Genomic DNA, 61,654 nt, shown 5'->3' on the forward strand with positions numbered 1-61,654 from the left:
TTAAAAGTATAAAAATATGTTAAAATATATGTTTGAAACTTTTGATATACTTATTGCCGTTTATATATTTATTAAGGATGCAGTCTGAAACATTTTTACTTAATTAAATAAAATAACTTTTTAATAAACATTTCAGTGGTTATAATTAAGCAGATCTGTATCTAAAATATACATTTATAATGGATTTTTAAATTTGTTTTTTAAATAGAAAACAATAAATGAAGAAGAATATAACAGGATAAAAGAGCATAAAATACATGATCAAACTGAATTAATTGTTTTGTGTGCTTCAAAACTTGAAAAAGAAAGAGGTCAAGGTGTTATTCATGTAAAAAGAATTGCATCAAAATTATCTAACACAAGTAAGTTCTTATGTTTAAATGATTTTATATTATTAAATTTTGAAATACATTATAATACAGTAGTATCAAAACTTTTACTTTTCTGCTAGTAAACTTCTTATTTTAACATTTATCAGGTCATCTAAATGTCTATAGTTCCATTTACTAAGAAAATAAACTTTTCTGCAAACCTTTTGAACTACCTTGTATAAACTTATATACTGTATATATTTGTTCTTGATCAAATACTCAGAATCCTAGCCTTCATTCCTCTTGACCTGTGACACCAAAAACATTTATAAAAGACCTTATTGCGGGATAACTGGTTAATGAGGAAGAAAAACTGATCTTCATATCCAGTTTACATATCTGAGTCTGATCACCCTTAAAATATCTGAAATACGATCTGGATTTAATTTAATTAAATCTAGATCTTTCAGAGCAGGAGGCTAAATATATTTACCATCCAGACCATTTGGTTGGTGATCCTTAGAGGACCTAGACCTTGCACAATATTAAGTATGGGCTTTAAATTACATAAACTTGTGTAAAAGAGACATCTTAAGTAGGCTGATCATACATAGGCTCATTTTGATCAGGACAGTATCATTTTTTGTTCTGTCCTAGCTATCCTGTCATATTTGAAAAAATTCCACTTTCATATACTATGCAAAAATGAAATATGCATGTTAAACACATTTGTATATTGTATTCAAAACTTATGATTTGTTAGAAAATGTTCATTCTGCATTGATAATGATCATGAATTTGAGTGGATACTGACTGCTAAGGAAGATTCTTGGATGGCAAGAAATACAGAATAGTTTCAGCAAATTTAAAGAACATACTATATGAACAAAGATAGATGGAATGTAATTATTCAATCAATGTGGGTTAATAAAGAAATAATAACCAAACACTTAAAGAAATGGAATATTCACTTAAAAATATTAGATTAAAGGCATTTGTTCTTATTGGAATGTTTTTCCTGAAGAAGATCATTTAAAACAATAAAAAACATTAGAATAAAGTTATATATACTGCATTAAAAGGTTTTTGAGTGAGTATTTTATAAAACTGCAGTTTAGAAAGGAGTAAATATTCAAAGAAATGGAATGAAGAAAAAAAATTAATGTAACTTGACAGATGGGTCGAAATACTTATTGAGGTTTAGAAATAAGATCAAAATTTTAATAATTTGATAAAATTAGTTTCTTGTTTTTCAGGAACTGTAGCTTCCATAGAAAGATTATTTTCACTCATGAATTTCCTGTGGCTGAAAGAGAAGTTGAGATAAAATATTGAAAACAATTCATTCATTGAAATCATAAAAACAATTCTAATTATAAAGCAAAATTGCAATATTTTTTCATTTTTTGACTTTTTGCTCTTTGAGCACTAAGAGAGCTTTTATTCTATACTTGTCATGGATTCAACCAAGCCCATAAGTGGTTAGGTGATGAAGGATGTGGGACCTGACATATCTCTGTTTATGAAAAATTCCTGGAATTGCCCATTCCAGTTTGATTTCAAGTTCTCTAAAAATATAGATTGACACTTTAATTTAGTTATCTGACTGTCACAAAATTATGACTTACAATGCAGTAAGTTTTATGATAAAATTGTGATTGATTAGAACTTATTTTGTTTAAATAGTTTACCTGAAAAATGTGCTTGATTTGACCCTGGAAATCCTTCTACATCAACTTAACTATTAAATTTCATATACTTTCTTAATAAAAATAACATTTTTTAGTTATGAGATTTTTGAAAACAAAATTTTTAGAGAAACTTATGTATTTCTTATGCACTAAATCAATAGCCCTAATAATATACTAATAAATTATTAATAATGCTCATCTGTAATTGTTGAAGGAATTTTAATAAGAGAGGGCTTGTATTTATCAGCTGCAGTTTTCATTTTGGCATAAAAAATGTTTGTTCAACCTAGTTTTAAATCCACATTAAACTATGGCCTTACATGATAACAGCTAGTCTATTTGACAAAATAAGAATGTAATAATTGTATTGCTTCCTTTCTTCCGACAATAATTAAATATTTTTCTTGAGTATTTATTTAATTTATTATCAGTATAAAAATTATTTTCAAAGACTTTGTTTCTTCTTCCATTTATTAGAATATTCATATTCTAATGAGAAACTGACATTTTTATGTGTATGAAAAGATTCAATTGAATAGTTTTCAAAATATTTAACTTGAGTAAATGATCGAAAAATGATTTATTATTCAGTTAGATATTCTTTTCATTAGTTCTGTCAAGAACTTCAAGTGATAAATGTAAGTTTACCACAACATTTAAAACTGTAGAATCTTTTTTGAGTGTAAGTTATATAGAAAAATACAGAAAAAGAGTGTTTAGTAGAAATACAGAAGTTCATCATATATTATGTTATTTTGCCAGTAATTGCAAAGAAAATGTACATTACTTGTAATTTGTTTAACCTGGAAATAGAATTTAAAATTTTGTGCCTTTAAATTACAACAGAATGAATGACTTTTTTTATTGTGGAATGAAAACTTGATTTTGCATTCCAGCTGTGATACTTTTAACTTTGAGTTATAATATATTCTGTACTTGTTTTTTATTGTGTTTATAATTTTTTAATATTATTTTGACAACAATAATGAAAATATAATAGCTTAAATTAATTTCTGTAGAAAATTCCAGAAATACTTTTGGTGAAAAAAATAAAATAAAACCAAGAAAAAGAAAAACCAGTGGTAATTATCCTTCTAACAAAAGACAAAATTATTTTGGCAATTCTTTTAATGAGTAAGTAATATTTAGATTATGTTATGAAATAAAATAATAATTAAATTTAATAATTGATGCTGCTATACTTAATAAATCTTAAAATTGTTACATTATTCAACAACTTATGCTGATAGAGCATTATATTTGGCAATTATCTTGGCATCTATAAATCTCTTCAGTTGCTTTTATGATGTATGTAAGAGGCAGTTGAATGGAAGAGGTCTTTTTCATTACATGGCAGAGTATACGTTTATACATTAATTTCCATTTGTAATCATTGAATTCTGCCTCCTCTTTATTTTCTATCCTTTTGACAAATTGGGAAACAGTCCTCAGTTTAAGCACTGTATTTGCTTAATTAACTATTTCCCTAATTTGAAACAAATACCAGCATGAGACAACTTCATTCAGTTCTGTCTTAATCTTTTTTGCTTATGCTTATGGTTATGTCAGTCTGAAGGAGAAGGATAGATTCTGTAGTCTGAGCATATCACCAATCAGATTTTTCTAATGCTCATATGCCATATTTTTACATTAACTGGTCAATAATATAAGACAACTGAAGATATCTGTGAGATGCCTTATTTGCATTTAAAATTGCCACAGAAAACAAATGTTTTTTTTTAATTCTTTCTGCCTTGTGGACACTAAGAGGACCTTATTATAAAGCCTATCAGGGACCCACAGTGAGGCATCCAGATGATGAGGGATAGGACTCAACATATCCAGACAGAAAACCCTCTGAAAGATTCCAAGGGTTTTACCTGTCTGGAATTGATCCAAGGTCCCCCAGAGTGGTAAGCTACCACCATAACTGCTTGGCTGTCCAGCCATCTGTTTTTGTATTTAGCATCATAATTTGAAAACATTAGAACTTATTTTAAAATAAAATTAAGATAGTGGAAGTATCTTAAAGTTGGAATGATAACATCATATCAGAAGAATCAAGGATAGTGACATTACTCCCCCTCTCCAATCATGACATATGACCTTGCACTACTGATAGCCCTTTTCCCAGTTGGCATCTCTGCTGTATATTTGAAGAATTGAACTTAACGAAATATGTTAAGATTAAAATATATTTATCATTTTAATTCTGAATATATATATATATATATCATCGTTTTATCAAGAAGACAATTTGAAGATGATTCAAGATTATTGTTACTAAAATGTGCTTGATTTGACCCTGGAAATCCTTCTACATCAACTTAACTATTAAATTTCATATACTTTCTTAATAAAAATAACATTTTTTAGTTATGAGATTTTTGAAAACAAAATTTTTAGAGAAACTTATGTATTTCTTATGCACTAAATCAATAGCCCTAATAATATACTAATAAATTATTAATAATGCTCATCTGTAATTGTTGAAGGAATTTTAATAAGAGAGGGCTTGTATTTATCAGCTGCAGTTTTCATTTTGGCATAAAAAATGTTTGTTCAACCTAGTTTTAAATCCACATTAAACTATGGCCTTACATGATAACAGCTAGTCTATTTGACAAAATAAGAATGTAATAATTGTATTGCTTCCTTTCTTCCGACAATAATTAAATATTTTTCTTGAGTATTTATTTAATTTATTATCAGTATAAAAATTATTTTCAAAGACTTTGTTTCTTCTTCCATTTATTAGAATATTCATATNTACATCAAAACAGAGTCCTGGAAACTTGACTCATGATAACTTGAATTCCACAAAACTCATTGTGTCATTGAAAAAAAAATAATTAATTTTTACTACTATAACTTAACACTAAGATCAAACAAGTTGTTATTCTTCACTGGCAACACTTGATAATAGTATCAATTCCATGTATTAAAACAGAATATAACCCTTTTTCCAAGATGCCATTGCAAAATGTCACAAGGCAAATGTCAAAAACCCCAAAGTAGCTACTGAATACATAATATTTTTTAAAATTAAAATTTAACTACAAATAGAAATTTTCACTTGTATATATATATATAAATTTGCACATACAATAGCTTTGAAAATTTTGCTATTTAGCATCATCACTATGCTGTAAAATGTCATCTTCAATAACTCGTTATCTCTTCAGTACACACTAAATTGAGTTTGAGGGACTCTAATTCTTTTCTTAAAAACTGAATGACTTACAATAGAGATGACATACAAAACTATTTATTGATAATTGCTACAAGTAATGAATAATCTGAGATTAAAATATAATATTACTCTAATACAGTTGTTCCCAATTAGTTTTTCCTGCGTACCACTTCAAGAAAGAGCTCAAACTCGCATACCCCTTATAGCAGAAATTCATATTAATCCATACTAATAATTATTATAAATTCAAAGGTAATTCTGCCTGTCTGTCTGTTACCTTTTCACGTCTAAACCGTTGAACAGGTTTTAAAAAAATTTGGCACAGAGATAGCTTACATGTTGGAATGGACATAGGCTACATTTTACTGTGAGAAAATATCTTACTCCCACAAGAAAATTTGATATAATGCAAGCAAAGCTGTAGGTAGACAGCTAGTGATAAATAGAATAAGTTTTTTTACATTTATTACCTTTAAAATACAATTCTAATAATAATGAAAATAACATAAGGTTATTTAATTTTAATGTGACAAATGTGCACGATTTTCTTTGCACAACTTTGTAAAATCTGGTTGCTTTTTGGTCAGCTTCAGTCTCCAGTCATCTTCGGGTTGAAGTCGGTGACGATGTTTAGTTTTCGTGTTTGTCATGGCCGAAAATCTGCTCTTGCAGAGGTATGTTGTGCAAAATGGTAGTAAATATTTTATTGTCACTTCGCTAACATGATGATAATGATAATGATAATAATTATACAATTAACACAAATTGTGTTAATTGTACAATTTTTGTTTCTTGCGTAAGAATTTCATTTAGGTATTGTCACAAATGCATTTTTTTTTAAATGAAATTTCGAGAATATTTTTAGTTATAAATAAATGAATTTGTGCATTTGTAAATTGCTGAATTTTTGATGGTCCACCCATTATTTTTTTGATTGCTTCATCTCATGCATTTAAATTTTAAATCGACTGATTTTAGATTGCCGCGTGTACCCCTTCATGCAATTTCACGTACCCCCAAGGGTATGCGTACCACTAATTGGGAACCATTGCTCTAATACAATAAACTATAGTCTGGTTTTTACCAAACACATCTAAAGTCTACTATTCATTTTCATTCTTTAATTTGAACATAATTCTAGTAAAAGTTTTGTTTTCTTCTGGTGCAATAATTATACAAGGTAGTAATAAAAGGCTCTCTTTGGAGAAACTAACATGATAATCACCATAGATCTTTTATCAGTATATACTGTTGGGCACATGTTAAACAATAGTCCTCTTATTGGAAAGAGGTTTTGTAAGTTCAATCTCTAATAAAGATAGAGAAATATTATCAAATTACAAAGTTGTAGCACATGAAATAATGCATACTATTATGTTTTAATGCATTCTGAAATAATTATTAACAGGATCATAGAACATGTGTCAAATATGATAGATAAATGCTTCACTGCACAACAAATACAGGGTAGTAGTATCATTGTATAACACAAATGCAATACAGGAATGATTGAATGTATGCATTGGGACCACTGAAGGTAGTGTGCATCAGAAAAAATCCATTTTATTCAATAATATAGCACACTACCTTCAGTGGTCCCAATGCATACATTCAATCATTCCTGTATTGCATTTGTGTTATACAATGATACTACTACCCTGTATTTGGATGATATATATATATATATATATATATCATCCAAAATTATTTTAGTAACCTACAGTATCTTTAGAAATATAAAATGTAAATATGTGGTAATATAAATTAAATTTGGAAAAGGCATTTAATATAGTGTTTTGCCTTGAGTCTGTAAAATATTAATTTTGGTAACAGATGCTCAGCCACACCTCAACTAGGGATGTCTGGATATCACAAAAGTATTGATATTGTTATCATGAGTAGTTTTAAAGTATTGGTATCGGTATCGATCTTAAAACTTTGATATTGGCCAGTATCAGCATTGGGTATCAAAACTACAAATCTTGCTGGTTGTTGCTGTTCAGTCTGTTACATTCCTTCTAGTTGTTTTACTGCTGAGAAGATACTGTACTCATTACAATGAAGGCTGGGTGGGCCCCAGTGCAGCAATTAATATTTAGTTGCTTACTCCAGGAATTGAATTCTGGCTATCTGGTTCAGAAGTCAGTGCATCAGTCAGTACTTTAGTTTACACTTGTGTGATGTGTACGCAAAGGAAGCCCTAGCTCTACAGTCCTGCTAAATGGCTCTGTGGGTACTATGAGTACCTCGTATTATACATGGGTTGGTGTGGATAAGAAATCACTGGTGAAGAAATAAAACAGTGTTTCTACATTGAAAGTTCTTCATTGTGTTCAAATTTTAAAAATATTAGTCCAAACAAGTATATACAGTTTTAGTTCATTTTAAACATTCTTGATGGTCCAAGTTGATTAACAAACAAAAGTACAGCAAGTAATGTTTAACTAAATAATTATTTATAAATAATAATCAGAACTCTAAGCATACATAGATTCTGGAAATGAAATTTGATGTACCATATTTTGTTAATATTTTTCTATGAGCTTAACTTAATTGAAAATACTGTATAATTCTATTTCAGTTTCTGATCCAGTTTCAGTCGGACCATCTTTTCTGTGAGAAATGTAATGAGGATACATGACAACTGGGCAATTCAAAGTGGGCAACAGTTAAGTAGGTGACAGAAACTTAAAATTTTTGCATGCTTAGCAAGCATACAATTTGGGGGTTAATTCAAAAATTTTCCCTGAAAGGCATTAGATAGATGACTGGCACAATTCCATTGCTAACAGAAAAGTATGATGTTCAGGGGCAAGACACTGTAGTATTAATTTGAGGTAGATAGCATATATTTTAAAAGAAATAAATTAAAAAATGACTAAAAATTGCAGCCCAGCATTGTGAAGATGTCAATAAATAATTGCTTATTTTAAATAAGTTTAATTTGTGTGTTAAGATACTTACAACCTAGTTAATCACATTTTCGTAAAAACAATTGTAATTTTTTGTTGCACAGAAGAATTAAAAAAATACTCTTTTATTCTAATATGCTTTACACTTATTAAGAGCATTACAGCATTGTCTGTATTGTCATAAATGCAAGTTCTAGCATATTTTCCTTTATGCCTCGTATCATTGGCTAATTTCAAAATTGATTTGTAATTTATTATTATGGTTGAGAAACTACTCACGGGAATTCCAAACTTTGTTACAATGTCTTTCCTTTTAGAGCCTTTATCAACTTTCTACAATGCATTAATTTTTTTAGTAATGCTTAAACACTATATTAACAGTTCTTCAAATTCCAACTGGATGACTTATTAAAGAAAATAAAATCTTATTAGCTTCAAAAATTAGTATGGTAGTTGTCAAAATTATCACCTTTCTAACATTTTTGGCATTCATTAATTGTAAATCATTTATCTGTCAACAACTGCATTTTGACCTAATTACTCTCTCCTTTTTTTACAACCAGTAGTCACATACAGTATATATTACATGATGGTTTTAAAAGCTAACAACCACTATTTCTTACACCTGGGCTGCAGTTTTATAAAGGGTTTACAGATTGATACCTGAAATTGAACCTAATTTCAAACTCAACCCAGAGAGAGTAATTGACTTTTAATGAATGATGGTCCTTACAAATTAAAAAAAAAAATCATTATACAGAAATTTAACTTCGTTATTTAGAGCAATTTTACATGATTTTTGGCTGAAAGATCTTGAGAAAAGTTTTTGATTATGGTATGGAAAACATAATAGAATATTTACACGGCATTGCATACAATCATAATATGAATTAATCAATTTAAAATAAAAAATTTGTTTTGAATTTTATGCCTTTTTTTGTTTTAATGTATGTAACATAAATATGTTTGTTAATTACAAAATCGTTTTAAAATCTTTAAAATTACAAAATGTTTAACTCATTTTAAAAAATATTTAAATTTACCAGGTAGTAGATCAATAGAAAAGAATGGTGATTTTTATAAAGAAAACAAAAAAATTTGGTATTTTGTATATCCATCTCTTATTTTGTCGCCCAGTTGAAGGTGTCCCATGTAATGATATCAGATCCAATACCCAAAGTAAAGTATCAATACTTGTATCAGACCAAAAGTATTGAGTACAAAAAGTACTCTGTATCAAAGAAAAGTATCGATATGGTATCAGTATCGGAACATCCCTAATTGCAACTGTAACAAGATGGCAATATGTCTGTTACCATTTTTTTAAATTTCTGCTTACACATACAGTATCACTTTTTCACGTATCAAGTTACCTTTTCTCAATATGTAAAATCAAAAAATTAATGCATTCTTCAATATTCTCTCTCAAATTTTACATGTAACATATACTGCATTTCTCAAAACCCACATGATACAAACTATTTTTTTTTTTTTTTTAAATCTTCACATATTACAAGTTGTCAGCTGATATAGTGTTTGTGAATGTTGATGACATGTTGCATTTGTCTGTTCACCAGAATGCCATATTATTTATTTTTAAAAAATATTGCTATGGTGAAGCACAAATGCAGTACTTTCAAAATCCTTATTTTATGGAAGTTGTGCCTGAGCATGGCATGTACAGTGCATGTTATTTGTTAAATACAACTTAACATAACTTAGCATGATAACAATATAAAAATACTCTATATTGATTCATAAGGATCTCATTTCCAACATTTGTAATGTGTAATATTTAGTCTACCAAAAATATAAGAAAAACATTCTTGTTTTCACCATGCAATTTCAGCTATTTTTAAGTTGAATACTTTTCTTAACAGTATTTAAATTAATATTTTTCAATTTATTTTCAGAACAATTTCACTATTACAAATGATGATGATGCCGAAACAGTAACTGAGGTGATAAACTCGTTAACACATTCATTAATCCAGTATAAGTTACGAAATCTATCAGTTCCCATTAGAGAGGTAAAATGAATTATTTGTATTTATTTGTCTCCAATTAAAACATTATCTTTATTTCAAAATTGTTTTTTTAGTTGGTACTGAAATCAATAAAAGCTGAAAGCATAAAAAATGAAAAATTAGGATTGGATGGGTTAATGGAATTGAAGAAAATTGATTCATTTATGTCAAATTATGATACTAATTCAAAGGATGTTAAATGCAATGATTTTAATGAAAGATTTGAAGATCTACAAGATAAGCAATTTCCTTCCTTGTTGGATGGTTCATTTTGTCATGCAATGAATAAAGACATAGATAATAAAATGAGGAGACCAGAAGTCTGCACAGAGAGATTTAACCAATCATTTCATTCTTCCCAGGGTAATTTTTACAATTCATTGCCATCCACCAGCAGTTTAAACACAAGAAATTTTACAGATGATTTCAACCAGTCAGACAGAAGTTATGATTCAAACAGATATGATGCCAAACAATTATTCAACGATAAATTTAAGAGACACTGTGAGGACAATAATTTTAGAGGAAGGTCTCATAACAATAATAATTTCAATAGTTTTAATGAAAATATTAAAGATAACAGATATAATAATCCCAGACAGCAAAACAATCATTTTTCATCAAGAAAAACAACAAATTATCAATATGAACACCAAAATACAGATTTTGGGGCAGAATCTTATAGGAGAATTTCCAATAATGAATCCAGTAACAGGAATTCCAGAATGGATAACAATTTTACATCTTGGAAAAATTATAACAAGGAGTACAGTAATACACATAAACCCTATTAAAAATTCAAAAATATTAATGCATTATTATAGATTTTGTTTTGATGTTTGAAAGGATTGTCATACTTATCTTTAATTGGATGTAGTAAATTGTTTTTCATATTTATTGTAAAATTACAATGCTACAGTTCATCATACTGTCATTTCTGTTTATATTATAGTACTGACATCAATAGTTAATGGTGTTGTAAAATAAAATATTTTATTCATGGGGCTTAAGGGCTCCTTAAGTCCCAAGCCTGAGATACCTCGGACAAGTTACATAGCGTTACGAAAAACTCGGTCGTCAAGGCCATTTTTGAAATTTTTTTTGAATTTTTGGAATGTTTTTTAGGTCTCCAAATTTTTTCAAAAATTTTTACCCGCGCGAAAAAATTTTATCGCGATTTTAATCAACCTTTAATGACGCGCGATTAACGCTTAATTGTTTTTTAATGGGGTTTTTTTTTCAAATTTAATTAATCGTTCTAAAGTTGTAGTGCACGGATTTGACTTCGATAAAGTTATTTAAAGCTACTTTCTGATATGAAAAACGACCTCCAATAGTTTTATAATTTTTTTAATTAATAGATTTTATTATATATAAGTTTAATTAAGTCGGGGGGTCGGAAATCGCAATAAAAAACGTATTTTTTTAAAATACTTAAAAATATACGGCCAGCTAGTTTAAGGAATGAGGGACAGACAACAGGGGGAATTTATAGCTCTACATTTTTTCAAACTGAGCCCAATAAAACCAAAGTCGATTATAGGGAAATACACGAATCGAGGGTTTTTGTGTTCTAATCTCTTTTTTGTGACGTATTTCCGTGCCGATGGTAGGCTAATTAGTTTGTTTCCCTAGCGTTAGACATTGGTTTTTAAGTTCGCTCTTATAGGTAGAGGAGAAGGTGGTATTATGGAACCCCAATTATATTTTAGTGAATTGTAAACAAGGTATCGTAACTACACCCACATTTTTTGTGCGAAAAGTACTGGTAACTAGTAAACTAAATGTTCCTAATTGGATTTTTCGCTAGTGTAATTATAAGTATGTTTTTGAAGGCTTTTGTACAAAAAGTCCGAAAGTAGGCTTAGAGAAAATCGGGTGGTAATATGGAACCTTACTGTATATTTTCAAAAAAATGCTTTAATGTAGCCAAAAACAAATAGGAAAGGACAACAAATGTTAAATAATTACCAAATTATTTACTCCAATGTATTTTATCGCAAAAATGCTTTTATAATAGAAAAATATGACCTCCANCTGAAAATAAGACCTAGCGCATTTTTCAGAGCAAAAATTAATATAAGACACTGTCTTATTTTCGGAAAAACACGGTAGTAAAATAATTTTAATATTAATAATAATAATTTAGTCATAAATTTATTCATAGTAAAATGTACTCGCGGGCCGTAAAAATTGTTTGGCGGGCCGTATACGGCCCGCAGGCCGCCAGTTGGACAGCGCTGACTTAAGCATTTGTCATCATTTTCTCACAATTTTTTTTTCTGTTTGCTTTTATTGAATACTTTATTTATAAATGTACAGTCTACAGTTCCAAAAAGTTTTTTCATTTCTAGAAATTACATATTGTTATATGTTGAATTAGATACATTTGTTACTCAAAGTAACAACTTGCTGAACACATTGAGTTACGGTAAGTAGTGTATGGTTGGCCATTATTTCAGACCCCATGCTGCAGAATTAGCAGTTTGATCATCTGAATTCTGATTTGAGAAAACGGGATATACGTAGCTATCGGGAATGGTATTTATTCATAGTTCTGCAACAACAACGTTCTGAATTCTCTTTAAGACATTTTGGTTTTAACATCGAAGGGTGAGAGTGCTGAAAGCCCAAGAGAATGCTGCCTCTTTGCATTGGTATGTGTTCCTCAGTTGCAGCACTCGGATGAGACACCGCAGCATAGATCACCATGACAAGATAGAGACACTACAGAAGGGGATTTGATTTTATTTAGTGACTAGCAGACCCCGCCACGCGTTGTTGTGGCTCAAAATGTATCTATTATAAATGTATAACACTTCCCCCGTGTGGGGGAAAATTTTTCGAAAAATTTCTTTTTAGTGTACATTCTCTCGGCGTACCCTATTAAAACGCAATCAAAAACGCAAAAACCCGCATCTAAAATAGTAGAAATAGAAGCAGAGTTCTTTACGGTAAGCCTTAATCCTGTTCATCTCCCCCCAGTGGGGGGAATTTCGACATGTATATTATATAAAAACACGTGCATATTCGAATTGTGTGAAAATTTCAAAGGAATTGGTAGGAACAAACGAACATTACATTTTTATTTATATAGATAGAAGATGATCTGCTTTAGTTCATCCTCACAGAAAAACAAACTTAGGGCGTCATACTCGTAGCGCTATCTGTTGGACATAAAAGCCTTAATCCTAGATGATATCTTTTAATTTATATGAATGTTTAACAAAAAATCTGCAGGTTTGATTAGTGGTAAACATTCCGGGGGTCATAAAAATGCTACAGTTAAAATTTGATAACGATTGGTTCAGTAGTTTTCACGGTTAGTGGTCACAAACGAAAAATACGTTGTCTTTTTATATAGTAGTATAGATATCTCCATGTGTATTTTACTTGTTTTGTTCAAAATATATATTTAAATGAGGATGATCGCTATACATTCCTAATCCGTTCGACCAATTTCTACGAAACTCGACAGTTACGTAGCAATCTTCTTAGATAATGTTGTACATTCCACCCCAAAATATCTTGAATTTCTGTAAATTATTTGTCTACAATTTGCTAATTTACACGTAGTGCCATCTATTGGCAAAAAATTGAACAAAATCATAAACTAAATATAATTCGTATAGAAAAGGATATAATTTTAGAAAATACAGTAGAGCGTCGATTTTCCGAAAGAATTCCAGTCGGCAAATTTAAATTTTCGCCAGTGCTGTGGCGCTTCAATCTTTGGCTATGTCTTGGGCTACTCAAATATTTTACGTTTTTGATACTAAATTAACATAAGAAGTATATATTTTAATTGTTTTTATATTTTTCAATACATTTGTTTTGTTTGTACAAAATAAAAAAATAATTTTTAACGATACAATAGTCTTTGTTAGGCTTAACATCAACGAAAATTCAACGCGAAGCAACACGCAACGGAGAAAAATTTCAACATCGGATACGTTAAACTATTTTTTCGTACACAAATCGGTTATCCGAAATATCAGTTATACGAACAACCCGAGTCCCCAATTGATTCGGAAAATCGACGCTCTACTGTATATATTCAATTAATTACTGCGACAATGATATAGCGCCAAATAGACGCGCTATATCATTACTGCAACAGGTAGCATATAGATAGAACTTTCCAGCATAGCACTTTAAAAGTACCCTGTTAAAAGTCTAGTATTTAACTTTCCATATCTAACGACTCGAGTTTTTACATTTCTGAACGGTACTTTCTTATTTCTGATAAGCGCCCTCCAGTAGCCGAGTGGATAAAACCACCGAACTCTGGTAGTGGTGGGTTGGGGCATGACAAACGTACCGGCCACGTGGAGTTTTCCGGATTTCACGTTAGAAGCTGTACCTAAATAGGGTACAGCTTCCCATACAAATCTTCCTGGGATGCATTTCCCTCGGCAGATCGCTTACTTGTCGCGTTGCCGTAACCAAATAAACCAAAGTAATTCTAACGAGCAATTATTTATTGTAACATTGTCATAATGCCGGGCTGCAATTTTTAATTTATTTGATGTAAAATATATGCTCGCCACCTCAAATTAGTAGTATCTTGCCCCTGTACTGTACAACATAATTTTCCTATTAGCAAGCCCCTGTACATTATACTTTTCCTGCTAGCATTAGAGTCATGCCATTCATCTATCTGACTCCTTTCAGAGGAAAATTTTTGAATTGAAATAACGACTTGCGGTACAAATCGGAAGTTTGTATATATGTAGTTAGTCGGGGTCTCGTGCCCCTTAGCTTTTCACATCTGGTCTCGACTTTCATCTATCGAATTCCTTTCTCGAGATTAAGGAAGGACAGTCGAAATTTATAGGTCTACAATTTTTTAAAATTGCAGCCCAATAGTTTTTCTATAAACACAATATTTACTAGAACATACTTCCACTTAGTTCATACAATCTGTTGGCAAAATATAAACACTTTATCATCACATAGAAGCAATTATCGTATTTTTACAATATTTTGTTTATTTATATCACAACCCGTCCAACACGGATCACTTTTTAAATATTAATTAGTAGTCGTTGACCATCCTCTCTTCCGGGAGGAGGTCAACGTCTACTTTTGGTCGAATTACTTCAATCCTCTTCCGCAACATCCCTTCTTTCTATCGGACCAGCGGTATAGTAGCATTCGAATAGAAAAATTACACAATACAATATGTAATACCAACCTGCACAAAATATGTTTAAACTGATTTTCGAGGATGCCGAGTTTAAATATTTGGTCCGTTTTTCGCGAAATTTCATTGGTTGGCACATTACTGTTTGATGTTCGGGTGTGAATGGTACAGTATCTTAGAGTCAACATTAGGAAACGTATTTTCAATTGATGTCTACTTGATCAATGAAATTGTGCCATTTTGTAGCGTGATAAATGGTAGGCTGAAATAACCGAACTCTTTATATGGTTTGATTTTAATGTTTGTTATATTATAGTATTTGATTTATATACCTACAGTATAGTTAACTTACATAAAGGTTTATCAAATCGATTGACCAATCTATCTAATACGTTTTAAAAATTCTTTATTCCTCTACTGTACACAATTTAAAGAATTTTTAAAATGTGTTAGATCCTTACGTAAGATAACCTTTATAGTTATATAAATCAAATACTATAAGGGTTAGAAGTACGAAATAAATCTAATAATCTTTGTTGTTATTTTTTTGCCCGAGCAACGCCGGGTTTATCTGCTAGTTGTGTATATATTCTCAATAAATTACAAGAAAAGTTTAGTTTATTAGAAAACGGGCGAATTCTCTGGGCTAGCTTAGCATGCGCCGCATGCTTAATTAAGAGAAAGTTTTGATTGTCACTATACTTTTTATGAGAACAAATATGTCAACAATAATTTATTTTAACGTGTAAAATCTTTTATCATTTGTGTTAGCTTTTACATTGACAGCTAGCGGCTAGTCGTTTTAAGTCAGTGTGATGCTTGCGGGAACTCGATCGCTTGCTCGTGTGGAGGTTTGCTGCAGCAAACAAGTACGCGCGCATGACGTCATTCAAGCATTTAACACGGCCAGTTGTATCAAAAGCTTGCGGTACCATATATTATGTGGTTTCAAATCTAAGTTGTTAATTGTTGTGAGTTATGTACTGTACAGTACATTCCTGATGTTCTTCGTTATTCTCGAGGAGTTGAAAATAGGAACTAGATACGGAAAGCTTAGGGTCCTGAGATCCCGATTTAATATATACTAACGTCCAGTCGGGATCAGAAGTCACGCGATTTTTTTAAAATTAACTTATTAGAAATTGCAGCCCAGAATTGTGACAATATCATAATAAATTGCTCGTTTTGTTTATGCTAGTTTCTAGTAGTGACTTCATTGTTTTGCAAGATGGCTGCTCGTACTGGAACTAAATACTGTATATATTATTTACAGTGGTCATAAAATTATTATACAGTCTTTCCAAAAATAATAGAACATACAATTTTTGCCTAGAAACTCTATTATTTTCATGAAATTTTCTAGTATATTTTATAGTAAGATATCTACAATTATAGCACAAGTTTGGAGAAAAATGATTAATAAACGAAAGGGATACTATTAGCAAAAATAGAATGTCCAACATTAATATGATTTGTATATAATATAATAATAATATAATATTTGAATATAATAACTTGATTTATGATATCTTTAAAATTAGTAGCTGATTTTGCTACCATCTTTGGAAACAAGCTGANAGTACACTAAAACAAAAATTTTGACATAACATGTGAAATACTGTTTAAACATTGCGATCAAACGTGGTATTCGGAATTATTCATTAAAAATTATTCAAAAATGATTACTATTGCTAACGAGCATTTATTCATTGTGTGAGATCCAGGATTCTAAGAATATTAAAATCCATTTTAAGAAATTTTTTATTTAACATTCGTCCGATCGTTAGAAAACATCGCACCGAACACGGATTGAATGACAGCTTTACTATCAACAAACGGATGACCATCAGAGGGCTCAAACCCCCTTGCCCGTTATCTCACAACTGTGACATAAAAACTTGCAGTTTGGCATTGTGACAATCATATTTTTAATTAATTGAATTTGAAATATATTCTTTCCACCTCAAATTAATAGTGGTTTGCCCCTGTACATCATACTTTTCTTTTAACAACAGAGTTGTGCCGGTCAACTATAACACTTTTCAGGGGTAAGTTTTTGAATTGAAATAACACGACTTTCACCAGAAGTTCTTATACAGTTAATCGGTACCTTCTTCCCGCAAGGTTTCCATATCTGGTCTTGAATTTCTTTATCTAACATCGTTCTCGAAATTCAGGAAAGACAGGCGGATGATAATGACAATAGGAATTTATAGGTCCACGATTTTTTTCAAATTGCAGCCTAACAAGTAAGTGACAGTTTAACATGTTACTTTTGTTTTCCAGACGCCAAACCGATAAGACTACCATCACTTGCATTAATTAGTAAGTAAAACTGGTGGCGATAAATAATTTGAAGTGACGAAAAAAATTAAAAACTGGCGAAATGATCGGCGATATTTTTAAATTTTTCAGAGCGACCCCTGGTTAATGTATATTTAATTGTCTGTTTTGATAACAGTTAAACATAAATGGGTTCTTTGGCAATATCTACATGCAAAACATCACCGCAACTCAAATATTTGTGCTGACGTTAATAGCATTGAAGAATATTTCCGCTTTCCATCGTTAATAATTGGATGAAAATTTTCATCCAATATTCTAATTATAATTAATACCAATTAATAACGTTTCTCTCAACGATTTAATTCGAATGGTCTCGAACGAGCTAAAAAGATGATGTCACAGAACGACGTTTCTTTTTTCCAGGGACGGAATTACAAGGAACTTATAAGTAGTTTGTTTATTTTCGTTGTATTTTCTTATTTTTTCCGATTTCTAACGTACTTATTTTCTTACGACGTTCTAGATCACAGGTTCTCAAACTTATTTCGACCACCGTCCACTTTGAGATTAAAAAATAATCTAGTGCCCCCATATTTTTTAACTTACGCAACAGATGGTATCTTAAACACAGTTATTGCAAATACAATGTATAAAAATGCATTATTATATGGATAGGATAGATAGGATGTGACCCATATCCTATTTCTGAGATCAAAGAATGTTTCAATGAGAAGAAATAAAACTCGTATTTAATCACTGAGGCTTCTACTGCCCCCCTGAAAGCCTCCGGCGTCCACGATTTTGAGAAAGGATGTTCTAGATTGTTCTAGGAACAACGATGCCTTCAAAAACTTTAAAAATTCCTTTCATTACAAATTCAGAAGCCATTAATGCACGAAATATTATTAATCCCTTATATAGATAATCGTGTAATTTGAAATGTATTAACAAAAGAATAAAAGTACAGAGGACACTTTACAAGTGATGTCTGCTAAAAAAATGATTCAAGAAACTTCTCTTTCGATATTCGAACCAACAGCATCGTTTCCGATTGTTGTTTGCCTTGGTGGAAAGAACGAAGATGCACGTCTACAAATTCTTTAACATTTGAATTTTAGTGATAATAGACATTTAACTTTGCCAACTGCTTCTGATAATAAAATCTTTACAGAAAACCATGAGGTCAGGATCAAAAATTGAAATTCCCAAGAAGTTAACATCAATTTCTTCCTTCCAGAAACGTAACTTGAACAATTAATTATTAAACTTTTACGTCTTCGTTCTATCAGTCACTTATTAGGTATTTATCATTTTGTAAGTTTTTTTAATTTTTAGAGTACGTTTGTATTTATATTTAGATTGATTTTTGCACGTAAATATACCATTTACTGCAAGGCAAAGCACTAAAATGTATTGACAACATATATTATAAATCTAAGTCTGGTGGTATATAATTGTAGATCCGGATTTTAGAAACTTTTTTTCCCCTCCTATAATTTTCGAAGTATTCCACCTCATTTTTTTCCTGACTTGTGAAAACAACATCGTCGGGAAAGGACATCGAATATCTCAACAACTATAGAAATGTATAACCTTCCTTTAAGAATGTAAACAGTCACCCATCCCAACATCGTCAAGCTAATATTGCAAGACAAGTTTACAGTTATCGTCCGATTTCTTCACTTTTATTATGAACCCGGGGACACCTATGACCTAAACACCTGCAAAAGTACCTTTGCTTTTGACAGCATTTAATCACCTGCCTTATTTTTCCAAGCCGAACCAATAAAAGACCGATTCATCCCCCTCGGGAAGTCCCTGACCAAACGTTCCAACTAGTGACATCGCAGAAATTGACGGAAGAGCCGTACCTTCAACTTATATTTTTTCGAGGACGATCTGTAGTTTCAGTTGCGACTTTATAAATTTGTGCATCTCAAAAGAAAGGACGAAATCGAACCTCCGAGGCAGTGTTAATTAATTAAAGAGGTATGATAACCANAGGACATCGAATATCTCAACAACTATAGAAATGTATAACCTTCCTTTAAGAATGTAAACAGTCACCCATCCCAACATCGTCAAGCTAATATTGCAAGACATAAGTTTACAGTCATCGTCCAATTTCTTCACTTTATTATGAACCCGGGGACACGTATGACCTAAACACCTGCAAAAGTACCATTGCTTTTGACAGCATTTAATCACCTGACTTATTTTCCCAAGCCGAACCAATAAAAGACCGATTCATCCTCCTCAGAGGAGTCCCTGACTAAACGTTCCAACTAGTTACATCGCAGAAATTGACGGAAGAGCCGTACCTTCAACTTATTTTTTTTCGAGGTCGATCTGGAGTTCCAGTTGCGACTTTATAAATTTGTGCATCTCAAAAGAAAGGACGAAATCGAACCTCCGAGGCAGTGTTAATTAATTAAAGAGGTATGATAACCACTTGTGTAAACTCTCTCTTGGCCCCTTTTTATCTTGAATTATCGAGATTATCTAACTCGAGAGTTAGAATCTCGATAATTATTTGATGTTCGTATTTGTAAATTTTAGCTGTTATTCAATAAACTTTTAGTTTTCTTGTTAAATGGTGTCATTTACTCGTTTATTGCCTATGCCTTACTGGACGACCCCTCTCTCCTCCTCCACTCGATCTGACAAAAAGAATCCCGACCCCCTCCGGATCGTAAGACGTAAACAAGCCAAGTAGGCAGTTTTCACCAAAATGTTGCCGAGAAAGGGGCGAGACATCGGCCTCGCCTCCGGCTACCCACACAATTATTTATTATTATTTTTTAATTTCTCGAATTAAAAACTTACCACAAAATTTCCTATTTTGAGTTCTTCAATTTCGTAATGGCGAGGTCTGTGTTCTTTGGCATCCACTTTTCCATGCCTGAATCTCGGAACTGAAAACAGAAAAATGGAAAATATTTATCAACAGTGGAATAAAGTACTGCGTTTGCGAGAATCTACAATTCTCATTAATTTATTAATTCTTTTCCACACCTAAACCTGACAAGAAACGGAGTTCAAGTCAAAGCTATTATTATATAGCTGCTGGTGATGTATTAATAAATTTTCATCCCTACGACAGAAGGAAAAATTAAAAACGAATATATACTACAGTAGACAGGAGAAAAGGGGGAAGAACAATTCGAATGTTTACTCAGTAAATTTAAGTGTCGAGTTTGGGCGTATGCAACAGCGAGCTCTAAAAATGGAACTGAGGCAATCGAGAATTACCCGATTACTTTATCTCAGATAAACGTAAATGAGGTCATGTCAAACCGAAAAAATATCAAAATACTTGTCAACAGACACGGTCACGAAAATATTCCATCACAATATTTTATTAAAATTTTCTACGTTATTAATTATTATAAAATAGTGAAAACTTTAATTGAGGATAGAGACGATTTTATAAAAAATAAAAACTGTAAATGCTAATCATTGGTAAAATCTTCATGAAGTCCGACCTCTTCTCTCCCACCCCTGCGGACACTTATCTAGTAAAATTTAATAGCACCAATCAACTAATACTCAAATCTCCTTGCAAAATTTTCGAAGTTTATTTGCATAACGCCAGGTTGTACAAATCGTGCAAGTTTATAAACAACTCCTTAAACCATATTATTAAAGCCGAATTAATTAAATGATTAAATACAAATTTATTTGTCCCGCTCCAGGCAGATTCTTTACTTCCAGAAATTCTTAATTTAAGTAATCTTCATTTTTTTCTTTAAAATTTTTCTATACAATTCAAAAGGTATTTTTTGTTTTAATCAGTTTTCAATGAAACTTCAGGCATTTTTTTTATTTGTGAAAATTTCTATGTAATTCAAAGATAATTTAAAAAATATATATTTTACACAGCAATATTATTATTACTATTATTTTTCCTTTCATGGAGGTTGTAGAATGTATTAAATTACTTAAAAATGAATATTATTATTTCTTTCCACGATAATTTACTTCATAATGTATTCCAAATATAATTAAATTCCGTGACACCATTGCCGTAACTAGGCAGGAGCAAAAGGTGCACCCGCACAGGGCCTACTTGGAAGGGAAGCCCAAAATGCATGTATTTGTTTTATTTTTTTCCCAAGTCTCGTGTTAAGTCTCGTGTTAAAAGTACTAAAATTACAAGTTAAAAGTTAAAAGTACAAGTCTCGTGTTAAAAGTACTAAAATATAACAGAACTTACCTTCATTTAAAGACAAATGAGATGACACTTCCGAAAACTCGATAGCGGAACGATTTTTAGACTTTCTGGAATCGTTTTCAAACAATTCTAGATCCTTGTTTTCTATCGGAATCACGGTGCAGACACCATTAATGGGCTTCTTCGAATTTTCCATTCGAATTTTCTGATTATTGCCACAGATGCGATGGATGATCATGTGCTGCTGTCTATCCAACAGCAGCTCGCGAACAGTTTTCCTACGTTTATATTTCGAATCGCCGCGGATTAAAATATCGGAAAACGTATACTTAGACGAACTGTTATCTCGATTCGAAGTCGATTCCACTGTAACTGACAACATTTTTATTGGGGATTTCGAAAAAGCTACATTGGGCGACACCTCCTGAGCTCCCTGTACACTTATAGCTCGTTCCTCTTCAAGTTCCATCTTTGACGAATGGATTTCAACGTTAATCTCCTGTGGATTTTCCTCTTGTTTATCATCTTTTTCGACAATACTTAATGGAATATCATCGAGTGAATCAAATTCTGGACAGAGTTCATCATCGGGAAGTTCCACGTATTCAGAATTCTTAACTGAAGGAAGAGGGAAAGCCATAGATATAGGAGGAAGGGATGGATGATACGTGTTCAGAAGATCCTCGGTTTCTTTGGACGAATTCGACAAAATTGGTTCGTTGTTGAAAACGAACCAATCGTCTGGAATCTTCCACGAATCAATGCCATCACCATTTTCGTCCTCATCTGTTACTGCACATATTTCCGTAGAATGCAGTTCTTCCGTTGCAGTTTGCCAAAACAGCTCGCAATCGTCGTACATATCTGATAGGTCGGGCAGATAATAAGATTCCACAGTAAACTGACTAGATGACATTCTTACTTGCATCAAAATCTGTAAAATCATTGCATACGTAAAGATTTTTTAAAATATTCTCTTAGACCTATTTAATAAAAAAATACTTTATGTTATAGATATAAGCTTGCTCCTCGATCCTATAGAAAAATTATCGTTAGACAACGTTTTTTAAAACAAAATCCTAAATTTAGTAAGGAATTTTGTAAAGAGGCATTTAGATTCAAAAATCTAGAAAAGATTTTTGAATCCCAAACCCAAGACAAAAGTTATGGATTCAATTTGCCTTGACTTCAAATATACGTATTTAAGATGGAAACGTATACGAAATTCATCTCACTCATTTAGTTTGTCTCCCTACCTGCGCAATATAACGAGGGCTTGTTATATTTTAAATTATATAAGTTTATTAAAACAAAAAAAGCAACTTATAAGCATACCTAACAATTTTGAATCACACTATTATTTATTACAAAAAAATAATAGTGTGATTTAAAAAGTGCATGTGGTTAAAAAGTCAAACTAGTCAACGTTAAAAAAAATGAGTATTTTTAATCAATTATATTTCGTAATTACAAAAAATATTTTTTACTTGAATTACCTGAAGTGTTATGAGTGATATCAATTAGTATATCTATAAAGTTAATACCTTTTCTGCACTGATAGCCGCACAAAGAAAAAATAACTATCGTAAAAAAGAGGCAAGAATATTCATTCTAGCGATATTGGCTACATGTGATCACATGATTACAACTGTTCGCACTTTTAACAATATATTTATAGGTTGTTTTGTTACAGTAATGACATCGTTTCTAGTAATGACGCCAAGAATCGGAGATATTTTGAAAAATTCAAAAATAATATTTTCATACGTAACCTCTAAATTCGTGAAGAAATTTCTTCCAATATTGAGCAGTAATCAATCATTCACGGATACCTACTTTTGGTCCAATTTTAATCTCGTTATCTGAATGGGGCTGATTCACACATTCTTATCCTACTATGGCCTTTAGAAACATAAATAAATGCCATTTTATATTATCGCTTCTATTACAACATTCATTCTTTTTTATACTGAATCGACAAATTTTCTTGTGACTTCTGGTTAAATTGTCATTGAGGAGAACTTCCAGATTTCCTCAACAACAAATTTAAGGCCTCTCTCTTAATTTTTGGATATGTTTCAGCTAGATTATGTTTTTTCTAATGTGTTAGGTTTCCTTCACATTTTCACAAACTCATCATTATATTTGTATAGGCCATCTTCAGGCTTTAACGTTAAAGCCTGAAAGATGGCCTATACAAATAGGCTGAAAACGTTCGAATAAAGAAAATTAACTCGGAAAATACAAATCAGGTGTGTTTATTTATTAATGAATTAAAAAACTATTGGAGGTCGTTTTTGACATCAAAAACTAGCTATAAAATAAATGATTTTATTTGATAAATATAGCTGCACCGATTATTCTTTCATTTAATAAGGCACGATATTTCACACGTGCAGTCTGCATTGTTTACAAACTGGTTGACCTTGAGAACAGCTGGTGTTAGCTTTTCCGGGTAGTTCTCATGTACGCCCCAGGGTAATATTGGTTTAAGGCAGGAGAGGAACTAACTTACCGCATCTATTCAAATATAACACAAAATGTTCGATTTTTATGCTATTGAAATACGGGGGGACTGAAAAAAAGGTATGGGAAAAAATTCTACTGAATAAAAAACAAAAAACCTGCTGATGTCAAAAAACATTCAATAGCATTTAAAAAAAACTTTAGACGTCAAATCCGCGAAATACAAGTTTAGAACGATTTTATTAATTTGATAAAAAAACTCCCATAAAGAAAAATAGCGCAATTAATTAGCTAATTAATAAATCGTCATAAAAAATTTTTCGCGGCAAAAATATTTCATGAAATTTGCATAGGTGATAGATAAAGATGTATATATACTGATCCATACATTTTCGGTAAAGTTATGTCAAGGCTCTTTTTTGGGGCCCTTAAAGTCCATGCCCGAGATATCTCGGGTTATGGGCGGAAGGGGTTTTTAATTAAATTAAATTAAAATCCATTCAGACCTAATGCTTTTAGAAATCAAGTCTTTTGTCTAGGAAATACATGAAACGTTACTTTCTCTTTTAGCTTTTACTGCAACAAAAGATTATTATTGCAACTATACACAGAACACTTTGTACCCGACATTTTGTTCTTCACCTAACACAAAAATATAGCTATAAAAATGCTGTCGTAAAAAGAATATTTTCCATTGTAACCGACATTAAAACAAAAAAATGAAAACAGAACTGCTACAGACACATTGGAGGCATTGGTTAGAGTTAAACTGGACATTAATTTAAGAAGGAAAATGTTACTATATGTATTTTTATGTAATTATGTAATCCCAAAAGATATGTATTCTTTATTCAATTCCTGTAACTTACATGTTTATCCTTCAAGTTCAACACATTCAACAGCAACGGCATCCACAATGTCTTCATCGTATGCATACATTAGCAGTGATGAAGATATGTAGAATATTTTTAGAGCATTAAGTTATGACAATAAAATATTACTGTCTGTAACTATTAATAAATTCCTCCTATTATTATTCCTTATTATAATTTTTATTTTAATACTATACTCTTGAAACTCTGAAGTAGCGAATTTAATATGGTGGTAGGGAAAAAGTACTTTTAAGTTACGCTATAGTTATTCATCTCCCTGACATCTGACAACATTGCTGTGAATATGGACATTGTTATACGTATTACTAAATCATCAAACTATAAAAATTTTCCATAAAATTTATTAAAATTACTGTTTTAGAGATTAAAATTCATATAAACACTACTACAGTTTAAATACAGCTTATCAAGAATAAAATTTGCATAACGGACTACATTATAACAATTACACGTTAATTAATTACTATAATTTATATTAATAATATTAAAAAAATTCAACTGCGCAATTATTCTTCAGACATTTAAATTTGTAAAATAACAAAATGACATAACTTAGAATTTTAAATGGCGAATCTATGCTAAATGAGTTAATTGTTTGCATATTCTGACGTAATAATTAAAATTCTGTCTCTTACCTTTGCATGATCTAGCGCGTGCCTTCTTTTGGATTACTCCTCAATTCTCGTTTCGTACGAGATTTTATGCAGAATTCAAAAATGCACTCTTGGCTGCGAGATTAATTGAATTTCATTTAAATTTTTTTCAAAATTAATTATAAATTAAATGTCTAAAATTTATAAGTTTCTATATTAAATAGACTATTAATTATGTTAAATTATAAGTTTATATATAAATATTTATTTTATTATTTAAAATAATATTTTTGTTTTGATGAATTTTAAGGTTATACTCCCATTACTTTATGATTACTTAAAAAAAAAGCAAATGTTTCAAAAATAAATACTGTAATTAAGTTCATTACATAAAAAGAGAATTAATTTAAAGTGTAAATGCAAATTAAATGCTTATTTTAATTGTGATGCAGGTTACGTGGTTAATTAAAGTGATACGAAGATTGAGATTCTTCATACGTGTATATTGCTAAAAAAAAAAAAAAAAGTCAGAACAAAGTTACAAAAAGTCAAAATTTGAAACCCAATTCATATGGGTTTTTCTGATATCTTCTTTGGTTTTAGATCTGATTTTCTTTATATATTTTATTGAAAAGGAAAAGTATTGAAACAGGAATGTAAGCAATTCAACTCTGTAAATTGAAGCCTGAGCCAAATGAGTGTTTTTCTTCGTAAATTATATTCTGACATGGTTTTTATTAAAACAAAGAAATACCAAGATTACTTTTACAACCTTGTTTTTGATATTTTTCAAATATTTTGGCTCTTCTGAATTTGGCACAAATACCAAGCTACCCAATTTGAAGTGGTCATGAATTGAACTCAAAATACACTCACAGCACCTTTCACTCATGGACAGATTCGATACCGGATTCTCAGAGGCTTTCGCTGAAACTAGCAGAAAGTCCTCGAGAACAAGATCTTGAATGTCTTCACATAACACACTTACGATCTCTTACAAAATGACACTTTTTTTTCACAATTATAACATTTATCCTCTGGACGAAATGGAAGAGGAAGGGTTCAGAAAAGGGTCTATAAGTGGAAATATCACCTAGTAAGTCCTTGGATTTAACTAGGTGATATTTCTACTCTGATTCTGCATATACACAAAATTTTTCTATCTAGTGCTCTAATATAATCTCTAGCATCTCTTGAATCTTCAAATTCTACAAAGCAAATTCTGGAGGGCTACAAGCAACTGAAACATTTTTCAGAATATCATAATAGCCAAATGCTTGTTCCAATTTATGTTTGGTACTACTATTTCCTATTTCCAATCCAAAAGGTATCTGTAACGTGGCATTAATGAAACTCGAATCGACTTCTCTATCAGTTTTTTTTTTTTTTTGTTTTTTCTTTTATCTTTACAACCTGTCTGAGCTGTCATAATTTATGAATGGGTTTATACCGCACCGATAGTTTCTACAGTAGGTATTTGTTTACAGATATCTGGTTACAATGTCATAGTTCTATTGTTCAACAAACATCGACTTCAATTTAATGTATTGTACTTGGTATAACTGCAACTTTAGTTTTGATCACGCCAAATTCTTCTGTTACTTCAGCTGCGAGCACGAAATGTAATTTTTCGGTAAGGGTTAACCATACCGTTTCTCTTGTAAGCATCTAATCCGTAATATAGTCTTTTGGTATCAAATTAATAGTGGCTTTTGAATTTCTAGTTAGGTTGGTGGTATGTCCATTCATCTGTGTGATAACCTTGTATGATGATAAATATTATTCATTCTGATCCACAATTACTTTATTCACTGTTCCATATTCGAAACACAGTTATCCGACATTCTTCAAAACTTTCTTACTCGGAAGAAGCTCTATAATAGCTTTACTATTATAGAGGTTTACCTAATCAGATTTACCTGAGGTTATTTGCACGACTAGTTTCTTTCTCGCGAGCTTTAGATCTTTATTTCTTAATGCTATCATATTTGTCGAGCAATTCGGCTAATCACTTCGTGGATACGATCTCGGCTTATTCATCGATAAAATACATCTTCCAATATTTGCTCCTTCATCCGGTTTGATATAAACAGATCTAATAATGTATTACACTTAATCGTCTCCAGAATCTTTTACTTACTCACTACAGTATGTTTTAAGTTCAATCTTTACAAATCTTTTCAACTCCTTTCGAGTCCTAAATTTATGTTGGAATTTTTCTGGACTCAAATTTTCTTAGGAAAAGTTCTTTACACCTTTGGCTGGTTCTCCTCATTTGCGAGTTTTAAGCTACGTCACCAACACAATCTGATGTGTAATTAATTTTCAAAACTAATTCCTAATTTCTGGTCTTGCTGTTCAAACATAATCAGGGCCGCTGAGAACTTGTATGGGGTCCAGGGTCACAGCCCACCTCTTTTGTCTCTTAACGGATCCCTCTTGCCATTGTTTTTGTTTTCTGTTTTTTGTTTTTTTTTCAAATGAAATACGTAGATTGATTCTTATTAATAAAAACAGTCTTAAAGATTTTATTTTTTATTAGTAAAAAATAATAATTTTATAACGGTAGGAACCTCTACGGACCCTAATTTTCTCCCGGAAATGTTTCCAGCTTATTTCAATTTGTATTTACTTATTTCGATACTGTCAGCATTGAATTTCTGAATTAGATCTTGCAGTCTAAAGAATCTTTGATAATTTGCCTTACTGTTGCGATTACCATTTTGGCTTTCTGTCCATAATATCCCCAATTCGATTTCTCTCTGTATTTTTAATTTTTCTTTTGTCTTTTAATTTTAATTTTTGGAAATCGGATGGAAAACATAGACTACACACTTCGGTTGTGACAAGTTTTAACTAATCCCAGCGCAAGCTGTTGATACTTTTGCTTATCTTGGTTGTAAAAAATTCTCAGCCCGGTAACTATTTCAGTCGCACAACCACCGCCTGGAATCTACTAGTCAGGTGATCATAACTGCAGTCTATTTATCAAGTGGCTAGTAGCTTTATCAAGCTATTTACTCAATGAAATAAGATAAAGGAAACCCTTCAGCTAAAATTAGTGGGGCCCAGCTGCACGGGATAAAGGATTTCCTTCATCTATGTTGAGACAAAGGAAATTTTTAATTGGATTATATTGTTAATAAATATGTTATATGTGAGGATCTGACTCCTGACTTTTAGTATGTTTACGTCATTTATTCATAACGTCACATTGTAACTATAATCTCGTTAAATAACTGTCAACTTTCGCATCTGGGAGCAAAACATCTGTTAAGTTCTGAGGCCTGACAACGATGCTTTCTCATCACCTCTCGACTTAATCTCTCGATTTCATCGATTCAACAACGAAAAAATCAAGAAACTAAGGCAGTCGTCGCACGTCCTTCAAAAGAGTCAGTTGTTACCCGTACCTTATCCTAAGTGCCTCAATATTCGGATATCTGTGAATATATCATTTTATTTTACGTTCCTATATCCTTCTAATATATCATCGGAAACCATCGTCGAACACCTTTGCGGATACGTTCCATCAGGCTTATGGATATTTCCCCGAACTGACATCCCTAAATTCCTCTCTTTCAACCAGAACGTTCCAGATCAAGACCAGATCCTCAATAAGGTATTTATTGCCACGCGCTCTTATTGTAAACTCTCTCTCTCTCAAACGCGACATTAGGTCTAGATATGTCTATTGATGCCCTGTTCAAACACGGATTTCTTGTCTTTTACAAATAAAGGTTGTTTCATTAACGAGGCCTCTGCGTGAGTCACTTCCGATGTGCTGTCTCTCACTCCATCCCGAACCCGATCGCTCCGTTACGCGACTACTCGCGTGATCCATTTCGCGGATTCCGTGTCAATCGAGATGCGGTGGTGTCAATCCTGACGAGGCATCGAAGAGGTGCCGACTTTTCTGTCACATGTACATGTTCTTTCTTGCGGATCTCCAGAATACTGTATGTGGTGCGTTTCTAAACTCTACATATTGTTTAAAGTGCATTAAACGGAAATACGGAAACGGAAAAAGGAAGTTTCTCATGTAACGTTTAGAATGCCAGAAATAGAACTTCATAAAGACGTATGAAGTTCCAGTAAAATTATATCCTGCATCACTTACACCTAGATGCATTAAAAATATATTTGACATTTAATAAAAAGGACAGTTATACAGCAACATCTTAATAATATAATTTTATTCTGCCAATAATATACTAATTTAAATAATTGATAATTGGCTACGTCATCGATACAACATTTGCAACAGTTTCAACGAAATGGAAGCTTGATGAACGTCACTTAGAAACCGGTTTAAAACGTTTGGAACGTTTGGCTAACAGTAAGATGATTTTAAAAACGTCTAATTTAGGAATGTGCCCTATCTTAACTCTTCCTCGGGGTAATTCTAGAAATAAGTTTTGCAATTAATATTTTTCTACTGTTTAAAACGGTATAGCAGGTTTTTTATGCCGCCTGCACACTCTTTTGTTTTAATGCAGAAATGAATTAAAAACTGAAAACGGATCCCCAACTTGAATGTAAACTACTCAATACTCGCTAGTTGTAATTGCGATAATAATAATTTAACAAGTTCTAGAGTAAAACAAGTTGACCTTAACGTCAACTTGTTTTACTCTAGAACTTGTAGAACTTTTACTCTAGAACATATGTAAGCTATACGTAAAACAAGTTGACCTTAACGTCAACTTGTTTTACGTATAGCTTACATATGTTATATCTTTAGACCTATACTATACGTACAGTTCTTGCAGAGAAAAAAGACTTCTGCTGCGAAGAGGGATGTAATGCTCGAAAATATTTAGTAATGCTTAAAAGTCAGTGCAACACGGAGAAATCATCTTAAGACCCATTTATTAGATGCAAGAACTCGAAAACATTTGAATTAATCCCTGCTTCTAAGGTGGGGCAAGATGAGAACGTTAAGGTTTGAAAAGTCATAAGATGGCAACCACTTTGATGAGAACAATAATTTTTTTTATTCTCAGCAACTACAACATGTGGTAATATATTATACGAAATTTAATTTTTGAAAAACGTTTCTACAAACAAGTAAATTTAATTAATATTTTAAAATTATATGTAAATGCACCATCTTGCCCTACCGATGGGGTAAGATGGGAATATTATTTTTATATACAAGAAGGACAAATTAAAATGGTTAAACTGTCGTTTTCTTCAATATTGGCACAAGAACAGTGTGCCCATTTATCACAACGGCTACATTTAGCCCAACTGTCTGCAGATACAGAGTATAACCCTCCACAATAGAGGCATTCTGTGTCATTTGTCTTTTGTTTCTTGTTAGGCCTACCCTTGCTGAAGGGGCCTGTTTGTCGTCTCTGCAGCAATAAAGTCTGCCTCCAAAAATTCTTCTGGATTCATAGGCCATATTCATGGCCAACCTGGGGATAGACTCCGTGTAGCCCCATCTTGCACCCAACGTATACTTTTCATACTGACTGCAAACACATGTAAACTTCATTTAAAAACTAAACAATTATAGTCTTAAAGGTTACTTCGAATACCATAATATCTTCACGTGAAAGGTAATGTAAAAGTTCACAATGATACTTTCTAGAAACTTTTTAGCAGGCATAAAATTAGATGAAGTATTGTTGAAACATGAAAAACGTACAAAGAGAGCGATTTGGACGTTCTATTGTCCCATGATCCCGATTGAGGTTGACATTTAGTTCCCCAAATAAGTTAGATAAAATCACATTAACCACAAATAAACAGACGTTCTCGTCTTACCCCATGACCCCATCTTGCACCACCTTCCCCTATATACATGTGACGACTCAAATTTTTCTATAAATTAAAATAAAATTCAATTTTATAACTTAACTTTTAAAAATTATTTTACAATTTTCTAACTTTAATCTGGTAGATCATATGCAGATATTGTTATCTCCATCAAATATAAATCGTTAGATAATTAGAAGTGTTTACCTGGGCTTCGAATACATAAAATGCTTTTTTAATGTGTTGTTAATTCGATATTTTTGACGTCAAGTTTCGGTAAAAAAATTTAACGATAGATTATTGAAAAAGATATATTCAGCTACAATTAAATAATTTATTAAAATTATTAAAAGTGTATTTTATAAATTTCGTCAATTTGGAAGGATTGAATTAGTCTGGACTGGTTGCATCGTAGAATATTTCTGTTGTGGATTCCACATATTTTGCTTCATTTACTCTCTTCGAAGATTCTTCTTCCTCTTCTTTATTCTCATGTGACAAATTTCTTGTGGCTTCATCCTTCGGATGAATCATAGTTAACCTCTCGGTTATTCGAACTTCGCCAAGATTTTCGTACATGTCAAAACCCAAAGTAAAACTATTATTTTTGTGGAGAGTTACTTGACAGGTATCGGAATTTGCTCTCTATATGAAAGAATATAATAATGTATTTAATTACAATACAGTAGTCCCCCTATAACACTGTTGATAATTCCGTTTTATATTAATTCCATGTTGTACGAGTCACTTAGATTTTACAAATATGTGTGCTAGGCTGTGAACAGCTCACGTAATTGTAAAATCTAAATGACTCGTACAACATGGAATTCATATAAAACGAAATGATCAAAAGTGTCATAGGGGTCTACTGTACTCTAAAAGTACTATTATATGAAAACTTTGTCTTCAGAACAAAGTTTTCATGTATATTATGTCAATTATTTACTTCTGTTCGTCCAAATGTTGGATATTCTTTGCTTTCGCAATTTGATTCGCTGCTCGATTTAGATTGAGCAGACAACCATTCTTCCGAAGAAGATTGGCTATTCTCCAAAATTGCTATCGGTTCTCTAGATTGAATTTCTTGATTTTGAGAAAGAACTGGAAATTGCAAAGATTTTGAAAGTGATTTTTCTGCCGATTGTAAATCAATTGTGGAATCTTCGTAATTACTTTCTTCACTAAATTCCAATTGGTCATTTTCTTCAGAAGATTGTACACATCTCACTTCAGTGAATGATTTGATTTTCCAGTCACTGGAATCAGTATTTTCAGAACTTAGTACTGGAAAACTATAATCAGGCTGATCAAGAAGACATTTTTCTTCAGTTTCATTAGAAATCTCCAAAATTTGTTGATTGATTTCCATAATGTTGGGAGATCTGATTGTACCATCAGATTTTGCTGTGTCTTGTCGAAAATTGGTCTTTATTTCTTGTTCGCCAACTTTCAAAATATTCGTAATTAATTCTTCATAGTTTTCTTTAGTGGAACAAATCTGAGCTGGATCCAAATAAAAATATTTCGCTTCGATCGGAACTTCTATTTCGATATTGCTTATGGGTATATACATCATTTCCCTGTTGTTAATTTCCTGTTCTTCTAGTATAGAAACGCTTTCCGGTTCCTTCCAATTCTCAACATTGTCCTCAGAATTATTTTCAATCATTTCAATCACAGTTATGACACTAGATGAGCACGATGATTGAGATTCTGTCATCACAATAGTTGAAGCATCTTCCAAGTTTTTTGCATCACCCATGGATTTCGCTTCTAGGATTTCATAACCACTACTATCGCATTGATTCTGTTGACTATCTCCAGATTCAAGAGAAACGTTAACGCTTTTGAATCTATACCACTTGTTGGATGATCCATCTCTTTCTTCTTCGGATGTTATATTGCGCCAGAGTTGTGTAGTTTCATGTGGTTTTTCTCTGTTAACAATTAATGAAATTGTTAATTTAATTGTTGAAATGACTAATTTTTAAATTAATAAAGCAAAAAGTAACACTCACTTGTTTTTTGCAAAGATTTTCTTTATGTCTTTTATGGAAAGCATCTTAGTTATATTGGTTGTGCATTTCTTGAATCTTTGATCAAACCAATTACTTAAAAAACCTTTTTTTTCTTTAAATCGCTTTGATTCATTTTCTATTAGATGACAGAGATCCATTTGTGATTGTTAGAATTTATAAAGAATGGTTTTTGATTTTTATTTGTTAATAATGATTGGTAAAAACATGTTGTTATAAATAACTTATATTGAATAAATATAATGAAATGAAATGAAATATATTTAATAATAGTCTCTATTTTAATAGTTTTCCCCTGTGCATCATACTCTTCCTGAAAACAACAGTCATGCCGGTCATCTATCTAATTCCGTTCGGGAGAAAATGTTTAAATTAAAATAACCTGACTTCCGGTGCTAACTGGAAGTTCGTATATAGTTAATTGTGGCCTTCTGCACTTAAGCACGTAAAGATTTTACGATCTCTCTTTTCTTTGTTTATAAATAAGGTTAGCGCCCTATGCGATGGCCTAGGTAAAGCAGGCCCTGGATTTTGGGGTTTAAATAATTCCTAAACGAATAAAGTTAGACCAGAATCGATGCTTCTATTGGATTTCTGAGTGGATTCTATGCTTAATTGATCTACGGCGTAACCCACTTCACACTTGAAAATTATGAGTTGCATTCAAGATGGCGAATGCAAATGCCCTCCTTCATCAAAATCACTATTAATTACTATCTTGGCACATGGAAAGTCAATTTTGTCAACATTAATTGAGATAAAACGATGTTTTTGGACTTTTGCCTTACCTTGTATTATTCAAAGAAATACTGGCGGGCCTAAATTAAATACGGATAAAATTCTAGCTCTGAACGAGGAGGTAGTCCCCAGATGGGTCTAACCTCATTTGGAGCTAGAATCTTACCTAAATAGGTAGAAGTTTAAATTTAGACTATAAATTATTTACGGATTATTTTGTATCTAATAATTTCTAAACTCTTTTTAACTTTTTTTAAATTTTAAATTTTAAATTGTTTATTAAAATAAAACGTCCATATCCATACTACGTAAGTTTCTTTAAGGCCACAATTGCATATTTGCGGAAGTCAACACTTATAGATGACCTCATAGGGGTTGACACTAATGACAATCTGGTAACGTTATTTTGGGCTACTTCGAATTCTACAACTATTAAATCATGCTACCGCTGCTTTTCGTGAAAAGCATTTGGCAACCCGCTGGGCGCTCTGTAACTCAAAGTGTCATGGCTGCTTCCAGCAGTAACAGCATCAACGTTATTCAAGGATCGGCGTGGTTTCAAAAGAAAATAAATTTGTTGTCTGTTAGTAGAGGATGCCATCTGATAACGGAAGAATTGGTCAATCAAATCCCAGAACTTGCCAGGTTTTCTGTTGGTGTTTTTCATTTACAAAGTAAGTAATGAAGAATCTGTACATTTCTCGTTTATTTAATTAATAAATATCTTGATGTGAAATTATTTATTTAGGAACAGATCATTATTTATATGCACCTGGCTAATCACATTATCTTCTTTAAATTAAGAGAAGTTTTCTAATTAATACATTGACTCATAAATGTTCTATTCTTAATGAGTTTTTAACGTAAATTAAATTTTTTATATGTTTCTACTGAGAAAATAAACAAATAAGAATAAGGTAATCTGTCAATGCAAGACTTTCTAGAAGAATCAACATTCTTTTTTTTGTATATTTGTAAGCTTCTTGCCTCTAAAACATTAAGTATCTCAATAGACAATTGGTAGAGATATCATGCCACAAATGCATTTCATTATTAAAAGTCTTTAGTGATGTGATTGCAATTACTTGGCTCCATTGCAGTTTGTAAAGCATTATATCTCTACCAACTGATTGTTGAGATAATTATTAATTTTTTTGTGTCTTCAGTAATATTTATCAAATGATTTGATCATTGATTTGATGATGATATTCAATTATGTTTTTTTTTACAAAATTTTCCTATCTGGGATTAATTTTCATAATTTTGATTTTTTGGACTTTTCTGTGCAAATGTTTTGATCGCTGCACAATTTTCAGATAGTAATTGGATGCTTCGTACTCTCTGTGATCATTTCCATTCTCTTGGTCCACCTTCATCGTATACATGATTGACTTTACCTTAAGAAGCAGATCAATAATTGGATACTGTGGGTTTAGTCAGTTTTCTTGCATATTCTTGCTGATTTTAATTATTCCTAAGCTGTCTTTTATGTACTCATTCCTTATTCAGGTTTCATTTGTTATTTCACGTATCCATTCTAACATTCACATTTCTTTTATTTCTATTTTGTATGATATATGAATAGNTGCGCAATTATTCTTCAGACATTTAAATTTGTAAAATAACAAAATGACATAACTTAGAATTTTAAATGGCGAATCTATGCTAAATGAGTTAATTGTTTGCATATTCTGACGTAATAATTAAAATTCTGTCTCTTACCTTTGCATGATCTAGCGCGTGCCTTCTTTTGGATTACTCCTCAATTCTCGTTTCGTACGAGATTTTATGCAGAATTCAAAAATGCACTCTTGGCTGCGAGATTAATTGAATTTCATTTAAATTTTTTTCAAAATTAATTATAAATTAAATGTCTAAAATTTATAAGTTTCTATATTAAATAGACTATTAATTATGTTAAATTATAAGTTTATATATAAATATTTATTTTATTATTTAAAATAATATTTTTGTTTTGATGAATTTTAAGGTTATACTCCCATTACTTTATGATTACTTAAAAAAAAAAGCAAATGTTTCAAAAATAAAAATAAATACTGTAATTAAGTTCATTACATAAAAAGAGAATTAATTTAAAGTGTAAATGCAAATTAAATGCTTATTTTAATTGTGATGCAGGTTACGTGGTTAATTAAAGTGATACGAAGATTGAGATTCTTCATACGTGTATATTGCTAAAAAAAATGTCAGAACAAAGTTACACAAAGTCAAAATTTGAAACCCAATTCATATGGGTTTTTCTGATATCTTCTTTGGTTTTAGATCTGATTTTCTTTATATATTTTATTGAAAAGGAAAAGTATTGAAACAGGAATGTAAGCAATTCAACTCTGTAAATTGAAGCCTGAGCCAAATGAGTGTTTTTCTTGCTAAATAATATTCTGACATGGTTTTTATTAAAACAAAGAAATACCAAGATTACTTTTGTAACCTTGTTTTTGATATTTTTCAAATATTGTGGCTCTTCTGAATTTCGCACAAATACCAAGCTACCCAATTTGAAGTTGTCATGAATTGAACTCAAAATGCACTCACAGCACCTTTCACTCATGGACGGATTCGATACCGGATTCTCAGAGGCTTTCGCTGAAACTAGTAGAAAGTCCACGAGAACAAGATCTTGAATGTCTTCACATAACACACTTACGATCTCTTGCAAAATGACCTTTTTTCACAATTATAACATTTATCCTCTGGACGAAATGGAAGAGGAAGGGTTCAGAAAAGGGTCCATAAGTGGAAATATCACCTAGTAAGTCCTTGGATTTAACTAGGTGATATTTCTACTCTGATTCTGCGTATACACAAATTTTTTCCATCTAGTGTTCTAATATAATCTCTAGCATCTCTAGAATCTTCAAATTCTACAAAGCAAATTCTGGAGGGCTACAAGCAACTGAAACATTTTTCAGAATATCATAATAGCCAAAAGCTTGTTCCAATTTATGTTTGGTACTACTATTTCCTATTTCCAATCCAAAAGGTATCTCTAACNTCTGTGCAAATGTTTTGATCGCTGCATAATTTTCAGATAGTAATTGGATGCTTCGTACTCTCTGTGATCATTTCCATTCTCTTGGTCCACCTTCATCGTATACGTGATTGACTTTACCTTAAGAAGCAGATCAATAATTGGATACTGTGGGTTTAGTCAGTTTTCTTGCATATTCTTGCTGATTTTAATTATTCCTAAGCTGTCTTTTATGTACTCATTCCTTATTCAGGTTTCATTTGTTATTTCACGTATCCATTCTAACATTCACATTTCTTTTATTTCTATTTTGTATGATGTATGAATAGATGCAAAGTAGTTGCTTTATTCTATTTTATATAAAATTATTAAGGAAAAAAAATAATAAAATTATATTTAGCTAGTTGAAACAAAGCACAAAAATTCTTGAACTGTTATTAGTAAAATTCAAAACAAAAACTGGAATTTACAAAACTTTNGAATCTTCAAATTCTACAAAGCAAATTCTGGAGGGCTACAAGCAACTGAAACATTTTTCAGAATATCATAATAGCCAAAAGCTTGTTCCAATTTATGTTTGGTACTACTATTTCCTATTTCCAATCCAAAAGGTATCTCTAACGTGGCATTAATGAAACTCGAATCGACTTCTCTATCAGTTTTTTTTTTTTTTTGTTTTTTCTTTTATCTTTACAACCTGTCTGAGCTGTCATAATTTATGAATGGGTTTATACCGCACCGATAGTTTCTACAGTAGGTATTTGTTTACAGATATCTGGTTACAATGTCATAGTTCTATTGTTCAACAAACATCGACTTCAATTTAATGTATTGTACTTGGTATAACTGCAACTTTAGTTTTGATCACGCCAAATTCTTCTGTTACTTCAGCTGCGAGCACGAAATGTAATTTTTCGGTAAGGGTTAACCATACCGTTTCTCTTGTAAGCATCTAATCCGTAATATAGTCTTTTGGTATCAAATTAATAGTGGCTTTTGAATTTCTAGTTAGGTTGGTGGTATGTCCATTCATCTGTGTGATAACCTTGTATGATGATAAATATTATTCATTCTGATCCACAATTACTTTATTCACTGTTCCATATTCGAAACACAGTTATCCGACATTCTTCAAAACTTTCTTACTCGGAAGAAGCTCTATAATAGCTTTACTATTATAGAGGTTTACCTAATCAGATTTACCTGAGGTTATTTGCACGACTAGTTTCTTTCTCGCGAGCTTTAGATCTTTATTTCTTAATGCTATCATATTTGTCGAGCAATTCGGCTAATCACTTCGTGGATACGATCTCGGCTTATTCATCGATAAAATACATCTTCCAATATTTGCTCCTTCATCCGGTTTGATATAAACAGATCTAATAATGTATTACACTTAATCGTCTCCAGAATCTTTTACTTACTCACTACAGTATGTTTTAAGTTCAATCTTTACAAATCTTTTCAACTCCTTTCGAGTCCTAAATTTATGTTGGAATTTTTCTGGACTCAAATTTTCTTAGGAAAAGTTCTTTACACCTTTGGCTGGTTCTCCTCATTTGCGAGTTTTAAGCTACGTCACCAACACAATCTGATGTGTAATTAATTTTCAAAACTAATTCCTAATTTCTGGTCTTGCTGTTCAAACATAATCAGGGCCGCTGAGAACTTGTATGGGGTCCAGGGTCACAGCCCACCTCTTTTGTCTCTTAACGGATCCCTCTTGCCATTGTTTTTGTTTTCTGTTTTTTGTTTTTTTTTCAAATGAAATACGTAGATTGATTCTTATTAATAAAAACAGTCTTAAAGATTTTATTTTTTATTAGTAAAAAATAATAATTTTATAACGGTAGGAACCTCTACGGACCCTAATTTTCTCCCGGAAATGTTTCCAGCTTATTTCAATTTGTATTTACTTATTTCGATACTGTCAGCATTGAATTTCTGAATTAGATCTTGCAGTCTAAAGAATCTTTGATAATTTGCCTTACTGTTGCGATTACCATTTTGGCTTTCTGTCCATAATATCCCCAATTCGATTTCTCTCTGTATTTTTAATTTTTCTTTTGTCTTTTAATTTTAATTTTTGGAAATCGGATGGAAAACATAGACTACACACTTCGGTTGTGACAAGTTTTAACTAATCCCAGCACAAGCTGTCGATACTTTTGCTTATCTTGGTTGTAAAAAATTCTCAGCCCGGTAACTATTTCAGTCGCACAACCACCGCCTGGAATCTACTAGTCAGGTGATCATAACTGCAGTCTATTTATCAAGTGGCTAGTAGCTTTATCAAGCTATTTACTCAATGAAATAAGATAAAGGAAACCCTTCAGCTAAAATTAGTGGGGCCCAGCTGCACGGGATAAAGGATTTCCTTCATCTATGTTGAGACAAAGGAAATTTTTAATTGGATTATATTGTTAATAAATGTGTTATATGTGAGGATCTGACTCCTGACTTTTAGTATGTTTACGTCATTTATTCATAACGTCACATTGTAACTATAATCTCGTTAAATAACTGTCAACTTTCGCATCTGGGAGCAAAACATCTGTTAAGTTCTGAGGCCTAACAACGATGCTTTCTCATCACCTCTCGACTTAATCTCTCGATTTCATCGATTCAACAACGAAAAAATCAAGAAACTAAGGCAGTCGTCGCACGTCCTTCAAAAGAGTCAGTTGTTACCCGTACCTTATCCTAAGTGCCTCAATATTCGGATATCTGTGAATATATCATTTTATTTTACGTTCCTATATCCTTCTAATATATCATCGGAAACCATCGTCGAACACCTTTGTGGATACGTTCCATCAGGCTTATGGATATTTCATCTACAGGATACCCGAACTGACATCCCTAAATTCCTCTCTTTCAACCAGAACGTTCCAGATCAAGACCAGATCCTCAATAAGGTATTTATTGCCACGAGCTCTTATTGTAAACTCTCTCTCTCTCAAACGCGACATTAGGTCTAGATATGTCTATTGATGCCCTGTTCAAACACGGATTTCTTGTCTTTTACAAATAAAGGTTGTTTCATTAACGAGGCCTCTGCGTGAGTCACTTCCGATGTGCTGTCTCTCACTCCATCCCGAACCCGATCGCTCCGTTACGCGACTACTCGCGTGATCCATTTCGCGGATTCCGTGTCAATCGAGATGCGGTGGTGTCAATCCTGACGAGGCATCGAAGAGGTGCCGACTTTTCTGTCACATGTACATGTTCTTTCTTGCGGATCTCCAGAATACTGTATGTGGTGCGTTTCTAAACTCTACATATTGTTTAAAGTGCATTAAACGGAAATACGGAAACGGAAGAAGGAAGTTTCTCATGTAACGTTTAGAATGCCAGAAATAGAACTTCATAAAGACGTATGAAGTTCCAGTAAAATTATATCCTGCATCACTTACACCTAGATGCATTAAAAATATATTTGACATTTAATAAAAAGGACAGTTATACAGCAACATCTTAATAATATAATTTTATTCTGCCAATAATATACTAATTTAAATAATTGATAATTGGCTACGTCATCGATACAACATTTGCAACAGTTTCAACGAAATGGAAGCTTGATGAACGTCACTTAGAAACCGGTTTAAAACGTTTGGAACGTTTGGCTAACAGTAAGATGATTTTAAAAACGTCTAATTTAGGAATGTGCCCTATCTTAACTCTTCCTCGGGGTAATTCTAGAAATAAGTTTTGCAATTAATATTTTTCTACTGTTTAAAACGGTATAGCAGGTTTTTTATGCCGCCTGCACACTCTTTTGTTTTAATGCAGAAATGAATTAAAAACTGAAAACGGATCCCCAACTTGAATGTAAACTACTCAATACTCGCTAGTTGTAATTGCGATAATAATAATTTAACAAGTTCTAGAGTAAAACAAGTTGACCTTAACGTCAACTTGTTTTACTCTAGAACTTGTAGAACTTTTACTCTAGAACATATGTAAGCTATACGTAAAACAAGTTGACCTTAACGTCAACTTGTTTTACGTATAGCTTACATATGTTATATCTTTAGACCTATACTATACGTACAGTTCTTGCAGAGAAAAAAGACTTCTGCTGCGAAGAGGGATGTAATGCTCGAAAATATTTAGTAATGCTTAAAAGTCAGTGCAACACGGAGAAATCATCTTAAGACCCATTTATTAGATGCAAGAACTCGAAAACATTTGAATTAATCCCTGCTTCTAAGGTGGGGCAAGATGAGAACGTTAAGGTTTGAAAAGTCATAAGATGGCAACCACTTTGATGAGAACAATAATTTTTTTTATTCTCAGCAACTACAACATGTGGTAATATATTATACGAAATTTAATTTTTGAAAAACGTTTCTACAAACAAGTAAATTTAATTAATATTTTAAAATTATATGTAAATGCACCATCTTGCCCTACCGATGGGGTAAGATGGGAATATTATTTTTATATACAAGAAGGACAAATTAAAATGGTTAAACTGTCGTTTTCTTCAATATTGGCACAAGAACAGTGTGCCCATTTATCACAACGGCTACATTTAGCCCAACTGTCTGCAGATACAGAGTATAACCCTCCACAATAGAGGCATTCTGTGTCATTTGTCTTTTGTTTCTTGTTAGGCCTACCCTTGCTGAAGGGGCCTGTTTGTCGTCTCTGCAGCAATAAAGTCTGCCTCCAAAAATTCTTCTGGATTCATAGGCCATATTCATGGCCAACCTGGGGATAGACTCCGTGTAGCCCCATCTTGCACCCAACGTATACTTTTCATACTGACTGCAAACACATGTAAACTTCATTTAAAAACTAAACAATTATAGTCTTAAAGGTTACTTCGAATACCATAATATCTTCACGTGAAAGGTAATGTAAAAGTTCACAATGATACTTTCTAGAAACTTTTTAGCAGGCATAAAATTAGATGAAGTATTGTTGAAACATGAAAAACGTACAAAGAGAGCGATTTGGACGTTCTATTGTCCCATGATCCCGATTGAGGTTGACATTTAGTTCCCCAAATAAGTTAGATAAAATCACATTAACCACAAATAAACAGACGTTCTCGTCTTACCCCATGACCCCATCNTCGTAGTGTGGCGCTGGACGGCGGAAAGTAGTTCGGCTGCTCGTCCGCAATGATGAGTTGGCAATGACGTTTTACCGCATTTTATGCATCCCTTTTAGCGTCTTTATACGAATATTGTCGCAATTTTTTCGCTGTGTTATAGGAATCTCCATTATAGGAACCTGCATTATAGAGGGGTCTACTGTAATATAAAAATACTGTATTGTATAATATAACATAACATCATAAGTGTATGGTATGTTAAAATAATAATGAAATGTGTATAAGTAATCTTTTCTAATTGATAATACACTGGTGGCAGTCGCAAGAGAAAGATACAGACTGGATGGCAGAAGTGTTGAAAGCATACGCTTATTGCTGTGAGGGACTTGGAATAATCTGGATGAGTTGAAAACACACAGGATGGTTTTCCAGATACGTCAAGCCTCATTGCTCAACATCTGGTTTCCCCATCTTGGGTCTGGCCAAACTTACAAAGGACTTGATAGAAAAGCTTTCTTATGCTCACAAGGTAGAAAGAATAAAAAGAGAGAGAGATATATTCTGGTACTGCAGAATTTTTAATCAAAAACTTCATATCTAGCATATTGCCTTGGTTATAATATTACAACTGTAATGCACTGTTTAGATTCAGTGATCAAAAATTATATGGATTTTTAATGAGTGGTGGTACATAAAATGTGGGTTTGACTGATGGCCTGGACTTTCAGATGCATAGGCAAGAGGAATAGTTGAACAAAAAAAAAAGCTGACAATTCGTCAAGAAAACTAAAATAAGAAAATGTTTATTAAATTCTTAGTTAAACTTACAAATCATTTATATGAGGAAATGCATACAAAATGATTCAAGTAAATAATAAAATTATATTTAGCTAGTTGAAACAAAGCACAAAAATTCTTGAACTGTTATTAGTAAAATTCAAAACAAAAACTGGAATTTACAAAACTTTTTCCATCAATTAGGAAACTTTAACTTATTCTAAATCACTACAAAGACAACAATAAACTAAATCACTTACAAAATTTTTTAGTATATACCACCTAACTGTCATACCAAGAATGCCAAAAAGTTCCAATTGTTCTATCTTGCATTTAGTAGCTTCACCTTACTCTTTTTTCATTCTATGGTTATTTTATATTCCTTGTGCAATGTTCAAGACCTCTTGCCACCCTACTATTTACATATTTATATGCTAGCATTTTAAACTCACTTATGAGCAAACATTTTTTGTCAAAGTCAATCCTAACATTTCCAATAAATTATTTGTAGAATTTTAAACTCGGCAACAAGTTGATTCAGTGACTGTTCTTTAACTCTTTTAGAGATTATTGATTGGAAATGCCATTTTAGATCACTCATGAACTTGGTCGTCACCAGTCACATAAAGGCTGAATTACACTGGGCGAGTTTACTAGCTACTCACTGCTACTAAATTCATTCTGTGTAATAACATTGTCTTGTAAATTCAGCTTGCTCTGCTATTGTGAATAAAGTTGAAAGCCAGGCTACTTTTCTCACTACTCACTGGCATTTTACTATCTTGCTAGTAAAGTCACCAGTGTAATTGAGCCTTAAGTCATAATTTCAAGTTTATTTAGAATGGGGAGAGTGGAGTTTTTGTTCTTTAAACAAAAGAAAATGTTCTCAAACTAAATTATAATGACAAATGAGACAAAACCGATAAACATAAAATAACGTTTGGACTCAACTCCTTACACAATAATGTATATCATCATGGCCAACTAATTTTATTTGTCATTTTTTAGTTACTTTTTCTTTGCTATTCTCATCTATTTTGAAGTCATTTTCTATTCTATAACCTGTATTAAATAAATTATTAAAATTAATTTAATTAAGATAATAAATTGTTAAAATTAATATTATAACATAAATGTTAATTTAAATTTGAAATTAATTTTGAAAGTATAGTCTTTGCTTTTAGTAAAAGAATTCATTTTTACATTTGATTTAAGTTGACATTTGATTAAATTGATTGCAATAATGACTGAGTTTTTTTCTTTTTTTTTTATTAGAACTGGGATCCTGATGTCAGGTAAATAATCATAATTTTATTTTTTATTAATTATATTCATCTCTATATTTTTTACAATATAAACCATTTCATATTAATTTATTTCATGTTTAAACTAAATATTTATTGACAAAATAAAATTCTGAATTTGAATAGTTTAAAAGTAATTCTGTTCTTTTTTGTCTGATTGGAGATCTTAGAATTTTTCGTATAACTTTCAAGTATTTTCAAAACTTTTAGTCATCATGAGGCTAGAAATTACAGAAGAATACCTTGTAAATATTAGATATTGAATATTGAATGCTATCTGCTTTTAAAATTAAATCTTTTCTATTGAATATTTCATCTGGAGTAAACAAATTCTTCCATCAAATGCATTCATTTCAAACAGACAATCTAATCTCATGCCTCTGCCTGATACAGTTTTTCATAGTATACTTTCTTAAACATAATAATAAAATTAAGTAGATCTGTGCTTATTAACTTAGAGTCTCTCATCTTGCTTTACTGTAAAGTGCTATAAAGAGAAGAAAATTGAGTAAGCAAAACCAATAGAAGAGATAGGAAGTTAATGAGTATTAGAAATGTTTAATTTTAAGAAATTGTACTGTGACATTAGATTGTATGCTTGAGATGAATGCATTTAATGGAAGTTTGTTTACTCAAGACAAAATATTTGATTGATTATTTAATTTCAAAAGTTGAAAATATACTATCTAATGTTTAAAACTTTCTCCTAAGATTCTTAATGATGAATCAAAAAAGTTGAAATACATGGGTTATAGCAAAACAATCAACATAAAACAGAAAATAGTAGATTTTTGAAAATTAGAAAAGTAAGTTTTTAAATATAATTAAAATGTTCTAAGAATTGTGTGAAATTATATTATATTTAAATATCTAAAAACAACTGTTAAATTGAGGTAAGCAAAATATTTGTTCTTTTGGAAAAGAAACATTTTCAGATTAATTTAGTCCAGCATTGGCTCTCCAAATAGAACAGTCCATAAAATAAATAAAATTAAACAATTAATATTTAGAATAATTTACATCTGTGTGTGTTGTAAAACTTTCTTGTGTTACAAACTTCAAAGGCAAGAAAATAACAGATTGAATAAGAATATAAAAAATATAAAAGCAATTTTTGCTAGTATTTTCAATAACTTTACATCATTGTTGGGTGTTCAGAACATAATTTCAAAATGTCAAAATAGGATTTTAACATTCGTGTTAACAACTTTAAGTTATTTTCTTATAAATGAATAAGCAAAGCTCGTCCTTTTTTTTAGACTAAGGAGATGACAAGGAACGACATTTTCATCAAAAAATATAATTGACTAAACAATTTTAAAAAATTGCAAGTACTTTTCATTCACTACAAGTTTCAATGTAATTTTAATTTGATAATCTAAATATTCATTTAAGTACAAGATTTTAATAGATTTTATATGAAAAATTACAACAAGTAAATAAAATTGTGATTTTATTTTTCATTATTATCATTTCTTATCTATTTGGGGTGGTCAGCTTTACAAGTTTTTTCCTATGTTTTATGCAAGTACACTAGTGCACTTTTCCTGTAGAGTGACTTATTAAACTGGACAGCCATGGAACAGAATGGCCTTTAGACACAATTTTCTTTTTTATATTTATTATGATATATATAAGCAAGGAAGATGCTGGAAATGTTTTAATAAAAAAACATGCTATAATAAAGATTAAAATACATAGAAAAAGCACTTTTGTCAATTTCTGACTTCAGTTTTTTAATAAATGAATAATTTTTCTTCATTTTATTAAAGATCCCTCCTCAGGAGGAAGATGCTGGAAATGCATATCAATAGATACAAGAAGAAAATTGTGTCTCAAGACCATTCTGTTCCATAGCTGTCCTATTTGATAAGTCTGTCTATAGGAAAAGTGCACTAACACAAAATGTAGGAAATAAGTCAACAGACAAAAAGTGATCTGAATATCACAAGTTTTTCTGTACTTTGCAATATTTAAGGCCACTTTTCATACAACTCTGAAACTCCCACGTCATTATTTACTGATTCTCAGTCATTCTGTTTTTCTTGTTCCTTCCCTGTTATTTCTGAAGTCTTTCTCACAAGAGCTGTTTTTTGTTGATACTGGATTTGACCAAACCATTTCAGTTGCACTCATCTTAACTTATTCCCAGTCTTGTAACATGCACTCTCCCCTGATAACATGCTGTTGTTTTGAGTGAGACCTCAAATTTATCATAACATTTTTATTTTTGTCACCTGCAATTTCTGTTTGTGTTTGTCTTTTTATTGAATCCAGCAGTTCATATTGTACATAATAACAAGTCAAAGTAATTTGTTGTATAACCTAAAAACTCACATTTTTTATATATAAAAATGAATAAGAGGATTAAACAGAATTCACGTGAACACTTTTCAGAACAGAAATAGGTAAATAAATAACATGAAATACATAAATGAATTGTTAAACATTTATGAAGTAAAATAAACAAATGAAACTTTATAAAGTTATAGTGTAATAGTAGTTGCTAAAATGTGTAATTTGTTATTTAAGTTGAGAAGCAGGATTGAGTTTTTTATGAGATGAATGACAAGTTAGCAAATACCTCTTTTAGGAAGAGAATTTACTGAAGTTAAAATTTCTATAAAATCTCAGTTAGATGTAAAATTTTCATTAAATTGTAGTTTGTTGTGACATTTCTTAAGAATAAACACAATTTTAATTACAAATAAGGAATGTTTTAATAAAAAAACATGCTATAATAAAGATTAAAATACATAGAAAAAGCACTTTTGTCAATTTCTGACTTCAGTTTTTTAATAAATGAATAATTTTTCTTCATTTTATTAAAGATCCCTCCTCAGGAGGAAGATGCTGGAAATGCATATCAATAGATACAAGAAGAAAATTGTGTCTCAAGACCATTCTGTTCCATAGCTGTCCTATTTGATAAGTCTGTCTATAGGAAAAGTGCACTAACACAAAATGTAGGAAATAAGTCAACAGACAAAAAGTGATCTGAATATCACAAGTTTTTCTGTACTTTGCAATATTTAAGGCCACTTTTCATACAACTCTGAAACTCCCACGTCATTATTTACTGATTCTCAGTCATTCTGTTTTTCTTGTTCCTTCCCTGTTATTTCTGAAGTCTTTCTCACAAGAGCTGTTTTTTGTTGATACTGGATTTGACCAAACCATTTCAGTTGCACTCATCTTAACTTATTCCCAGTCTTGTAACATGCACTCTCCCCTGATAACATGCTGTTGTTTTGAGTGAGACCTCAAATTTATCATAACATTTTTATTTTTGTCACCTGCAATTTCTGTTTGTGTTTGTCTTTTTATTGAATCCAGCAGTTCATATTGTACATAATAACAAGTCAAAGTAATTTGTTGTATAACCTAAAAACTCACATTTTTTATATATAAAAATGAATAAGAGGATTAAACAGAATTCACGTGAACACTTTTCAGAACAGAAATAGGTAAATAAATAACATGAAATACATAAATGAATTGTTAAACATTTATGAAGTAAAATAAACAAATGAAACTTTATAAAGTTATAGTGTAATAGTAGTTGCTAAAATGTGTAATTTGTTATTTAAGTTGAGAAGCAGGATTGAGTTTTTTATGAGATGAATGACAAGTTAGCAAATACCTCTTTTAGGAAGAGAATTTACTGAAGTTAAAATTTCTATAAAATCTCAGTTAGATGTAAAATTTTCATTAAATTGTAGTTTGTTGTGACATTTCTTAAGAATAAACACAATTTTAATTACAAATAAGGAATGTTTTAATAAAAAAACATGCTATAATAAAGATTAAAATACATAGAAAAAGCACTTTTGTCAATTTCTGACTTCAGTTTTTTAATAAATGAATAATTTTTCTTCATTTTATTAAAGATCCCTCCTCAGGAGGAAGATGCTGGAAATGCATATCAATAGATACAAGAAGAAAATTGTGTCTCAAGACCATTCTGTTCCATAGCTGTCCTATTTGATAAGTCTGTCTATAGGAAAAGTGCACTAACACAAAATGTAGGAAATAAGTCAACAGACAAAAAGTGATCTGAATATCACAAGTTTTTCTGTACTTTGCAATATTTAAGGCCACTTTTCATACAACTCTGAAACTCCCACGTCATTATTTACTGATTCTCAGTCATTCTGTTTTTCTTGTTCCTTCCCTGTTATTTCTGAAGTCTTTCTCACNCCGCGTTGGAATTTCGAAAAATCCTTTCTTAGTGTGCGTTTCCATGACGTACCCTAACTGTGTACCAAATTTCACCTCTTTAGGTTAAGCGGTTTGCTCTGGGCGATGATGAATCAGTGAATGAATGAATGAGTCAGTCAGGACAAGCAATTTTATATATTTAGATTACTAGATTCAAGGAAACACTCTTTAGATAAATATTTATGCCCATACATCATCTGTAATATGTTTTCTAGTTTTATTTTTCCATAAATAATTCATTTTTTTTTCAAAAAAGATGATACAATGTTACACTTTAAAGATTTTTTCACACAGAAAAATGCTTATTTGAACATTCTGAAATTTTCAAACATATTTTGAATTATATTATAATACATTGCTTTATATTGCTTATGTAACAGAATTATTAGCAAGTAAATTTTTGTATAATTTGAAGAAAACTTTAATAAGAATTTAATGCAGAACAAAATATAGAAATGCAAGTGATTAGAATACAGAGTTTTATTAAATTATTTGCAAATAAAGCTAATCTAATAACTTTCATTTAATACTTAAAAAATGAAAAGTAAAAATATTTTTGGAAGTTTTGTCCATTATGAATTGTTTAGTTATATATCTTATAATTATAATTATCCATTTTAACCAATTTATAATGAAATTGGTTAACATAGATAAAAATATAGAGAACAAATCTCTGATAATGATCTTAATAAAAGATCAGTAGTATGTAAGGTGGAATTATCTGGATTCTTTATGATAATAGAAATTCTTACCGCATAATATGATTTTAATTGAACTAAAGTTTTATATTTTAAATCCTCTTTTCTTTTAAAAGCAAGAGAATAGAAATCTACTTCAGGCTCTGTTTATTGAGTAGAAATCTTTTAACTATACTCACCAAATTAATTGGCTCTTTTTCTTTTATCCATCTCCTAGATGTTGAGATGATTGATAATGTTTTACTCTTTTGCATAGCCATCATTGGTTAGACTAGGCCCTCAATGGGAATGTTAAGATGGTGAAAAACAGGTGACATAACCGACATATTCAAGATAGACCATTCATGAAAAACTCATAAGATCCTCATTCAATTCCAGATGGAGAACCAATTTGGACTTGAATGAGGGTCAGGATCCACCAGAGTGACAAGTGTTACCTTTGCAAACATAGCCATCTGGTCATCTTAATAGGGCAGGAAGAGTCAAAAATGACAAAAATAAATAATATCAATAAATGAGCAATTATTTATTGTGACATTGCCACAATGCTGATCTTCAACTTTTAATCATATTTTTAATTTATTTAAATTAAAATATATGCTCTCTACCACAAATTAATAGTGGCTTGTCCCTGTACATGATAGTTTTTCTTTAACAATAGAGCTGTGCCAGTCATCTATCTAACACCTTTCAGGGAAAAATTTTTGAATTGAAATAACATGACTTCCAGGTTGCACCAGATGTTCATATATAGTTAATCGGCACCTCCTGTCTGTCCCTATATTTCTATATCTTTCATTATCTTGTCTTTCATCTATCTAACTCTGTTCTCAAGATTTAGGAAAGATAGATGGACAGACAGATGACAGTGGGAATTTATAGGTCTACAATTTTTTCAAATTGCAGGCCAATAATAAAAATTTCAAAAAATTAATTTATAGTATGCAGCTTGTAAATCTCGAGAAATTTTTAGAGATACACAAGAACATGAAGTATACTTTGAGTAGTACTAATCTAGCAAACAAGGAATAGTATCATATTTACTCAAATTTAATATGCATTCTTTTTGGCTGAATTTTGTTTTCAAAATTTACAGTATTTGTTAGAATTGTGCACTAGATTTAAGTACAAACTCAAAATCTCCATTTACTAGTGCTCTGCTATGTGCTGTTGCTTTCAACAACTCCTCCAACCTCCTCCTCATACTTTGTATCTCTAAACCTTTTACTCTAAACCAGAGAAAGACTCCAAATACTTTGTTGTTTGTCTTTCTCTGGCTTTTGCATACACTATTTGGATTCTTCTTTATTACCTAATCTTTTCTCACTTACATTGATAAATATTGTTATCAAATGATCATACATGCTGTAGCTAAATGTTTGAAGCAGACATACATTATGTTCACCTGTAAATAAATATTTTCAGTTTCAGTTTTGAAAATCAGAAAGGTCATTATATGGGGTGAGAACATATGCCGACGCTACTTGCTTTAGGGTCGACCTTAAGGTGAATAGGTTACAACCCTTGCTTTGCCTGCAGTTTGTCAAGATGTCACGAGAAAGCCTTTTTTTCATATGGGGGTAGTGGTTTGCTGGATGCAAAGAGACTCTCACAGAGACCGAATTTATAAAATTAATGTGTTTATTTAGATGAAGACATGCTTACAGATAGATGGGTTACACTATTCAGTTAAGAGATGTTGCCCCAAAATGATGAAGAATCCTTCTGAGGTAGGCACATTAGTCACTCTATCTGTAGAAGATCCTTTGGACAAGGAAGTGGTAGCCAGGTTCACATTGCACAAGACCACAATGTACCTAATTTTCGTTGGGAGGTAGAATCCCTAGTTGCATCCGTTGAATGGAGAGGTCTGTCATGGGAAGTTCAGTCCCCTCATTCTTCTATTGTTCTTGATTCACCATGTTAGCCTTTGCTCCAACAATCTTTAGATGATTAGCAACACTGTTTGCTCCCAACCTCCCTGTGTCCTTGGAATCTCAGGCTTTTATATGTTTTTACCCAAAATCCTGCTTTTTGGTTGGTCTGAACAGTGGTCCTCTGTAACTCCATTGGTCCCTGGTCTGTTGCCAGGGACGTGATTCGGGCCACGGGGTTGCCGAACAACCCCGAACTCCCCCATCTGGACCATTCTCCTCCAGAGTCAGGTCAAGCTCTTCCCCGGATGATGAACCCATAAATTTTACTCTAATGTATAGTTTTCTGTACCAGAGAAGATGTAGCTATCCCAGCTGCCGCCCCTCCACAGGAGTGTCAGCAGGTCCTGCTTTGAACTCTCTGTAAGGTGACCATTCAAAGTTACTCCAGCGGACAATTCCTCTCTTGCTCTCATGATGTACAGTCAAGGATCTGTCAATTAGGTCTGGAATGCAACAATTAAATCATCTCACACTCCATTCCTTGGCCACACCAGTCCTGTTTATGAAATAAGTCACCAATCCATTGGCTTTAACTTGACAGCCAGTTTCTCATCAGGGGCGGTGATGTCTCGCCTTACAATTAGTTTTAAGTAAATACACTGTTTAATTTACTAAATTACAGATTAGAGTTTGTAAGAGTAAAGAACAAACTTCAAAGAAGAGTTTTAGCTGCCAGATTGGCTTAAGTTATGAAATGGTTGTATGGTCAGATCATAGGTTTGGAGGCTGAATTTTTAGTTTGTCTATTTGAATATGTTTTGCAAATTTCTCTTTTATCTCTTTCAAATATTTACTTTACATCTCTTTTGCTTACATGATATTATATATACCATACTATTAAATTTTATATTATATTACTAGATTCAAGGAAACACTCTTTAGATAAATATTTATGCCCATACATCATCTGTAATATGTTTTCTAGTTTTATTTTTCCATAAATAATTCATTTTTTTTTCAAAAAAGATGATACAATGTTACACTTTAAAGATTTTTTCACACAGAAAAATGCTTATTTGAACATTCTGAAATTTTCAAACATATTTTGAATTATATTATAATACATTGCTTTATATTGCTTATGTAACAGAATTATTANTTATTTATTTATTCAATAGACCATCTGTGTTTATGACCTACTTGGTTCCTGAAAAGATATCATTAAGTGAGCTGCTTCATTTCTAATAAGATTCATTGGGTGTTCATAGAAATACTGATTTGATCTTTGATTTATATTATATTACACTGAAGTGATCAAGCAAAATAAAATTATATAGTGCATTCACAACAGAAAATTTATACATGTAAAATGAATGATCATGAAGCAGGTTGAAATTTTTTCTATATATTTCTTCTATACATGAAGAGACCAGAGTTCTTTCTTATGTTTAGGTATTTGATGCAGAGAGTCATGTTTTGTCTTAGGCTGTAACCAATAAAATCTTGCTAGTGTCTGACACTTACCTTTGCTACTTTTGCTCTTCTGGCAGTACAGACCACATGTACTGAAAATGAAACACAAAAATTATATAGCTTCACTGAATTTTGGTATTATAAATTTATAAGACTACTTTTTGACTAATTATCAAGACTGGGACCAAATCATCGTTTATCTGTCACAGCTTGATAGTCCCATTTTGAAAGTGCTTAGTCCCAACATGCCTTCATCACTGACAACAGTTTGTTTTTCCTATTGTAAACTAAGACTACTGCTTTTTATTTGACTTTTTTTCTGCCTAGTCTAGTCTGAGCTAAAAATGAATTATTTTTGTGTTTTGTGTTTACATATGTATTAACAATACAAATAATCACAAACCAGAGAATAATTGCAGTTCTAATATCAGAAGTCTACTGAATATATAATAATACATTATTATAAAACTTATTTAATAAATGTCATATGTAATATATTCAAAATTTGAATATTATTAAATCAATTCTTTTACTATATTTTATAGACAACACCTTTCAGACATTCATGTGAAGGACCTGATGATATGGTAAGAGTACATATGTATAATTCTCTTTAAAACAAATACATTTTTATAATATTTTCATTTAAAAATTTCACATTACAATGATGTGTTATACTTATAGATTACTGTAGATAATAAGTTATGTTCTATAGTCAGTATTATTTTATTTGTTTTCTTTTGAAAATGATAATATTTAGAACATTTCATAAACATATTCATATTTAAGTTGTAATTACTGTAGATGATGTGTAAAATAAATAAAATTGCATACTATTATGATTTTAAATCATAGCATAAACAAATAAATTTTCTTTCTTCAGCATTATTAATTCACCTTTTCGGTGGTAATGGATACAGATTCTCCATTCTTCTCTTTTTATTTTTAATATTTTTCAGTTCCAATGAATTCTACCATTTTCAGAAGGGTCAGAAACATTAAAATGTGTCACAGCTTATTCTTTATTTTTATGATAAAGTTTTGTCTGCAGTTTTAATCAAATTCCTTTATTGCTGTATACAAGGTATCATCAAAAAAGTACATGACTATTTTTTCTCATAGTAATCTGGAGGAAGGAAAAGAGGTGTGTAATGCCACCTAGGAGCTCTGTGCATTTGTGAAATTTTTTCCAGCTCTATACTGGACTGATGTTTATAGAGAGGTCCATATTTTGTGATTTTTGTTATGTTCTTATCACTATGACTGAGCAGGTTGAGCAGCAAATTTGCATAAAATTTTGCCAAAAACTTGGTGACACACAAACACAAACAATTGATAAGGTACAGAAGTCCTTTGGTAATGGTGGTATGCAGAAAATTCAGAGAGTGATATCTTTATTTCAAAGATAGCAGAACATTGATTGAGAATGATGAGTGTGTTGGCTGTCTTCAATGAGCATAAATCACCTGCAAGTTTTTGCATTCTCTTGTAATGAATGACTTTGAAATGCCATTCACCACACCTGTGATAAATCAGTGCCTCACATCACTATAACAAGCAGGGTCCTCTTCCATTTATTGCGTCTGATTCAAGCATTCCCTTCTAGTCTCAGATTTGGCTCCCTGTAACTTCTGGCTCTTCCCCAAAATGAAAATGCCATTAAATGAATTGAGATTTCATGATGATGATATCAGTGCCAATGCTATAAAGGCACTCATGGCAATTCCAATAAGTGATTTCTTGAATTTCTTTCACAAGTGGAAAGAGCATTGGACTAAACGTTTTCTGTTGGAAGGGGAGAGTATTTTGAAAGGAATTAGGATATGAAGTTGAAACATAACATAATTTTTTCCCTTGTCAATGATTGGATACTTTTTGATCAGATCTTTTATTACTTGCTACACTGTATCATTATGTTTGTAGGTATGATGCAGATTGTACACATTACTTCATAGAAAGCAATTATTTGTTAGCTAAAGACATATTAACTGTTTGATGATTAGAAAGTAATGTTTTAAGCATTTTACATTCTAACAAGATAGTTTGTTACTTATGTGTAAGTGTTTTAATTATGTTTTAGGAAATTAGTTGATGATTTGGATCAATATTGTAATGCATTATAATTTTTTCCATTTAATATGATGTCTCTCAATTAATGTTTTCCTGCAGAATGTATGGTTTCCAGGAACAGATTACTGACCTTAAATGGGCCTGTAATTTGTAACTTTAAAATTATAGTGCATGAAAGAAAAAAATGTATAAAATATTTTTATTCCATTCGCTTTGTTTGTCTACTTGTAAGATATCTTGAGAATTAGAGATTTATAATAGGCACAATCTTCTCAAAATTTTGTATTGAAAGAACATTAATTTTATACTATCTTCAATAACTTACGTAATTTGACAATAATAAATGATAGTATTATACTATTAGTTTAATTAATTCATTTAAGAGGCTTGAATTTCTTTTGATGAGTAAATCTTTGTCAATGCTCAGAGTATAAAATAATACAAATTAGTATTAAGTACTGTACTGTACATATACTGGTATATTTATAAATATATTTACAAATAAACAACAGTTTAAAATTATATAATAAATCATTGTACTAATTAAAAGAATTATTGAAAATATTTTGTAATATGTATAAAAATATAAAATTTTGTAATTTAAATTACAGAATTACAATTGTTGCTGACCATATAACCCATATAGTAATAATGCATAAATAGCAGATTAAACAGAAAAAAGGAACATTATTTGTAAATAAATAAATAGTTGTTTAATATGAAATTTAAATATAAAACTGAAATTTTGCATTCTAATTTTGTGGTTCTGTTAACTTTTAGATGTTCTGAAATTATCATTATCTATTTCATTTCTATCAAAAACTGCAGAAGTTAATTCTGTATTTATCTGTATCTAAATTGAATTTTCTAAATTCTCATTTATAGAATTATTAATAAATAAATTATGTAAATAAGTAATAAATATAATATTTGTTTATAGCCTGCACACATCAAATCCTGTTTTCTGGGTTCTAGTCTAACTATACCAATTACAGATGGGCAGCTAAACCTTGGAACTTGGCAAGGGATTTGGCTTTGTGAACACAGAAATCGAGCAGGTGAGTTTACATATATAATTTGGGATATAGGCACATTATATAAAAACTAATAAATTTAATAAACATTTTAATAAATCATAGCTGCTTTATGGTATCTCTGCCAAAATAGAATGTCAAAAAACCTGTTACAAAAATTTGGAAATTGATTCTCAAAGAATTTTAAATAAAAATTTTTAAAAATATTTTTTAGCTGGAGTTTTAAAGAAACGTGAAGTTAAAAACATGCAATTTCTAATGCATTAAACATATACAATTACTGATGGTTTATATTGCAGTAAAATGTTTTCTCTACAAATAAGTTAGCAAATTTAATAGTTTCATCAAGTTTTAATGCATATTTTCAAACTTATCTTCATAATTAAATTTGATTATGCTACAAAGACTATGTGAATTTAGTTTGAGAAAATAGTATTTTTTGTTGAAAAATTTTAAACTTTTATAATATACTCTTATTTCATTAAACTAGATGATTCAATACATAGAATGATACAAAAATTTATCAGTAACTTAGTAGGTGCACATAAATAAAATGCACATTTAATTTGTGTGTATTTACTATTATGTGTGACCAGTTTGAGATTTTGGAATTCTATAAAATATTTCTTATTCATGTTCCATTTGTTGCTCTATACACAAATCAATATAAAAATAATTTAACTATTCATGTAAAATCAATAACAGATTATTTATAAAATATTCTGAATTTGATTTATAATACACTTCATCAAATTAAAAGTTTAGTCATAAAAATGATGTGAGCTGATTTGTATTTGTTATTGCCCCTCTATATCTTAAGAAATGCTTAAATCTGTAACATTTATATACTATGGAATCAAGGGATAATGCAGAGTGTTTCAAAAAGGACACAACTGTAAATATAAAGAATTTATATGTATATGTTACTGTGAAAGACTGAAATTAGAGAAAGTTGATATTCTCCGGTGAATGTCAACATGTACAAAATACATTGGTGAAAGACCAAATATTTGGTTATATTATTATTCGAACAATTGCTGGTGTATGTCGACAAGCCCAGATAAGCTTTGGTGGAGGTCAAAGAAATTGTTAATACTTTTGAAGAAAATTTGAGCAGTGGCCATAACGAATACCATATTCCAAAGGAAAATATTGAAGAGGAGCTGCAACCCACCACATCTTCATATCAAGCCCTGATGAAAAACACAAAGTTATTTCTATAAAAAGAGCGGCTGTGAAAGAGAATCTTCTACTGCAAGCAACGAAAATGTTACGAACCTCAAAAAGAAAATTTCTTTCTGCTCAAATTGGTGATACCATACGAATACAAGTCCCTGATGTCAACCATGGCCATACAGATTCCAGAAATGTGTTGGCAGTTGTTGTTGGAATAGAAGACTCTGACTTTTATAAATTAGCAAACAAAAATGGTACCCTCAAGCAGCTTTATACCCATAATCAGTTCATAATTTGTAAAGTAAAGTTACTTTTCATAGATGAGATTTCTTCTCAAGAAATATTGCTAATTCAAAAAGTGGAGGGCAAGGCTTTACATGCTGTCATTGCAAAAAGAAGTGTTCCATGAATAAATGCAGTTGTAAAAGCAAGGGACTTAAAAAGTTGCATTTTTGTCTTAACGTAATAAAAATATTTTTATTCAACATTCACCATCAGTGCATCCTGAATGTTGGCATTTGCTGGTGTAAGTGAGAAATAGTGATATTTAGCAAATATTTTGTACATACACAAAACAACTGTGTGAATTCTGACATTCACTGGAGAATCTCAACATTTACCAGATATCAGTCTTCCCCAGTAACATTTATATATATTTTACAGTGGCGTAGTGTGGGTTTCAGCCGCCTGGGGCAAAGGAAAATTTTGCCGCCCCCTTATTTAGGTATCTCAATTTAAAAGACTAAAATTCAGTTTCGTCACAAAATAAGTAATGAAAAATTCCGTGCTAGTCTTGCCACCTTTTTAAAATCGCTGATCCAGACGGCAAGTGAGGTTTGTTCGAACAGAAGTTCCTGACGCCTGCGTATGTCATTTTGCAATGCAAAGGATAATGTGCAGTGCATCCTAGCTCTATTGGATAATAGTGGTGTGTATGGATATGAATGAATCATACAAGCAAAAAAAAGAAAAAGGTTGACAGGTTGCGCACGATATCCCTGAGTTTAATTAATAGCTCACCCGGACGGTGAGTCGATTCCTGGACTGTCTGGATGGTAACACTATTTCGTGCTCATTTCAATCGGTCCGAATCGTAGGTGCAACGGAAATGTGAAATAAAATGATTCAAATTTTTACAAGATATTATTACTTATTGTGAAATTTTGCCGCCCCCTAAAAAGTGCCGCCCCTGCTTCCCCCACTACGCTACACCACTGATATTTTATACTATAATATTGGCCATGTGGCAACACTGTACTTGTATTCAAGACTGACATCCTCTAGCTACTGAAATCATCTTGCTATGCATTAGTCTTAACTTAAACAATCATTTCTTTGAGTTATCAGCTCCATCATCTTACAGAGATGAATATGTATTTATTAAGTCTCTGTGTACAGATGTTACAAATATGTGAGTGAGGAGCTTGCATTGAAGTTTCTTCCCATTGCAGTTCTCAACGAGTTAACAACATCTCATGTGATTTATAAGTTTCATGACACAAGATCTGTACAAAAATACAATAGATAGTCCTTTTTGACAATAGTGTTTCAAATACAGTGTTTCAAAAAGGCCAATAAAGTCCTTTTTGAAATACTGTATTTGAAACTGCTTGTCAACTTAACTAAGTTTGTTTCTCACAAGTTTGATCATTTTATTTATGCTAATAAATTCAGTATAATGATTTAATTTTATACACAAAAAATTATTTAATTTATTATACTTTTTATATTTTAAAAATTGTCTCAAAAAATTATCATATTATTTACAATGCAATGAGTAGATTTGGACAGGTCTAGAAGATTGAAGCATATCAATCCTTAGATCAATCAAAATGAACATAAACAATTATAAATTATTACACAAAGAAAACAAATAAAAAATTGCTTATATACATAAAATTGATACCATCACTATGATGCTTGATAACTTTTGATAAAATAATTTAATATATTCCTTTCATTTATTTCTTAATATTAGTCATTATAAAATAGATACACTTAATATTATTCCGTGTATCTATTTTATTCACAGTCACTGAATAATAATAAGTGTATCTATTTTTTTATTATATGTTTTTCTATTTATTGTTATGAACAAAATATCAGTTAATAATTAGACCAAACTTAATATTTGTTAGAATAATCATGACAATGATAATGTGAGAATTCGTTGTTGTCATTGTTGTTGTGGAAACAGTCGCAGCATGATGCCCTGTTTAGAATTTGTTAGTTTTTGATGATATAATGTCAAGAGTCTATGTTAAAGTAGTTAAAATGCTTACGTCAATAATAATAAATGGTTAAAATGCTTGTCTCAATAATTAAGATCTTATCTCTGAATTTCTGCATTAGAATTTTATACCATAAAAAATTTAATTTTTCCTCCTCCACTAAATGATCTTTGCTGAATTGTGGCTGCATCATATAAAGTAGGAAGTATGGTGTATTAATGAATTTTCTAAGTAAATATATTTAAAACTTTAGTCAGTAAAATCACAAAACAATTATTTTTCAAATTAATGTTTTATGTCTTGAGTTGTAGTTTTTGTTCTTCCAATTTTAATTCTATTACTTGTTTATGACATTCTAATTACCATTTTATATATAAATTATTATTAAAAAATAATTCATTTGATTAATAAAATATAAATTTTTTTAAAATCTAGGTTCTCGGAAAGTGATTGTGACAATAAATGGAGCTTTGAAAGATTAAAAATAAATCTCTTGCTTGAATCCTTCTCCAATTGCTCACATTTCAAATACAGCATATGAAATTTACTATTTTCTCTTTTCTACATTTAATTTGAGTCATGTTCTAATTCCAAATATAATTAGACGTAAAAAGTGAGAGAGATAAAAATTAATGATAAATGATTCAAAGTACATAACAGAATTACTTGCAGATAGAATTTTTTATGGTCCATTGCATCATTTATCACAATAAAATATTATTTGAAGATGAATATTTGCTGTTCTTTAATAAAATATCCTACTTATAAATGATTCAAATGTAATTTTTTTCTTATTGATGTTTGTATATTTAGTGTAACATTTGAAATATATTTGTGCTTTTTAACATAATATATTTAAAAATATGTGTAATTTGAAAATAAACACAAAAATAACTGTATTATCTTAGTATATTCTTATTGTACTCAAGAACACAGTCATAAGCAGAGTCAATCTTTCTTTACAGCTCTTTTATTGACTAAAACTGTGTAAATTACTTACAGTTTATAAGATCAACTCTGCTTGTATTTAATTGAGCTCTTGTTGTATGAGAAAAATATACTAAGACAACTTCAAATTATTTGTGTTTCTCTTCAAATTATGTATATATATTTTAAGTAATTTTCTGTCCAGAATTTTTATTGTTAATATATTAATTGAAATATGTTTCTTTGTTAGAATTTACAAAATGAAAAAAAATCTTTATTCAAACTGTTTGGCTACAAATAGCGATAAAATTACAAATACTGATAAACTAAATTTAACAGTGATTATTATTTATCATTGTCAATTTAATTTAGATATAAATGTATTGTATATTTTCTCTTGTAAATTTCCATAAATGGATATTTTATTAAAAATAAAAAAGACAAATAAGTACTTTTGTCAATGTTTTTTGTACAGAAATTAAGACATTTATTCTTTTTTAGTCTGTGCTGTAAAATTGGATTGCAATTTGAAAAAGTTGTAGAACTGTTGTCCATTGTCTATCTGTCCTTCCTTAATATCAAGAACGGAGTTAGATAAATGAAAGTTGAGACCAGATATAGGCACAAGGTCCTGGTTAATTATATACATACTTTCTACAAACTGGAAGTCATGTTATTTCAATTCAAAAATTTTACCCTGAAAGGTATTAGGTAGATGACTGGCACGACTCTGTTGTAAAAGGAAAAGTATGATGTACAGGGGCTTGCTAACAGGAAAAATATGTAGAGGGACAAGCCACTACAGTAGTTTGAACTACAATGCAGTTGCAGTTCAAACTAATTTGAGGTGAAGAATATATATTTTAAATTAAATAAATTAAAGATATGATTAAAAATTGCAACCTGGAATTGTGATATCACAATAAATATTTGCTCATTAAAACATTATTCTCTTATTAGCTGATTCTAACATTTAATTGTCACTGACACAGTAATCACAATGTTTTTATATAAAAAATACGAACATCATTAATATAGCTTTTGTTTTTAAAATCTTCCACCCTGTAGGTACTGAGTCACAGTATCATTTTCTTCAATGACAAATAAAGGATAACGTTAGCTTTAGGGCAATTTCTGGTCATCTTAGGACCTCTATACATCAAATTAAAGCACATGAAACTAGTTCCTATCATCATATCTGGAAACTGTAGGAAACTTTTTCAGCCCTCCATGGATTGCTTTATTTTTTCACTCAACTTACAAAAATTTATAATAAACTGATAGAAGAAGGATGCAGTAAGATATAGTGTGTTTGTCTATATTTATATTGAATAAAAGTATCAGGTCAGTCCATAAGTTCGTGCGTATTTTATGTCCTTGAGAAAAATCTTGTTTTGCTGTTAAAAATGCCAGTCTAATGTGATACTTTTTACACTGAAGTGTTAAATTGGATCTCATTCATATAATACTGTTCAGAATTGGGAACATTTCAGTTGTTTATTTTCGTTAAAATGGAAGTAACAGATGAATATAAGAGACATGTTTTATACTTTTTATTTTTAAGTGATGAGAAT

The 61,654-nt window shown here is 30.9% G+C and overlaps 5 protein-coding genes across 6 annotated transcripts in view; 3 read left to right on the top strand and 2 right to left on the bottom strand.

Moving 5' to 3' along the window:
* The window catches only part of LOC111624859, a 39,742-nt gene extending 35,514 nt beyond the window's left edge, over nucleotides 1–4,228 (top strand). Inside the window, exons 8-9 of one of the 2 annotated variants that reach the window (XM_023367819.1) lie at nucleotides 209–362; nucleotides 3,022–4,221. In XM_023367819.1, the coding sequence (XP_023223587.1) occupies nucleotides 209–362; nucleotides 3,022–3,140 (273 nt within the window). In that variant the 3' untranslated portion in view covers nucleotides 3,141–4,221. Of the gene's footprint in view, nucleotides 1–208; nucleotides 363–3,021 lie in introns of both variants that reach the window. The other variant, XM_023367821.1, reaches the window with a different exon arrangement.
* A 5,781-nt stretch (nucleotides 4,229–10,009) lies between these two features.
* Nucleotides 10,010–11,263, top strand: LOC111624870 (GATA zinc finger domain-containing protein 15-like). The gene is made up of 2 exons (XM_023367839.1): nucleotides 10,010–10,137; nucleotides 10,209–11,263. Exon 2 carries the CDS (start codon nucleotides 10,272–10,274, stop codon nucleotides 10,926–10,928), a length of 657 nt encoding a protein of 218 aa, XP_023223607.1. The 5' UTR covers nucleotides 10,010–10,137; nucleotides 10,209–10,271; the 3' UTR covers nucleotides 10,929–11,263.
* A 5,685-nt stretch (nucleotides 11,264–16,948) lies between these two features.
* LOC111624848 lies at nucleotides 16,949–25,164 on the bottom strand. The gene is made up of 4 exons (XM_023367808.1): nucleotides 25,076–25,164; nucleotides 21,783–22,674; nucleotides 20,393–20,481; nucleotides 16,949–17,008 (listed from the first exon to the last, which is right to left on the bottom strand). The coding sequence occupies exons 1-4, from the start codon at nucleotides 25,139–25,141 to the stop codon at nucleotides 16,949–16,951; spliced, it is 1,107 nt and encodes a 368-aa protein (XP_023223576.1). The 5' UTR covers nucleotides 25,142–25,164.
* A 6,458-nt stretch (nucleotides 25,165–31,622) lies between these two features.
* On the bottom strand, nucleotides 31,623–33,946 carry LOC111624860. The gene is made up of 3 exons (XM_023367822.1): nucleotides 33,477–33,946; nucleotides 32,405–33,395; nucleotides 31,623–32,103 (listed from the first exon to the last, which is right to left on the bottom strand). The coding sequence occupies exons 1-3, from the start codon at nucleotides 33,632–33,634 to the stop codon at nucleotides 31,849–31,851; spliced, it is 1,404 nt and encodes a 467-aa protein (XP_023223590.1). The 5' UTR covers nucleotides 33,635–33,946; the 3' UTR covers nucleotides 31,623–31,848.
* A 572-nt stretch (nucleotides 33,947–34,518) lies between these two features.
* LOC111624849 (UPF0047 protein YjbQ-like) lies at nucleotides 34,519–60,443 on the top strand. The gene is made up of 5 exons (XM_023367809.1): nucleotides 34,519–34,906; nucleotides 52,820–52,908; nucleotides 53,188–53,229; nucleotides 55,653–55,770; nucleotides 59,589–60,443. The coding sequence occupies exons 1-5, from the start codon at nucleotides 34,672–34,674 to the stop codon at nucleotides 59,633–59,635; spliced, it is 531 nt and encodes a 176-aa protein (XP_023223577.1). The 5' UTR covers nucleotides 34,519–34,671; the 3' UTR covers nucleotides 59,636–60,443.
* The last annotated feature ends 1,211 nt before the right edge of the window (nucleotides 60,444–61,654 follow it).

Source organism: Centruroides sculpturatus, unplaced genomic scaffold (assembly GCF_000671375.1).
Source record: "Centruroides sculpturatus isolate CEXI.00-Female unplaced genomic scaffold, Cexi_2.0 scaffold301, whole genome shotgun sequence".
In the NCBI taxonomy this organism is placed as follows: Eukaryota; Metazoa; Arthropoda; class Arachnida; order Scorpiones; family Buthidae; genus Centruroides; species Centruroides sculpturatus.

Coding starts and splice junctions, on each gene's coding strand:
- LOC111624870 (XM_023367839.1), top strand. CDS start 10,272: ATGGAATTGAAGAAAATTGATTCATTTATGTCAAATTATGATACTAAT.
- LOC111624860 (XM_023367822.1), bottom strand. CDS start 33,634: ATGGATCTCTGTCATCTAATAGAAAATGAATCAAAGCGATTTAAAGAA. Junction 33,396..33,476: donor AAAATCTTTGCAAAAAACAA/GTGAGTGTTACT, acceptor AATTGTTAACAG/AGAAAAACCACATGAAACTA. Junction 32,104..32,404: donor CAACATTTGGACGAACAGAA/GTAAATAATTGA, acceptor TCTTTCATATAG/AGAGCAAATTCCGATACCTG.
- LOC111624848 (XM_023367808.1), bottom strand. CDS start 25,141: ATGCATACGATGAAGACATTGTGGATGCCGTTGCTGTTGAATGTGTTG. Junction 22,675..25,075: donor TGAACTTGAAGGATAAACAT/GTAAGTTACAGG, acceptor ATGATTTTACAG/ATTTTGATGCAAGTAAGAAT. Junction 17,009..20,392: donor TCAAAATAGGAAATTTTGTG/GTAAGTTTTTAA, acceptor TAATATTCTTAG/AATCCTGGATCTCACACAAT.
- LOC111624849 (XM_023367809.1), top strand. CDS start 34,672: ATGCTACCGCTGCTTTTCGTGAAAAGCATTTGGCAACCCGCTGGGCGC. Junction 52,909..53,187: donor TGCCTTCATCACTGACAACA/GTTTGTTTTTCC, acceptor TATATTTTATAG/ACAACACCTTTCAGACATTC. Junction 55,771..59,588: donor TGAACACAGAAATCGAGCAG/GTGAGTTTACAT, acceptor TTTAAAATCTAG/GTTCTCGGAAAGTGATTGTG.